This window comes from Letharia lupina (assembly GCF_014066315.1).
Source record: "Letharia lupina isolate WasteWater1 chromosome Unknown contig_3, whole genome shotgun sequence".
Taxonomy (NCBI): domain Eukaryota; kingdom Fungi; phylum Ascomycota; class Lecanoromycetes; order Lecanorales; family Parmeliaceae; genus Letharia; species Letharia lupina.
The window spans coordinates 483,358-553,677 of NW_023502972.1; the positions used below are offsets into that span (position 1 = coordinate 483,358).

Here is a 70,320-nt window from a genome sequence, read left to right on the forward strand (position 1 = left end):
TATGTTTGAAATGCTATCGAAAGTATGATAAGAGTACGAGGCAATTCCGAGCGATGTCCAACGACATTAAAGACAAACACCGGCAGGGCATGCTTTTGATAGGCACCTTTTCGGAGATTTCCTCAAAGCCACATAACCGGCACTTGCCCGTCTTGTTGGACATCTCGTGATGAAACGAAGGAGTAGCGTACCACATTTCATCTGATGATCAAGCCAGGCACGGCTAACTACTCGTATCATATCCGCACCAGTCGGACAAGGGATCCAGGCCTTTTCCAAAGCCAACGTAGTACCATCAGACCTTCATATGCGACGTTGTACTCATGATGTCAAAGATCCTGTTCTTCCTTGCAGTTGCGCTCTCAACTGCAAACGCCTGTTCAAGATCATAGCCTAGGGTGGACGCGGCAGCAGAGAGTAAATGATATAACTCTAAATTGGGAGAGAACGAAAGCGCAGGCCAGCTCAAAGTCAAAAATATTCAGGGGTCCCTTCAATCAAATATCGCAGGCTCGAGCACCAGAGGTGTCACTTGGACGAATAGGAGCAGTACTCGGTATTGGGGGATCATCGAATGGAACTCTACTACGTGACAATGTCATAACGCTTAGTCGTATACAGCTGTTGTTTGGGAAAACAGGATTGGACGCACAACGATGTCCTCGAACACGGATGACAGTCTGGGACTCTCGCAGCTCCAATCCGCACTGCCTCCTCCTCCCCAGTATACCGAAGCGACCTTACAAAGAGACGTAAAAATCATCGACAATTCGAATTACAACCGTGGTCCATGGCTACTCCGACGGACCTCAATTCACGTGGAAAGTACACCCAACGATGCCTGGCAAGACGACAACTCTTCTCACCGAGAAGTCGCACCCTCCATTAGAAGCAACGAAGAGAAGAAGGCGCTACGGAATCTGTTGACCCGATTTGGCAACAAACCAGCCGAAGACCAAAGTGAAGATGGCAGAACTCGTTGGGATGTAGGCCAACGTCATGAATCGTCCGAATTTGGCACGAGTGTCTTCATTCAAGCAGCACAGCCGCTGAAGGTTCAGACACGGGAGCGCCATGCGATGAAGGGGCTTGAGCAAGCCGCGAGTGTGAAAAGGTGGCCAGGGAACGGGAACCCTGCTGAACCATGGGGCAAGCTCGCAAAGGTAGACCTATACATCGCTCTTGCTATTGACGACGAGGGTAGCTGACGTATCTAGGATCCTGAACTTTGGGACCCTGCTGGAGATACATTGGTATATTACGGCTACCAACGTCCCCAAGCTTCGTTCCGAGTCAAGTCATCGACTTTGGAGGAAACGAGATCGGAAACACTCGCCTCAATGCTGCAGGAAAGCTACAAGCGTACCCCCAAGCCTGCACCATCCGTAATATCCGCTTCTTCTTCAGAACTGGGTGTCAAGAGATTCGGACTTGGTCGTCGGGCTCCGTCTTCGGCTTCGGTGATCAGCAACCCCGGAAACGAGGCTCAGATCCGACATGAGATCCACTTTCCGGCGCCCGATGGTGCTTCCAGGACTGAGATCTTACGGCACCATATCACCACTCGCAACTTCTTCGCCCTTCTGTTGAACAAGCCTCTTGTTGGCCTAACGTTCTATCAAGCGCTCATAGACCTGCACGAACGCCTCCTAGTGTTTATGCCAAGGGAATCTAATTGCACCGACGTGATCATCGGATTCTTGACGAGGAATCGTCTCAACAATATCTGCAATGACCCCGCAGCTGCAGCTGGGTTACTTGCTTACAGCGAAGATGAGGAGGTGCAGTGGCCAGAGGGTTGGCGGGAAGGTTTCGTTCACTGCAGCGGCATGTACACGAAGTTGCGGGAGCTACCAGAGTTTCGCGATGTCAGCCATGTCTCTCGGACGCTTCTTGAGCGGTCACATCTTGAACTCCAGGCTAGGATCCAGGTTGCGGAGGACAGATTGTCAGCTTTCGATTTTGACGACATGTGGCCCTCTCACACAATTCAGCCTCCTGCCGCTCGACGTACATTCAACCACTTCCGCCGATTTCTGCTCCAATTCTATGAGAGAGCCTACAAGACTTGGCCTCCGCGCGGGATCCAAAATAGCAATGGCAATTGGCTGACAAGGGCCGTCATAAGCCACCTGCAAAAGGACTTCGGCTCGCTTTATGACTACTATGTTGATCGAGACGTCGTCTGGGCCGAGACCAAGGAGCCCAGCGAGCGGTATCGAGTCATGGTGCGCAAGAAGAACACAGCGGTCACCAAAATAAACAATGATGGCCTCGATCTCGCCAAGCTCTTCGTCCACTTCGACCACAAGCACAAGAATCCTCACATTCCGCATCCGTACCCGCTGCTGCCAGATTCGATGCCCGTCGGCGACACAGGAAAAGCGCAGCAAAAGCAATCCCTCTTCGCCAGCAAGTCCAAAGCCTTGGAGAAGCAGATCATCCACGCGTACTCGGTAGCCAGCAATGCTCTCATTCTAGGCCCCGACGTCGCCACCAACAGCTTAGTCGAAGCGTTCCAGCGTTTCGAGAAGACGGACCATCTGGGAGAGACAGACCCTCGTGATGCGAGGAAAGGCCGATGGATCCTTCTCTTTGGCATCCTGCAGATGCTCTCGCACGTGTCTGCTGACACGCCAGATCTATGGTTCAAGGACGATGTCTCTTACTTCTTGATGCCACGACTCAAGGGAACACCGCCCTGGGTCACGGGACCTGGGACTGTGTTCGAGGAAGCCGCGCCAGCCGCAAGTCACTGCTGGAGGGTTTCAAAATCTGCGTGGGGGAAAGATATACTGGCTACTTGATTGCGTTTCTGGAAAGCCAACCTATCCCATCCACTGGCGCCGGGGGTGTAAAATGTCTCGGCAGAACACCACAAACTCGCTTTCTTCGCAAAACAAGAAATTTCGAACGGCAAAAAGCAACTTTCTATTGCAAAGTTTCGGGTCTGCTTATGAAGAATAGTCGCGACACCGAAAGTTTTGGTCTGGTCGCAGTCGTTGGACTACACTGAATCGCAACGAGAATATTTCTGATGTTACACCCTGCCAGTGGATGATGGAGTAGCATTTCGCAACCTTTTTGGAATACGTGAAATGAGCAACACGGCGATTATAAGAAGCTCGACCCGCTGCTCAACGCGTATCCGGTCGTTGGTCTAAAGCATGAAGACGATTTGCTTAAGCGAGCGCTCCAAACCGAAGAAGGCCAAAATGCAGGCATCGCATTAGCTCGGAAGTGGTGCTGGCAAGGCTGTAGAGTACTATCGCTCCAAAGCGAGTTCTCACAACGGGTGGCCTCTGCAGGGTTTCATGTCCCAAAGAGATTGGTCCCAAAGACGAAATTTCAAATTACGGTCGTCCGGCTTATGTCCCCTTTCTCTGCGCAACGCGAATGAAGCCAGCGCTCAAGGCTGGCAATCTCTCTGGTAGCCCATCTCTTCTAAGTCGACCTATATGCTTTCGGACCATCAACTCTACAATTCCGGGACACGCTCTTGGTCCTATAATGGAGACCAGCACGACGGAACCGGACTTGAATTCGAGCGCGACATCGTCAGCAGCCCCGCGTGATCAGTCCAGCATAAGAGATCCGGACGGAAACTGGGTGCACCATCACCAACAGTCCCGCCTGATCAGTCAATCTCTGTCTACCGACTTGAAACCCCGCACGCACTTGACAACATTTGCCCAAGTCCTTCGAACAGATTACCCCCTCAATCCAACCGCACACAGGTAGCCCTCGCACGCGCTTCAGGGATCGAAATGCGCATCGTTCGACGAGAGCCTCGAGAAGGCTATTCTGGATCTTTCCCATCACGGCAAGCAGTGGAGAAACGGCCTCCACTCACCCACCGCCGTCTTGCGACACCACGAGCCGCAAAAGGGTCATCGAAAAAAAGCAATGGAATGGCGCGGGCACCGATGCGACCCTTCAGGCCGGTTCGTCGGCCCAGGGTGGCGGATCCCTCTGCAACGATACTCACCGTAAGTTCGCAGCCTGCCGTGACGGAATCGGTACCGCGCTGATCATCGCCCGTAGTTGGGATGCCGAAGCGGTTGTAGAGCAACGAGATCAAAAATGTGATCGTGCGGCAAAAAAAAAAAAAAAAAAAAATCCTTTTTTTTAAAAAAAAAAAACCCCCCCCCCCCCCCCCAAATTTTTTTAAAACCCCCAATTTAAAAAACAACCAAAAAAAACCCCCAAAAAAAAAAAAAAAAAAAAAAACCCCTTTTTTAAAAAAAAAAAAAAAAAAAAAAAAAATCCCCCCTTTCCCCCCCCCCCCCCCCCCCCCCCCCCCCCCCCCCCCCCCCCCCCCCCCCCCCCCCCCCCCCCCCCCCCCCCCCCCCCTTTTTTTTTTTCCCCCCCCCCCCCCCCCCCCCCCCCAAACCCCCCCCCCCCCCCCCCCCCCCCCCCCCCCCCCCCAAAAAAAAAAAAAAAATACCGAGGGGGGGGGGGGGGGGGGGGTTTTTTTTTTTTTTAAAAAAAAAAAAAAACCCCCCCCAACAAAAAAAAAAAAAAAAAAAAAAACCTGGGTGTTCGGGCCACATTGCATCGCGGGCGCGTATCCCCCTGATCTGCCATACAAAGTCTTGTGCTGAGCGAACCTGCTGTAAGTCGCTGTGAAACCTTAAGTTCGCACGAGCTAGGTTGCTATAGATGATCAAATGCATCTTGTCCATGGCTTCCCGGTACATGAGTCCGGTATATCGCCCTGTCGGCACGCTTTTGGTACTGTCGCCGTCTCTGCTAAGATACCTGAAATCACTGAGGATGTCAAGTGTGCCTTTAGATTTCTGAATGGCTAAAGCGATATCGTCGGCATCGTATACCGCAATTGCTTCTTCAAAGGCTGAGGATACGGCCAGGAATTGATCGTGAATGCTTGGTCGGGCCCTGGATAAACTGGTGTGGATCTCCTGCCGATACCGCTCGCTGATCGGGGCGTCGATGTACGAATATCCAACATTGTATACGGCTCGAAATGGCTCTAGAAGCCTCCGTGATCGAGGACTGTCGATGGAGATGGGCCGTTCTAACAGTCTCGATTTGGCATCCTTGATTCCATTGACCATTGCGCTGCCACTGCCCTTTATTTCTCCGTAGACAGATGCACTGCTCTCGTCAGTGGCTCTTCGATTCTCATCTGGACCTGCACAATTAGCCGCGGCAATCTTGGTGGCCGCGGTCAGATATCCCACTGGATTTCCATCTGTGGAGGCATTCGAGTCAAGATATCCCTTTCCAGCCGTGCCCACCTCGTCACCAATGGTAAACCAGAGATCCATAACCTGCAGCGGCTGTAACTCACGTCGATAAAATCTATCGATCGATCGCAAAGCTCTGCAGAACACTGGAAGATCGTCGCAAGCAAAAATGAAGTGATGGTAACCATGGTGATCAAACAACAGGGGTGATGGAATCAGATTGATTTCCATCACGTGACGTGTACAGGCTTGCGCTTTCGTGCCTGTCGACAGAACTCGCAGCCCACGGCCACTTGAGCCGGTACTTCGGTAGCCTCCGAAATTAGTCGGGTGGTATAGTTCATTCGCTGCCACAGAATTGATACGAATGAAGAGGTTTTCCATGTAGAATATGTTGCTGGCTTCAATGTATACCTGTCGGTTGGTAAAAAGGATCGAAGTATGGAACTGATAAGTGTATTTGCATCTCAATGTATCCTACGTAACGAATTAATCCAGGCTCAGTCGGGTTATTGGGAGACTGGGCAGAACTTGCCGATGCAGGTTCTCCATGAAACTCCTTGGTGTGCTTGGTTGAAAGTAGGAAGCGATAGATGTTATCTCGGATCTCACGAGGTGCTCTCATGAACGGCCCTGCATTTCCTATAGAAGGCGTGGCGGCAGGTGGATCGAGGCTTGGTGTTGAACTTGTTGCCATGGTTGGTTGGAGAATTGCAGTTTGCTCGCGCAAGTGGAGGTCTGGACGAGACATGTCTGTTTGAACGTTTCTTCTTATTTACTATCCTACAACAAGTGGAATGGTTTTCAGTGGACCCTGATGGCTGAAACCCGGCGGATTCGCCTTACCTCTATAACACTTTGTACTCGAACATTGACTGAAACGACTGTTTGCAGCAGGTCGCCGAGGTTTGCAAATGACTCGGCTCGATGAGTGAGCTTAGTCAGAACGTGAAGTCACCAATCGTACCTTATGCCTCAAGGTGTTAACCGTAATTTGCGTGGTCGAGGAGATCCAACGATTAGCAGGTTGAAAGCTTGGAAGGTTGAAAAACGGGCTGTGATGTTCCAGAAAAAGGAAGGTCTGGTCTTGTAGAGTACAGTAAGGGTTTGATGGTTGTAGAGATGCCCCAGGTTGTGACAACTAAGACGGTGCGTTCTAAATGTATAAATACTGTTGGTTTTGACGGCTTATGGCCATTAGCCATAATGTGGCTGAGGGCTACAGCCATATAGCTATGGGCAAATATAGCCATAGGTAATATAGTTATTAATAATAACTATATAGCTATAGTTATAGTGTATTAGAGTAATTAGTTTACTTAATATATATATAAAACTAATATATCTAAAAGGCTAAGATATAACCTTCGAAGTAATTTAATTTATTATAAATTATAAGCTAAAATCGAATAACTTAAAGAGACGAATCTCTAGTAATTTAGTAAGCGATTTTTTATATTTATATTAAATCTATATTTATTTATATAAAGTTCTTTTCTTATATTCTATCTATCTATATATATAATCTATTTATATAATATTTATATTTATATATAACTTTAATCTTAATTATATTAGATATAATCTATTATATTACTAATAGATTATAAATTTAATTAGCTATTAATCGAGATTTTAGTTTTTTATTATATCTATCTACTATTATTATAATCTCTCTAAATATTAGAGAATATAGCTATCTTAAGAATTTTATTAAAGAATACTCGAGAATAAGGCTATAGTAGATTAGGAAATAAGATTGTTTATTCGCTAAATAGATAGTATTATTAATTAAGAGTCTTTTTTATTTAAAGAAAAAGAAGAAAGAAGAGAGAGAAGAGAATCTTTTACTCGATTTAAATAATTTATTAATAATCGATTTATTAAAGAAATTAAATAAGAGATTTATTAGTAAATCGTATATTAAAATAAAAGTTCTAAAGAATTTAAACTATTATCTATAAATCTAGAATTACTAATAGTTTTTTAAGAGATAAGATATCTTTAAAATAGTATTAAAGAAATTATTAATACTTATATAATTCGATAGAGAGTTAGTTAAATAATAAATTATTTTAAATAAATAAATCGCTATATTAATTAGAAATAACGTTAATTAAAATTAAAAGAGTTATATCGTTTATCTTATTACTTTTAAATCTATATAAGATAAACTTTATTAAATTTATAAAATAAGTAATAAAGAATATTTTTTTATTATATTATAGAAATTCTTTAAATATATTAAATTAGTAGATTAAACGATTAATTAAATAATAGTAGATTTATAAAATTTATAGAATAAAGTTATAGATCTAAATCTAGTCTATATATTATATAATCTTACTATAGCGATAATAATTATAAATACTTATTAAAAGAGTAAGTTCGATATAATTAAATATAATTTAGAAATTAATAATAATCTTATTATCGAAATAATTATAGAATATTTATAAATCGTAGAGTAAGATAGATAAATTAAGAATAAAGATTTATTTATATATAATAGACGAAAGAATTAATTAGATTAAAAGTCTTTTAGAGATATAAATAAGATAGAATACTATAATTATAAAAAAATTAAATATTATAAGAGAGAGTATTTAAATAAGAAGAATAAAAAGAATAAGAATTATAGAGCGAAGGATTTAAATAAGTAAAATTATAAATTAAAGAATTAATTAAGAATTGATTAAAGAATTTAAAGATATCTAAAGATAGTAAATAAAAATACTTAGATTATATTATTATAGTAGCGAATAAATTAAATAGCGATAATCATATTAGCGATATAATCGATATATATAATTAAAAGAAAAACTTATAAATAATTAGAGAAAAGTTAGAGCTTATAAATAATATATTATTAATAAAGAATTTTTTTATAATAGTAGACTTTTTAGAAGATAGTAACTAGCTAATAAACTTCGAAGCGACTCGCTATATAATATTAAATAAGAAATTATTTATCGATTTATAGTCTTATTAGAAGAAAGTAAAATTTAATAATTAGAGCGAGTTAATAGCGAGAGATAAGAGAATTATTCGAATTTATATAGATAACTATATATAGACTATAGAGAATATTCTATATATTCTAAAAATAAATAATAATCTACTATCTATTATAGTATTAAATTAAAAGAGTTTTAAAATATAATTTAAAAGTTTATATATTAGAATTATTAATATATTTATAGATAAGATAATAGTAAGAGATTATATAAGAAATAGTCTATATTAATTAATTAAATCGATATTTAATAGAGTATTCGCTTCTAGAAAGTCTAGATCTTCTTTTAAAAGTATATTTATATTTATGAAATAAGAATAAGTCGATTATTTTTAACTAATATATTAATAATTAAGCTATATTAAAGCGTATCGCTTAAAAAATCTATATCTCTATATAAGAGATATAGAGAAAATAAAATTATCGAAAGAATTTTAATATAATATATATAACTTTACGAAAATAGTTTAATAGATTAATAAGAATTTTAAACTAAAGAAAATAATATTAGAAGCTTAAATATATATTAACTTTTAGAAATTATATCTTATAGTTAGTATTATAAAGAATAGTAAATAATTTATATTTCTTATCGATAAGGTTATTAATTAATTAAATCTCGAGTTTATTATATTAAAGAAATAGATCTATATCTTTATTCTTAGAAATATAATTATAATTAATAAAATAATTAAAATAAGAGAAGTAATATTAGTTAGAATTAATAATATAGAGAAATATAAGTTAATTAAGAATATACTTAAGAAATGAGATATTATTATAAAATTTATAATTATTTATATTCTATATTAAAATAATATCGTAGAACGATTTAATAGAATATTAATTAAATTTATAAGATTTATATTTAGTTAATTAAGTCTACTTATAAGCTTTTAATTAGAAACTATAATTTATATAAATTATTTAAAAAATAAATTATTATATAATAGTAGAGAAATTAAGTTACTTTACGAATTATAATTTAATAAAAAATCGAATCTAAGTTATAAAAAAGTCTTCGATTATCTATATTTAAGTTATTTATTAAAAGAGAAATAAGAAAGTAAGCTATATATTATAGTCTATTAAAGTATATATATTAATTACTATTTATTTACTTAGTATTAAATTTATAATTCTATAAGAGCGTAGTTTACTAGCGATTAGCTAGCGAATATAGACTATAAAAGATATAGAGTCGTTATAAAGTTTAATAGTATATTTAATAATAGAACTAATCTTTAAAGAATATTAAAATTTCGAGATATATAAAGTAGATCTACATTCGCCAAGTGTCATGAGATGCCTCAGGGATACTCATAGGGCCACTAGCGTAGGCTTGGCACCGCACATATCTGCCTGCAGACCACATAGATAATCAACATCTTTTACAACACACACATATATGAGTCAAACCATAATGATTCCTTAACAATTGGTAGCAACACCTTAAGATCTAATTCCACTTGATCCTACGATGTAGTAGACGTCTCTACGAGCCACGTCTACACCACACGTTTACGCAAAGCCCACATCAACACCTAATAGTGTGACGCTCCAAGCCGGCCCTCACATACACTCGCAGTCATCGAGTACCATTTGACAACGTCCACATCGATCCTTTCGCTAGGCCTATCGATATCGATATCATGAATTCATACGCTGAGAGACTCGCCTCATTCACGTCATGGCCACATGTGTGTCCAAGTGCCTCTACCGTAGCCCGTGCTGGCTTTCGCCGAGAATACGACCCTACTTTTCCGTCCCCTGATCTCACTGTATGCTCACTATGCGGCCTTGATCCTTGTGACTGGGACAGTGACGGTACTCCTACTCCATTCGATTTCCACGCTACTCGATCACCGGAGTGTCCATTTGTACGTGCAACACAGCAGAAGAAGAAGCACCGGAATCAGAAGACTCGCCAGCAATATACGAGAAGGTCTCTACAAGCCGTCACTCAGCAAGAGGAGGAACCATTGCAGCAGGCAAATGCGGAGAACACTGCGGAGAAATCAAGCGACAATAAGGCCACCATCAGCAAGAACACGGCTCAGCTCTCCACAATCCCACGTCATATGCTCTCCACGGTTCCACGTCAAATCACCACTCAGCAGGCGGAGAACGACACTACAATTTGGCCTGGTATCTCTGCGTGCCTCAACAATATCACATTGATATGGTATATCACTGGAATGACGTCACAAGAGGAGGATCTACTGCGACGATCACAGCCAATTGGATCTCTTCAGGACGGAGTTCGGACGATGCATATCTGGACGAATTGAAACCGTCTGATGTCTTGCTCCGGTACTATTCGAAAGGCTTTCACTGCGGCAGGAGAACTCATGGGATACACACTACTAATTGGCCCGGCATCTCCACTCCTTTCCGACATTCGAAAAATCATGCATGCATACTTCTTGCCATGAGGACATGGCATTTCTCTGTTTTTTGTGGGCAATTGTCATGAGATGCCTCAGGGATACTCATAGGGCCACTAGCGTAGGCTTGGCACCGCACATATCTGCCTGCAGACCACATAGATAATCAACATCTTTTACATCACACACATATATGAGTCAAACCATAATGATTCCTTAACACTAAGCCTCTAGATATATAAGATATATTATTAAAATTAGACTTTAGAAGAAATCTTAATATAATATATATAATATCGAAGTTTTAGTATAAATAGCGCTAAGATTTATAATAGTATTAAATTTAATAATTATTTCTTCTTCTAGACTCTAATCTTTAGATATCTAAATAAAATAAAATATTTATTAAAAAACCTTTAAACTCTAATAGAGAAATAAGAGAAAAAAGTTAATTTATTATAATATTATTTTAATAATGCGATAGAACTAATTATTACGCGCTATAGACGCGTTATTAATATATTATATAATAATATTAATATTATCTCGAGAATAATATCGCTTTTATAATATTAATTAATAATAATTTATAATAAATTAACGCGTTTAGTATTAACGTTTCTATAGCGCTAATTAATAACCTCTATAGCGAATAGATATTTAATTTAAAATTTTATAATAAAATTTTAAAACTCTAATAGATAAAAGAAGATAGAAGAGTTTTCTTATATATAATATTATTTTTATAGCGTATTACGCTAATAGCGAAGTAATATAATAATAATCTCTATTATAAATATTTAAAAGAAGTAATTAATAGAGTAACGCGTTTATAATAATATCTTTAATTATTAATTAATAATAATAATAGAATAATAATAATAGCTAGATAACGCGACTTTATAGATAATAGCGAAATATTATTATATCGCTAATATTTATATTATTAAATATTATTTACTAGTATTAATACTATAATAAAGAATATAAAAACTCTCTTTAAATTATTTATTTTTATTCTTTATAACTTTTAATATCTCTCTTATAAGTATTTACTTTAGCGCTATAATATTAATATTAATATTAATATAAATATAGTATATCTTATTATATTAATAATCTATCTCTCTTTATTATAAATATCTTATTATTATTAATAATATTAATATATAGACTAATAATTTTATAATACTCTTTTTTAATAATAATAATAACTTTAATAATAAGTATATAATTATTTTATAAACGCGATTACTAATCTCTAACTATTTTTATTATTATCGCTTTATATATATAACTATTAATAAATTCTAATATTTAATTTATTATATAAAACTTATTTTTATTAAAATATCGATTTATATATTTAAGATAAGTCTTTCTTTTATAATAATTATAAGATCGAAAAGCGCGATATTAATTACTATATTAAAATTTCTCTATATCTTTAAACGTAGATAAGAAAATCGATATAACGCTATCGTCGCGTTAAATAATTTTAATAAATATTTTATTAACGAATTAAACTCGATAAGAAGATTATTTAATAATATAAATTATAGAAATATATAATAGCGATAACTTTAGTTATCTTTATTATAATTATAAATTTTTAAAATTAGTTTATAATAATAAATAAATATATAGCGAAGTTAAAGAAAATAAATAAGTTATTAAAAAAGAAGCTTAAGAGCCTTCGTCGATATATAATAAATATTAAAAAATATTAACTCGAAGATTATACTTTAATTAATTTCTCGTTAAAATAATAAATTAATAAATTAAATTTAGAATTTAATATTAAGATAGCGAAGAATATTTAAATAACGACTTTTTTTAGTAATAGCGCTAATATAAGATTTCTAGATAGTTCTTTAATAGCTACTTTAAGTAAAAATATATTTATATTAATAATATATATTTTAATATAATATAGCTTCTTTATAGTAGAGTTTAATAGATAATTAAATAATATAATTATTTAATTAATTTATATCTTAATAATAATAAGTATAAAGAAATATATATATAATATAAATATTATCTAGAAATATATTTAATCTAATCGATATTTATATCTTATTTTATCGCGTTTATTTATTTATTATTAATTTATATAATTAAAGAGATTTATTATTATTTATTATTTAATACTTTCGCTTATTATTTATTTATTTATAAATTTAAATTAGCTCGCTAATACTAATAAGTTTATTATTTAATAATTATTAATTATACTCTTTATCTTAATTAATTTATTTAACTTTATATTAAACATCTTTCTTATACTTAATCTTATTAATAATTTCTTTAATCTTTTAAAGCTTATTATTATTAATAAGCTTAAAAATCTATATAAAGATATTCGCTATATTATTATAATCGCGATTATAATAAAACTTAAATAATAATATATATAAAATATTATAAATTTTATAAATTTTATATATTAAGAATAAAAGTGAATAATATATCTACGCTTCTATCTTATTTATAATTTAAAATAATTTTATAAATTTATAAAATAACTTCTTATTTAAACGTTTTTACTTTAAATTCTTAATTACTAATATTATTAAATCGCTTATCTTATAATTTTAAAATTAATATATTTTATTATAATACTTAAATTAAATCGTAATAGCGCTATAAAAGCGCTCTATTATCTTATCTCTTAATATTTATAATTTTTTTACTCTATTATTTATAGCGAATATCTCTCTCTTAATAAAGTTATTCTTAATCTTCTAATAAATTTTAGAATAATATTTATATATTAAAAAAATTAATATCGTTTTAATAGAGAAATATTAACTATTTATATAAGCGAACTCTATTATTAATAATTATTTTATCTAAACATTTTACTTATTATTAGTAAATATATATAAAAAATATTCTAATATCTAATTTTAACGCTTAATTTATTTATTAATTTATAAATAAAAAATAATATTTAGATATTACTTAATTTTAAAATAAAAGTAAATAATAATTAAAAGCTATTAATAAATATAGAGCCTCTATTATTAATAATATTATTTAATATATTATAATAATATATTATTTTAAAATAAAATACTTTCGCTAGTTAAACGATATCGATTATAATAAATATAGAAATATATTTTATTATTTTTATAAATCGATTTATTATAATTAGAATAATATCGTAAATAATACTCTTATATATACTCGCTAATAAGTTAATAATAAAATCTAGAAGAAGAAAAATTTATAATTTAATAGCGATAGAAAGCGAACTTAATTCGCTATAGAGGCGATATCGCGAAGTCTTAATTTATTAATAAATATTATATATCTTAATATAATTAATAATTTATTTTAAGCTTTTATCTTAATAGTATTTATAAATAAATAATTTATATATCTTTATAGCGTTAAAGTATTTAAATAATAAATTATTATAATATTTATTAATAAGCTCTTTTTTTAATATCTTATCTCTAGAAATATAAAGATAATTATTATATCTTAATAGTTTCTTAAAGTCTAAGATCTATATTTAGCTACGTATATAACGCTTAATTATTAACTTATTAATATTAATTTAAAAAGAGTTTATCTAATTATTATAAACTTATAAATTTTAAATTAATATTTTTATTAATCTTTAAAATACGTTATAAGTAATCTCTTATATAATCTTAGATTCTCTTCTAGAAATAACTATTTAAATATTAATAATATAAAATATAAGTATTATTATTATTATAATCTTCTTATCTCTTTATAACTACTTACTATTAATTTAAAATATAAATTTATTTTATAATATCGATAGTAATTTAATATTTAATAGCGAAGTTTTTTTATAATTAAAGCGTCGCGATAGCGAATTAATAGAGTTTAATTTATTTATTCGATAGAAAATTTTAAAGTTATAAATAGCTAACTTTAGCGCTTAACGAATTTATCTAAAGTTTAATTTCTTCTACTTTATAAAATCTTTAAAATTATTATAATTCGTTAAAATTTTAATATAAAATATACTATCTTTTAGATAATAACGCTATTACTTTATAGATATTATAATAATAAATAACTCTTAATTATAGATCTAATAGTTTTACTTTATAGAAATTATTTTTCTAAATTAGAATATTATTAATTATTAATAATTATTTTTATTTAATTATAAAAGTACGAGTAAAGGCCTATAAATTAAATTCATAATTATTTTTTTAATTAGGGCTATCGAGTAAATAGGTAAGCGATCTTTGATAAGCGAACTTTAGTAAGCGATATTTGAATTCCTTACGCTTTAATAATTATAAGATTAAATCTAAGAGTTTTTTTTTTATCTAAAAGCCTATATTTTATTCTATAATTTAAAAAAAAAATCTTAAAGTTTTAATAGAAAAGTAAAAAGTTATTTTAAAATTAAATAATATGTATCTGTTTTTTGATCAGGGCTGTCCGGCTGTCGAGCGAACTTTGGTGAGCGATATTTGGTGAGCGATATTTGAATTCCTTGCGCTTTAATAATTATAAGACTAAATTTAAGAATTCTTTTTTTATCTAAAAGCCTATATTTCGTTCTACAATTTAAAGAAAAAATATTAGAATTTTAATAGAAAATAAAAAAGTTATTCTAAAATTAAATAATGTATATTTATTTTTTTATTAGAGCTGTCTAACTGTCTTTTAATAATTGCGGATACTAATTTATTTACTCGCGATAATTTAGTCGATCTAGTCAAAAGGCGTAATAACCTCGAATTTATAATTAGCTATATATATAAATTCAAGGTTTTCAAGCTTAGCTCTATCTTATTCTATTATATATATTAATAGCTCTTATATCGAAGTTAAAAGCGTTAATTTTAAGATATAATTTTAATTTTAAATTATAATAGCATAGAAATAGCGTAATTATAAAAGTATTTCGAAGTTATTAAAATACTAGCTTAACGCTATCTATCTACTTTAGCGATTTAAGTTTTTTATTATTCTTTTTCTTTAAGTAAGTTAATAAGTAATATTATTATACTAAAATAATTATAGATAAATCGCTAATAGAAATTAATAAAATCTAAAAAAATTTATATATTTTAATAATTTTTTAATTTTAATTACTTCTTAATAATAGTAATATATTTTTAATCTATCGCGATATCTTCGATAAATATAATAAATTTTAAAAACTTAATTCGTTTAATATAGAATTAATAATCTTTAAGATTAGCGTATAGTTAAAATTAATATAAATATTTAAATACTTATTTAATATATCGCTAATATTTTACTAAATCTATATTATAAATTAGAATATTATTTAAATATATTATATATATTATATTTATTAAATTTATAAGAGCTTTATTAATATATATTTAAAAAGTTATTAAGATATTAGCGAGTCTAAAAGATATAATTAGATATTTAAAATAATTATAGTAATTATAAAATGCTATTTTCTACTTATCGTCTTCTTTAATCTAAATTTAATAATAAATATTCTTAAGATCTAGCTTTATAAAGATTTTAAACTTATATAAATAATTTAAAATCTCTATAATTAGAGATAGCGAGTATCGATTTTTAATAATTATTATATTTAGATTTTAATAATTAATATAAAAATAAAGCCTTCTATTCTTTTTAAGAATAAAAAGAATTAATATTTCGATTGAGAAAATTGAATAGCGAATTTAATTTTTCTAAAAAGAGTTTTTTAAATAGCGTTATAGCTCTATTAATTTCGTTTAAGATAAATTATATAAGAGACTATATAGCGACTTTTTATCGCTCTTAATATTAATAATATAATTTTTTTATTTAAATATAAATAAGATCTCTATTTTTTTATTAGAAAAAATATTATTAAATTTTAATAACTTTTAAAAAAGCTTTAAATTATATCTATTTTTTAATTTACTTTACGCTATTACGATATATATAATCGCGAATATATTTAACTTCTATTTAATAATTTAAATAAATTTAATTAATTTTTTAATCTATAATTTATTAGCGTTAATTTTAAATCGCTATTACTTTATTATTAAATTTAATAATATTTATAATTAATTTAATCTAAATATATTTAATATAATATTAAAATCTTTTTAATTAATAATATAGAAGAGTATATTATACTTTTTATTCTAATTTTAACTATTTATTAACTAATAATTTAATTAATACGCGTTATAGTAATATATATTTTAATTATTTAATACTTTTAATTATAATAAAATAATATTATAAAATTTTAAATTTTATTAAATTACGAACTTTTATAAAATTAAATTAATATATATTTTAATATCGAGTAAAGTAATAAGTTATCTCTATTTACTTTAAAGCTTTATTTATTTCTTTATAAGAATAAAAGAAATTATCTCTATTAATTATTATTCTTATCTTACTTCTAAAACGATTATAAGATCTAATCTTTTTTTATTAATATTATATCGATATTAATAATAAATAATTTATTAAGATCTAGATATTTAGATATTTAATAACTCTATTTATTATAATAAAAATAATTATTCTTCTTCTAATTAAAATTAAAGAATTTAACTTTATATTTTATATTATTCTTTTAAATATATATTACTTTAAAATTATTATTTAAAATTAATTTAGACTTTAAAATTCACTTTTTTAAGAACTTATTCTTAATAAACCCTCTTAAAAATTTTAAATAGAAATCGTCGTTAAAGCGTACGCGTTTTAAAATCTTTTTCTATATAATAATTTAAATAAGAATTTCTTTTTATTATCTTAATATATTATTAATATTTAAAAATTTATTTTTAAGTTTTAATCTATTACGGATTCCTTGCCAAGACACTAATAACTTGATACTACATACATATCTGCCAGCAGACTACATTGTATTCTACATCTTTATTATATATATTAATAGAATACGTACTTACCGAGCTCCGTTAAAGATCGTTCCTTAACAATAATAGCAACACCCTAGTTCTGATCAGAATAGCCTTCTTATTGCTTCGCTCACCTCGCCTTCGTCCAGCACCTATACGAACCCTACCAATACTCCCTTTATGCACACCACAGTGCTGACACCCACTATCAAAGAAATCCACAGAGAATATTACTCCTATTAAATACAGTATCTCCAATCTCTCTTAGACGCCTACCTCGCCTTAGTCCAGCACCTACACGGACCCTACAGCCCTACAAACTACGCCGGGCCTCGATCTCTTCACTAAGTTATCGATGCAGTAGCCCTCACGAAGCTACGACTTCCTACCGACCATTAGCTGCCATTGCACCTGCCATACATTAGGCACAGCCCTATCACATCATGCCCCACGGCCCCTGATAACTACTATTACGGAATACGCCCACCTGTGATCCTATCTAATGGCCACATTATATCAGCCATATTACACGGCATATACCTACCAGCCAGCACACCGAGTGCACTTTCAATTCTTCCAGCGGAGAAAGAGTTAGAGAAACAGGGCTACCACACATGGCATATCTCCATTATCTCCAATAAGTGCAGCGAGGACGCTACTTTTTCTTCTTCTTAGTGGGCACTGTTACGGATTCCTTGCTAAGGCACTAGTAGTTTAGCACTACGTATATATCTGCCAGCAGGCTATATTGTATTCTATATCTTTATTACATATATTAATAGAATACGTACTTATCGGGCTTCGTTAAAGATCGTTTCTTAACATAATCTAAACTTAATTAAGAAGAAATTAATCTAATACTTTTTAGAAAATAAAAATAAATACTTTCTAATTACAGTAATATTTAATCTTCTTTTATTTTTTATAGATAAGAAGATAGCGATTTATTAGATTCGTAATTAAATTAAATAAAAACTACTTAAAGAATTTAAAGATTATATTCTTTAGATTATAAATTTAATAATATTTATATTATTAAGTATTAGAATTATTTTTTAAGAATTATATATAATAAATAATCTTAATTTAATTAGTAATAAAATATTTAGAACTTATAAAAAAATTAATTTTAACTTCGCGAAATTAGCGTAAATACTTCTATTTACTAATACTCTTATAAAAATATATTCTTTTAAAGTAAAGTATTTTCGCTTTAATTAATATATTTACTAGAAATATAATAATAATTAATATAAATAAATCTTCGCTAGTTATAAATAATAAGTTAATATTATAAAGTTTATAATTATAAATCTTTAATATAATTAACTCTTATTTTTATTCTAAATAATAATTTTTAACTCTAATAATTATAAGACGTTATTTTATAATAAGATTTTCTATTAATAAGAAATTTTTGAATTAATTATTAGCGCTATAGTAATTATCGATATTATTTTTATTATTTATTATATAATTTAAAAATAAATCTAATATTATAATAATAATAGATCTTTTTCTTTAAAAGATAAAGAGATTAAGATTATAAAGATATAGTTTATTAATAATTAGTTACTAAATATAAGCTATAAAAAATATAGAGTTATTATAAAATTTAATAATATATTTAATAATAAAATTAATCTTTAAAAAATATTAAAACTTCGAGATATATAAAGTAAATCTATATTCGCTAAGTCTCTAGATATATAGAATATATTATTAAAACTAGATTTTAAAAGAGACTCTAATATAATATATACGATGTCGAAGCCTTAGCGTAAGTAACGTTAAGGTCTATAATAGTATTAGATCTAATAAATTCTTAGAATAATTAATTCGAATAATTTATAAATATTTATTTTTATAAAAATTATAAGAGAGTCTAATTAATAACTCTAACTTTATTCTTAATAATCTATAACTTTATATAAGTAAATATCGTCTTTACTCGCTAGAATAATAATAATCTTAATAACGCTTTTATTTAGAATAATATTAAAATTATATCTAGCGATAATAATAATAAAGAGAATTATAAGAAATCTATATCGAATATTATATTATTATTATAAATTAAAGAAATTAAAGATATATAAAAATTTTAAATAGAGAAAGAAGTTTTTATTAACTTCTTAGAGAATATAAATAATAATAGAGATTTAGAATTAAATAATCTAAATATATATTAAATTAAATTAAAATCTTCGCTAGATCTTCGCGAAGCTAGAGAAACTCTTAATATTTTAAATAATAAGAAAATAATAAATTAAGAGATAATACTTAAGATTAATATTTAATAACTTATTATATTTATATCTATCTTTAATTCTTTTAATTATATTAAATAATATCTTATATCTTAGATTATTATTTTTATATAATAATTTTATATTAAGAAGCTAGATTATAATCTCTATAAGTTCTATAATAATTTCGATATAAAGAATAAGACTAAACTTATAAATATTATAATTAAACTTTTTATCTATTAAAAAGTTATTTATAGATTAAATATCTATAAATAAAAGTAAGCTATTATTAAGAAAATTATTATTTTAATTATTAAAGAGATTTAAAAGCTCGCTATTCTATCGATTAATAGACGTCTAATTATATATAAATAAGTTTTTAAGATTAAATATAATAATAATAAAACTATTAATAATTTAAGATTAGATTTATTATTAGAGAGTTTATATAAATAGAAAATATTAACTTTTATAAGATCTTTATCTCTATTTTATAATTTAACTCTCTATATCTATTTCTATTATATATAATAATAATAAATCTTTTAATAGAATAAATAAACGTTAATAATACTTATTTTAATAACGATCTTTATAAAAAAATCTATATAATTTTATTATTAGATTATCTATTAGTAACTAATACTAAGAATAAAATATTACTTCTTTAAAAAGAATTATATAATCTTAAGTAATTAGCTTATATTTAGAATAAGAAATTTAAGTATATTATTAAAAAAATAAGATTTATAGCTATTATAGCTAATAGCTATATTTTTATTCGAGTATTACTAAAGAAAATAGCTATTATAATACTCTATATAAATAATATTCTTATTAAAATTAAGCTATAAAGCATTATAGATTATATTAAATATTAAATTTATAAAGAATTTAAGATTATTAAAATAAATCTAATTAATTATATTCTTAATATTTAAATCTATTATAATTAAAAATCTTATATCTTAACTATTAAATAAGTATAATATATTAAAAAGATATTTAAGAAATATTTAATAAATTAGATAACTCTTATTTTTATTTTTATTAATAAATATAAATTAATCTAATTAAGTCGATTAAAGAAAGAATATATAAATTAATTATAATATTAGAAGCGAATAGAAAGTCTTATATTTCTTATAATTAATATATAAATTAATTTAACCTTCGTTATAAAAAAGCTTAATTAATTTAGCTATAATCTTATTATCCGCTATATAAATATAATAAATCGAGTATTTAAGTATATATAAAGTATTATATTCTTAGAACTATACTATTAAGAAATAGAAATATTAAAAGAATTCGCGAATTTAGTATATAATAATAATTAAGAGAATTATAAGTCTATTTATAAATTCGCTTTATTATATAAATAAGTAATATATATATAATATAGTCGAAAATAATAAGAGATTATTATATTTATAATAGAAGCTAAGTATATAGTCTTAATAGAAGAAGATAAAACTATTATATAGACTATATAATAGTTATAAGAGATTCGTTTTTAAGTATTAAATAAAGGTTTTATAATATTACTTAGTAATAATAAGAAGATTATTAATCTTATAAAGAATCTCGAGTATTATTAAAAAATTAAATATATCGATATTTATATTTAATATTATTATATTTATTAATTAATTAAAAATAAGATAATTATAATAAATTATATATTTATAGTCTAAATAATAATAAATATTCTTATTAAATTATTTAATAAGAAGCTATTTAAATAATATAGAGAGCTATTAAAAATATATAGCTATTTAATTAATTAGAAGATCGCTATTAAGAAAATTCGATACTATATAAAATTTAAATCTACTTTTTTAAAATAATCTTACTATATATAAAGATTACTATATATTCTAGAAGAATAAATTAAAAAGCTATATTAAAAGTTTATATTATTTTTCTACTTTTTCTACTTTCTCTATAAAGATTTTTTCGAAGAGTAATATTAATTATTTATTTTATTATCTCTATCTTTCTAATAGTTAAATAAAAAGAGAGTATTAATTTTAATAACTTATAATTATTAATTATAATTTATAGTTATTAATTATAATATAACTAAGAATTATAATTATATAATTATAAATAAATATAATTATAAGTAATATAGTTATTAATAATAACTATATAGTTATAAATAATAGTTATATAATTATAATTATAATATACTAGAGTAATTAATTTATTTAACGTATATATAAAACTAATATATCTAGAAGATTAAAATATAACTTTTAAAATAATTCGATTTATTATAGATTATAAATCGAAATTAAATAACTTAAAGAGACGAATCTCTAGTAATTTAATAAGCGACTTTTTATATTTATATTAGACTTATATCTACTTATATGAAGTTCTTTTCTTATATTCTATCTATCTATGTATACGATCTATTTACATAGCATTCATATTCATATATAGCCCTAGCCCTAATTGTATTGGGCATAGCCTACCATATTACCAACAAATACACGACTCTGACGCTAGTCCCAATATGGCCTTGCGCATGAACTCTGCACGTAAAAGAAGTCATGCACAGAGGACACCCCGATTCCCCTAAGGCAACTGTGCCGCTTGCGTTATGGGACTTGAGTATTCTCCACTTCCTTCTCAGTACGACTTTCAGACTTCAAAGTTTGCGCCAGCCCAAATCTCCCCCTATGCATGACCTATGAGCACTTCTCTTACGTGAGAACAGCTGTTGAGATTTGCTGCAGCACCTGTGTTGTAGCTACACCTCATGGTGGCAATCGGGTGGCAAACTAGCATGGGCTTCACATGGTATATAAGTAGCCTACAGACCATTCCATAGTTAATCAATCAATCTTTCATGGGCAAATTACCGAATCATACCCCGAAAGTACGAATCCTTACCGAATCATACCCCTAATTACTGAATCATACCCCCACACCAAATCACACCCAAATATGGGGTATGATTTGGTAAGTTATCGAAGTGGCCTCAAACTACGAAGGAGATAATCCGCGATCTGACTTATTCGAGAAATAAGGGAGTTTCTCCGACCGCATTTGATGAGAATTCTATCAGCCTAAAACCATCAGACGAAAAAGCCGAGTGGGCGAAATTTCGAGCCCGAGGGTATCCGCACTTCACGCTGCAGACACCTATTCGGGTCCCGTAGGCCCCGTAAGGCCCCGTAGGGCCCCCGAAGGAATAATTTTTATTACGCTACGCAACGGGGCGGGGTAGACTTCGGGGGTTAAATCCCGCCCCGAACCCCGCCCTGAACCCCGCCCCGTTACGCAGCGCAAATATTATCGTCATCAATAATCAAGTCGACGACTACTACCAAACCCCCAAAAAACCAAAACCAACAATTAAATTTTTTAAAACCCCTTTCCCAATTTCAAAAAAAATAATTTTAAAAAATCAAAAAAAAAAAAACCCAAAAAAAAAAAAAAAAAAAAAAAAAAACCAAAAAATTGGGGTTTTTTTTGGGGGAGAAAAAAAAAAAAAAAAAAAAAAAAAAATAAAAAAAAAAAAAAAAAAATATAAAAAAAAAAAAAAAAAAAAAAAAAAAAAAAAAAAAAAAAAAAAAAAAAAAACCAACCCCCACCAAAAAAAAAAAAAAAAAAAAAAACCCCCCCCCCAAAAAAAACCCCCCCCCCCCCACACTCTCGTTTCCACGTCGATTGGAAAGGTCTACCCGGAAACACTGTCTTTCATGACCAGGACTGCTTCAGGAGGAGCATCAAATGGTGGAAAAACCCACCTCAGGGATAGTATCTTTGTCTATTCTCCTACTCAATAACAACGACCGGACACCAAAGAAAACTCCCACGGTCGGCATCGATCCCCCAAACCCAAAGCTCAAGTCTCGTCAAGGAACATTCCATGTATGATGATACTAAAGCGCGGTCTTCAAGAGCTGTTGCGCTGCAGATGACTTCAACGGTGGCGACCATCACAACCGTGAGCACTGGTCATCATGGCAAAGATGATTATCTCTATGTCAAACGCAACGAGGAGCAAAAGTGGGCCGTTGAACATCGTCTTCCCACGGGGCTCCCGTGCAAGAGCTACCATCTCCACTGATTTTAATCCCGAAATACGAAACCCTCGCTCCACTGATACAAAGGACTTTTTTTGTGAAATATTTCAAGGACAGGTACCGGAATGGGTAATGATGTTGACACTTGATCTATACATTCTGTCCAAGCATGGAAGCCGAAAGACTTCGCTACTGTACACAACAGTAGTCGACGCGCTTTTGACTCCTGTACACCTCAGTTCTATAAACGCCCAATCCTGCAATGCAGACGTTCCTCATCATCAGACACAGTGTCCTGGATCTTCAAACTACCTAGGTTCAAGCGGCCTACTTTTCGTCTTCACCTCCCTTGGCTTTTAAAACGCCCAAATCAATCAGCCTCTCCCAAATGCCGTCCTTCCTGCCCACCATCTCTCTGTCTACTTCCAGTCCATCTAGTCTCTCCAGAGTCTTGCAGCCATTGATGACCAGCATTTCATAAACCCTTCTCCTCAACTTCGTGTCCTCATCCAATCTTTCACGTGAGAGGTTGTCGGCTGCCTTATCCACAGCTGGCAGGAGGTACGCTACCGTGTTTTGGAAATCAGACCCAACCTCATCGTTGCTTGCTATCGAGTTGCGACCATGAGGCACGACACGCTTCTCCTCCCGTGCAGGTTCCTGTGGCGTGTAGAAGCCCACGGTCAAGGGGTTATTTCGCAGATCAACCTCGAGTAAGCCTTTTCCTACCCGATCAAGTACAGCTGCTGTTCGCCGCAATCTAGAGATACGATTGCCTGCGACGAGCAGCTTCTCTAATTTGACTATCCCGAGCAAGGGACGCAAATCACGGATGGCATTGTAATTGCCGTTGAGAATGCGAACATTGGGGCACTGTAGACCGAAATCTGGAGGAAAGCTCTGCAAGCCTGTTGAAGCAAGCTCCAGGTGGTGTAGGTTGAGGAACGGCGTCGATGGGGCGAATTCTGGGAGGGGATTGCCGGAGAGAAATAAGTTGCGGACTTCATAACAGTCGTTGTATTGGATTTCTAATAGGCTAGAAGCAGGCGTGAGTGTTTGTTCGCGCCATGACAGGGTCTCTAGTTGCTTTAAGCAATTAAGATCCTCAATCTGCGCAATGGAATTCTTGTCAATGTTGAGGATTTTGAGCTTTGGCATAGCTGCCACTTCAAGAAATGAGAGGCAATTGTTGGATATATTGAGAGTCTCCAAGTTGGAGAGAGGCTTGGACCGGGAAATGTCCAATATCTCAAGGTCGTTGTAGCCTAACACTCTTAGATATGACCTTTTACAACAAGCAAATGACTCTAGAGAACTTACTGAGATCGCAAGTCTTCAGGCTTGCTAGCTGATCTAGATTCGATGCTTGAATAAGCTCGTTGTCACGCAGATCAAGATCAGCAAGCCGCTGACTGTGCTCCGTTAGCGAGGGCAATGCCGGAGTTGCTAGGAACGTACAGATTGAAGTTGTCAAGGTCAACAGCTCGCAGCTTGTTACCTCTCAGGCTTAGGCTTATCAGACCGTCCAGGTCCTCGAGACCGTTCAAACTTCGGATTTCGTTGTAGTCTGCTTTCAAAGCTCGCAAGTGGACAAGGCTATGGAAGCCCTGTACACTCTGAAGATTATTCCCTGAAACGTCCATGTACTGAAGATTGTATAGGGAGTTCCACGCTGCAAGGTCCGATAAGCAATTCTCCTGGATGTTCAGTCGCCGAACAGTACTGGGAATGCCATTCAACTCCCCGATCTGATTGTTCGAAACATCGAGCTCCTCAATTCCTCCACAGAACTCATCAAGCATGTGCAGAGTTTTCAACTCTCGGTCATGTAAGTCGACACTGCGTATGTAATCCCAGTATGGCTCATAAGGTTCCAAGTCTGTAAGATTCTTGACCAGATCTTGGGCAGCGAGCGACAATATGTTGTCGGCCTGGTATGTCCGAGACTGCTTTGGTCTCCTCGTCACTTGACCAAGGTCACTGTCAAGAGGCTTGTCGATCTGATGTACGGTGAAGTCAGGTAGTGGACTCAGGTGAAAGCTTACGCTAGACCGGTTGCCTGTCGTTGGCGGCACCATCAAGCTCCTTGACATCGGCAGAGGGGTTGATACTGCTACTTCCAGAGTCATAGGATGGCCTTGATTTGAGTATTGAACCAACGACAACTCATCTTGTTCATCAAGGCGAGACATTGGGCGGGCATGATAGGACTGGTTGCTAAATGACATTCGACGCGAAGTACCGCGTCGGCCTGACTTTTGCACTACACCAAAAGATGTGCGCCTGCTGTTGGACCTCGATGGCTGATAAGCTGAGCGGATGGGTGATTCTTCTGGATCAAATTCACTCTGTCCTTCCCAGAGGTCGAGGTCATCGTCATCATTCTCGTGCGCTGGTTCTCTCTGATCTACTAATGGCGAAGAAAAGGCGACCGTGACCACACGTGCCTGGCGATGTTTGCCACTTTGGTGTTTAGGAACCCGGGATTCACGGCCCTCGAGAATACTGATCTCGTGTTCGACTTCTGCTTCGTGCTGATCACTAGGGTCTGTAGAGAACACTGGTGGAGTCTCTTTAGGCGGTAAAGCCTCCTCAACCCAGGACGTAGCTCGTGTACCGGACTGAGGACCGCTCCAAGCAGATTGAGAGCATTTCGAAGGCGCTGAGCGGTCTTCGACGGTCTCTAACATTTTGCCATCTGCAGTTCTCGGTCTCGCCTCTCCAACTGCTTCAGAGATATCTAATACCTTAGCGATAGCTTCGCATATTATTGCTTGGTCGTGACTGGAATCTTTATTCACTGCTGAGCCTGAGGATTTAACAGACGATATTGATTCCTTGACTCGTTTCAACTCCTCCATCTCATCCACACTTAAGTCGGGTATATCACCAAAGAGGTCCTCCTCAGTCCCATCGCTCACAGTACGATCGTGAATCTCATCATTGTCGACGTTGGCTGAACCTTTGCGCTTAACCCACAATTGCTTCTGACGATCAAACACCATGCCCGCCATCTGGTCTGACAGGAGATGAGCGACGGTCTGAGGGGCAATCACCAACCTGTTCGTAGAGCTGTGGGATGATCCGGTGGGATTAGAGCGACTGGTCGATGGACCTGAACTTGAGTGAAATTCTTTGGACTGGATCTGTCTTTCCGATCCCAAAATCGACAGTTCATGTGTTGAAGGCGAATGCTTGCGCTTGTGAGATTGGACATTATTCTCGCGTATGCGAACGTTTGGTGGGTCACTTTCTGTGCCGCCATGAGGGTCACCCCCCTCATGTGCAGGTGCAGAACACTCTGATGTCTTCCCGGACTGACCGATCTGCAGCGTTTTTAGCGATGAAGAAAGTGCAAGGCCCAAGGTTTCTTGTTCCTCAAATTTGCGAAGATGGCTGATCACCCTCGCATCCGTCTGCGCAGGAATCCTCAACCGTGGAGGACTATGTCCCTCTCGGCTAGGTGGCCTTGAGAACTCATCTTTGGTGGAGTCTTCCACAACAGATTCCTCAGCAATTGTTGGCTGGCCTACTTCCGACGCATCTGCAGTAGTGTGACTGCTTCGTGGGCGTCCTTGGTTACGGATTAGCTGCATGATCTGTTGAGCTTCGTTGAAGAAATCTGCTGTCGTGACAGAAGCTTTGCGGGATCCATAAGTGATATCTTGCACTGTGTTGAGAGCGATAGTAGCTAAAGCTCCAGCCACGATTTGTGTAGGAGGATCTATGGCAGAGGCGGCATCCTGGTTGTGCACTGGGACTGGAGACGGCTGAGGTGGGAGGCCAGATATTCTTGAGGTGGTCTGCTGCACTGGAGAGCTCACCGGACTCGAGGCTGGCAGTTTGGGCTGTCGTATATGGCGCATGGCAAGTACATTTGGGTCAGCGACTTGGTTGTCGCTGTTGTAGAGCGCGTCTTTCCTCTTTCGGCCTGTCATGGAGACGGGCTGTTCCTTGATTTCCACTTGCTGCCGGAGCTGTGCAATATCCTGATCTATTTCCTCGGAGCTACGTAGAGTTCTTCGACGTTTTGGTGCAGGATCCTTTGCTGGAGAATAAGGCAATCGCTTTCTTGTGTTAGTTTGCAGGGAGTTACGCTGCCCAAGCTCGACTCGATGATGGCGCTCCTTAGTGCTCTTTGCCCGCGCTCCTCTGGAACGGCTTTCATGATGTTGCTCCAGCGTGTCACCCTCGTCTTTTCCTCGGGCCTTAAATTTTCTCCTGTCTCTCGCAATCTTCCCACAGGAGCGATCAAGAGATGGACGCTCAAATCGAAAATCGCTAGGGTCTGACTGTGGTGATTCAGGAGCATCTGCGTCTTGCGAACGCGATCCTGTTGTTTCATAAGCCGGAAATTGATGATCATCTAGGTCGCTGCTTCCAAAGCTACTGATCCTTTGACTCTTTTTATCGTTGTCGCTTTGTTGATGATGGCTTCTTTGTAAGCGTCTCTTCGGCCCCGGGGAAGGAGAAGACCGTGCATTGACACTCTTTGCACTCGAATCTTCTTGCAGATCCCGCTGCAGTGTCTCTTCAAACTTACTCATACGCCGTGCCAGTCTATCATTTGTGAATGTATCGTACTTATCGAATAGCTTCAAGGGGCTGCCAGAAGATCTAGGCCTCTCATAACTGCCAGCGCTATCATTCTTTTGGTGGCTAGGAGTCTTTGGTGGTGAAGAGGGCGTGCTCGATTTGGTTTGAGAAAACATCTCAGGCAGTTTAGGAGACGGTACCACATCGTGGGTGATGGACGTCTGAGATTTCATAATTGGTCCATCCAAGTCTTGCAATAGTGATGGGCTCAGTGGACGTCTTTGAAACGATCCATCATTGGAGTAACCTCCTCTGTGTATGCTGACGAAGCCTCCGTTGGCAGCGTATGCATCTGTGCCCATGGACAGATCATCCGGCAGAGATTGACTCGTAAGCTCGTCCAATTGTCCTAGGCAGGGTGACCTATCAGAGAGCCGAGAATCCGCGTAATCGATCTCGTGGTCACTCGAGCGAGAGCTGGGTATGTTTTGCTGCTGCGTACGTAGCTTGTCCATCTGCGACCTTAGCCGCCGCATAGACATATCGATCGCGGCGTATTCGACACGTCCATCCACGGTATTGTGTCGAGAGACATAGAAAGGGCTGATGTTCTCATCACGGGCCTTCTCCGAAACACTGGAGATTTTGCTATCATTCGTACCATTTGATGCAGACTGAAGACTTGATCCGTCATACGCTCCCAGTTGAGGAGGAGTAGGAGCAGTAGGTAACATGGGTGATCTGCCCATAATTGCATCTGGCGATGGTATTGGACCGGAAGTTCTAATGTTGGCACTGGAAACCCTTTCCGTCCTTTTTCCAATCGTTGAAGGAAGCTCAATCTCCTGTGGAGCCATGTATCTTGAATCTTCTTTTCCTGAAAGCTCTGACCGGGGCGACAGAATCAATTTGGGCTTCTTGGGGTCGCCATCAGGAGTGTTTGGACCTTGGCGTGTAAGTGCAGGATATGGAGGAGGGCTTGACGGAAAGTCTTGTATCTTCGAGGGCTTCTTCTTCATCGCAGGTTTCGACTTTTGCTTTGAACCAATCGTGGGTGGTTTGAACACACTCTCCAAACCAATGGGACTGAACAGGTCTCCCTTTCCCAGATTTTCCTTGAGTACCCTCCTCTTCCAATCCGGTGTAGCCTGCCCATCGATATTCTTTGCCGGTGAGGCTTTTATTTGAACGGTATCTTGCGGCACCGTTGGCGTCGATTCTGCAGAGACCTGCCGCCCGAGTGCCTTTCTTGACGCACTTCCTGGGCCCTGCAACTTGACTTGTCCATTGGGCAACCGGTTGCGCGAGGCGTTGAGGTTGGACGACGTCTTCTCCCTCAGCGCAGTCTCACTGCTGTTGGCTCTTCGCAGCGATGAGTCCAGTCCGTCCTCTTTCCTACCAGTTATTGACAGGTTCGACGCCGAGCGAGGTTTGTAGCGGGGTATGCGGCTTTGCGAGCCATTGCTATTTGGACTTGATGCATCCCTCAAAGTTGAAGTCTGCTTGCTTGAGGTTGAGCGAGGAGAGGCAGGTTGCGACACCCAGTCTTCAGACAACGAGTCTAGCCATTGATCCATGGTGTCGGCGCCGCTCGAGAGTTCGCTTCGTGTCACCAACTGTCGTCGCACTCTTGTAGGCCGAAAGCCTGAAGTTAAGATATCAGATAATCATAATCTAAACATAATGCCAATGCTGCTGTTGTTAGTTGGTCTCCGTGGCGGTCGACGTTCGTTTGCCATTGCCCTGCCCATGACACGCGGGGCAAATTATTGATCGCGCTTGATTGTATCGCAATGATCCAAAAACGGACTAGCGCAAAAACGTTGGCACGACGACCATTTTCGAGTCTACACTCTACACAGATTTTTCTCCATTCATAACATTACAACGTCTTAAGATACACTGGTACAGTCTTGGTGTTTCTTTGTTTTAGAGCCGGCAGACAATGTATTGTTAATGCGGCCATTTCATTTGTGCGCGATGTTTGCGGCTGTCTTGTCGCGAAGATGACTCAATCTCAAAAACCAGATATGCTATGAATACAGCTACCTCCATTCCATCCTGGTTCAATCTGCAGAAGCCCTTCCTCTTCGTAACTTCAACACCGAGGTCTACCGCTTATCTTGCACTATCGAAAGCACTTTCTCCTACCCTTACTCTACTATCCATTGCCTATCGCCATAGCAAAGCTTCCTCTCACCATCATGCCACGCACCCTCATCCCAATAACTCAAGACACTAACACTGACTGGTCTGGCATCATCCTCCCCTCTCAAACAGCCTGCAACCTTTTCCCATCTTGCATCGTTCGGCTCATCATTCAAAATTCCACCACCAAATGCAGCGAAGCTATCTACTTCGAAATCACCAAAATCAAGGATGGCACTTTCTGGGGGAAAGCTCAAGGCACGTACCGACTGTCGGACTGGATTGGATTGAAGGATGGCCAGCAGATGACGTTTAGGAAGGAACATATCAATGAGATACCCATAGATTGGCAGCCGAAAGCGTTTCAAAAAGCGGTGAGAGGTTTGGTGGCGCAGGCAAAAGGGAGAGGAAAAGGATATGGGATTACGGGGTGTAGGGGAGCTGCCGTGGTTTAAGGGGAGAGAACGACTGAGCTTGGTGACGGCTGTGTCTTGAGTGTGCTCCCACCTTGTCCTAAAGGGATTTAGTATCAATGGCTGCACAGGTGACGAAGGTTCGATGCTGAACGAATTCATAACATCACCGAGAACAGGCCCACATAGCTTATACTGATGGCTAAGAACTGGGAGCCAGACGCTTGTCTTCCTGATGAATGCACTTTGCGCTATATGAGTCCAAAAGGTAGCGCAAGCACCTTGTGGCTGTCAACGCGAAGTACCCACCTTGTTCAGTGATCCGGGCAACTTGGAAGCCTTATTCACTACCAATCTCGCGGACGAGTAATCGTCAAGAGCTTTGCTTGCCGGCAATTAATGAAATCCCCATCTTTCCTCTTCTTTGTAGAACGTGTCGACAAAACTTCAGATAATCGATTCCTAGGCAGATTTTGCAGGTGTGACTCGGGCCAACCCCCCCTCAACCCCCAGAGGAAAAAAAAAAAAAAAAAAAAAAAAAAAAAAAAAAAAAAAAAAAAGGTGGTTGGTGAAAAAAAAAATTTCAAAAAGGGAATTAAAAAAAAAAAAAAAAACAAAGGGGGCCCCCCCCCCCTTTTCTAAAAAAACCCAAAAAAAAAAAACAAAAAAAAAAAAAAAAAAAAAAAAAAAAAAAAAAAAAAAAAAAAAAAAAAAAAAAAAAAAAAAAAAATTAATCTTGGGAAAGGAAAGAAAAAAAAAAAAAAAAAAAAAAAAAAAAAAAAAAAAACTTTTACCAATCTTTTTTTCCCCTTAAAAAAAACTTAAAAAAAACCAAAAAAAAAAAAAAAAAAAAACAAAACCCCCAAAAAAAAAAACCAAAAATTTTATAAATTTTCTCTTCAAAAACTCCCCCCCCCCCCTTTTTTTTTTTTGGGAGGGAGAAAAAAAAAAAATAAAAAAAAAAAAAAAAAAAAAAAAAAAAAAAAAAAAAAAAAAAAAAAAAAAAAAATATTTTTTTTTTTTGTATTTTTTTAAAATTAAAAAAAAAAAAAAAAGGTCCACCGTGTACATTGGCATTGGCATCTAGCAATAGCTCAACTACCTAAGTGTTGTTTGCAGGCGAAAAGGCTGCGCCATGAATTGCTGGAACACCGTCTTCGTCCTGAACATTTGGCGCAGTTCCAGTCAAGAGCACTAGAATGACGAAGTTGCTGTGCCCGTGGTTCGCTGGTATTATTGACAGCAATTCAGTGTTTAGATTGGGCTTCGCTTTGAGCGCTATCTCCATAGAAAGCCGAAAGCCTTTCATGTCACGCTGGCTGTATAGAGCGGAAATGAGGCAGAAACCTATGCGTTCCAGGTCAGCTCCACGTTCGATGAGCAGCTTGGCGCATTGCAGCCTGCCCCATCGAAGTGCAAAATTAAGTGGGTTTCCGGTTTGTCATCTCCGTTAGGATCTGCGCCTGCGTCGAGGAGTGTGATCATCAGGTCAATGTTCCCTTGGAGAATTGGTCCGTACAGAATCGCCGCATCAATCCCATGTCTGGCTGCACTGACATCGGCGCCCGCGTCCAGCAAACTTTGAACAAGCCTTGTGTGCACCGCGGACGAAAGTCTGAGTGCCGCTTGGATGAATTGGTGCTCAAATTGTTAGCCGCTGGTAAGGATATCAACAGCGCAGGTCCGGGAGGGACTTGCTTGGTCGCCGCTGCCTTCTCCGGTTACGAAACAATCGTGCGGCTGCTTTTAGACAAATGCGCGGATGTGAACGCGGTGGTGCTGCAGACCAAGGATGGACATGAAGAATATTACTCGCCTACTGCCATCATGTGCGCCGTCGAGACGAGATGCGAGGATATAGTCAATATCCTGCTAGTAGACGGCGCTGATGGGAACATCTGCCGCACACAACGATCCAAACCAGTTCCGCGTAACGCCATTATTATACCATTGGAAGCGGTACTAACAGAGAGTCACAATAGAGGGGTGACCCAGCTTCAAACGCTGTCTCGAGAGTACCAACTCCGATGTCAAATGTGACGTCACGGAACAAGAAATCGCCAAAAGAACTCAACGGTCTCAATCTTCTCAACGCCGAGCCGGGTTCCACGCAGCCTGGTGATATCTCTCAGAAGTGCTGGACGAGTGAGCACCTTAAGACACTCGCTGTACAGAGGCGTTGAACGATTTGTTTGAGCATCTTGAAGATGATCGGACCACAATGGAGCGGCATAGCGAGCAAAAGCCGATTTATCGAAGAGTGGGTCCTGATGCAAGTCTTCTTGCCCACACCAAAGAAGGTGTTTTAGGCACAATTTCGCTAAAAGCTCATGCGCATAACGTTCGTTAAGAGCGAATCTCGAAGCCTGAGCCGGAGCACTACGATCCAACAATAGATACTCTTTTACGGAGGAATGTGACAATCTGAGCTTCTTCGAGTGAAATTTCCCTCCGCAACGCTCGTTTCTCCAGCATGACTCGGTCGTGGAGACCAATCCAGAGCAGATAGTAAGAACGTCACGGGGCTCTTGAAGCTGGCTCTCAATGTCGCAGTAGGGTTTTCCTTTAATGACAATTGCAACAGTCTCGGCATCTTCTTCAATTGTGACTGGACCAAACGCACGTATCAGGTAGGACAGTATCCTGCCAGCGTCTTCGACGTGTTCTTTAGGCACTTTGGTCATTATACGAGCATAAGTCTCATCCAATGTCTTAGGAAGGCTCCGTGAAGCTTTTCGGAGAAGACCAAGTCTCATGCAAACTCGAATGGCATCAAGCTGGCACACTCCCCATCGAAACATTCCATTTGCACCGTTCAACAGAGCAATCTGAATCTCCTTTTGGGTCTCCTCCGACCGTTCCAACAGCTTGAAATCATGTTGCAGCTGATACGGAACGTATGTAAGGATGTCTCCATCAACGACGCTTTCTTCCAACGGAATTATGTCCGTTGCCAGAGAGTACAAGACGTCTTCAATCTCAGTCTCTGGTCGGCTAGTACCGGAGAAGTGAAGGTTTTTTGATTCCAGCTTCGCATGTCTCTCAGATCTTCCAAGAGGCTTGCAGTTTCTTGGCACTCGTCGAGAGCATCGACGACTATGTATACTGAGGCCGCACTTTCGTCGATAATACGTCGAAGCACATCACAAGTGTCTTGTATAGTTGGCCTACTGCTTCCACTATCGCACGCAATGTAAAGCTCCTCAACAATTGTGGACACTTAAGGATCTTGGCTGAAAAGCTGGACTACCAATGAGTTCAGAAAGTTTTGAAATAGTGGCTTTTCTTTTTCCTGGAAGTCGAAGTAGAAATACGCAACCGTTTCGTTGCTATTGCTATCATCGAGCAGAGAACAAACCACAATAGAGCCCAGGATAGTCTTTCCGCAACTTGCTTTACCATCCAGCCAAAGGAAAGAATGGGGTGCACCTTTCCAGCTGAGGAAGATAGGGCTTTCCAAAAGCCAGGTTCCAGTGTCTTGCTGCCGCTTAGTCTGCGCAGTATTCAGGTTCGAAGATGAATTTGGAGCTGAGAACCAGCTAGCCAGGCGTGAATTCAGGTCTTTGGTTGCAGCCGCGTGCAGTGAATTGACAACGTCGAACATGTCTTCGCGACTGTCGAGCCTCAAGACCCTGGGCTTGTATCAGTGTATTATAACTTGATTCTCAATGGATCAAGATGACAAGACTAGTGGACCGACAATGCTAGAGTAAAAGTTACAAATGATCGCTAGCGAAGGCAGTATCCAACAAGGACTTGAGTTTTCTCAGCCGCCTGACGACTTCTTTGATTTCGTATTTTTCGAAAGGCCACTTGAGAGACCTTTTGACCCTCGATTGATCTTTGGTGAGCTTCGTCTCAAATTCCAGCGTTTCATGGTAGCAGAGAGAGAGAGCAGGGTACAATGATAAAATTAGTAGTCAATTGAGTGATGGCAACCGGACTTGCAGTGATGCTTAGTGGTTCCATGGCTTAAGGCTTGTGAATTTGACTCCGGCAGATTTGACAAATCTACCATACGAGGTGGGCATGCAAGATGCCGTCCCATGGCCTCCTCTCGCTCAAGCTCTGGCTCGTCTCGAGGTTCCCCAACCCAACCCATTGCTAGATCAGGGTAAGGAGGCGTTGGCTGGTTTGGCAATCTTTTCAGATATCTAGGGCGCGCACCTGCATGAGAGCCCCGACTTACCCCTCTGCTCTACCCAAAGTCGAAAGGGTGTGAGGTAGAGCGACAAGGCCGTCACTGTGGCGGGCAAGCAACTTTCTACAACTCGAGCAAGAGTATCTCTTTACATCAACTCACGAACGCAATCGGAAACACGAAAATATGTTATGGAGAGCATGGGGAGAGGGGTCGTAGCCGACTCAATGCTATGCCAAGACGGCGATAAGGTGGATCATCGGGCTTTAGGGCTTGCGCGTGCCAAATATCCGTGGCCATTCCAAGCTGCCAACAGTGAACAACTCCGAAACGCGAATTTGCCCGCCTGCGCAATCCTTCAGTCTCCAGAAGGGTTTGTGGTGACAGATATCTGTTTCTCTTTCAACAAGCATTCATATGAATCAGATGCATCGTTTCCTGAAGGCCTCGTCCTGATGCTGTCGCTGTGCGGAGAAGATGCAAGGAGAGAAGGTGCGGCATCCTTCCCATCTTATGACGAAAGTCCTGTCTGCACCCTCGTCATCGTCACCGACAAGTATGACTTCTAGGTCTGGGTCGCAAGCATTCTCAACCTTCTTCTGATTTCATGAAAAGTGCGTTGATGCTATCATCCACCCACATACATACATATGGCTGGCTCCGGTCATGACAAGACCCTGGAGCGGACCTCCTCCCAGATGTCTACAGCTTCACGAGGGTCCGGCACTGTCAGAGTACGCTCACGAAATCAATCTCTAGTCACACCAACATCAGCCAAAACACTTGAGTCATTCCCTTCGCTGTCCCCAGAAATCTCGCCCAGCGCTTTGAAGCAAGACAAGCAGCTTGTTGCCAGCCCGAAGCTCAAGTCCCCAGATAAAATCCCTCGCAGGCCGTCCAAGACGAACCCATCTATCGTTGAGTCTCTCGTCACAAGCACTCCATCTTTTCGAGGCCGCTCCGCGCTTTTCGAAGACTCACCAAAAAACCCTCCCAATGAGTTCCCTGGCGCTCTTCACCACGCCAGCGATGATCACGTACGCAATCTTATCAAAAAGAACGGTGCGGTCGCGTTGGTTAGACAGCTCGCAGAGGACTTGGCGGCGCGGGATGCTGAAATGACAACACTCAGACGGCGGGCAGAAGAGCGGGAAAGGGAACTCAAGAAGATGCTGAGGGAGGTGGAGGTGTCCAATCTGGATATTGAAACCAGGCTTCATCGTCTCGACAAATGGGCTGAAAATGAAATAAAACTACAAGATCCACCTTCGAGAGCAGATGGGAAGAAGTCAGGGCGAATGAGCGGAAAGGATAGGATGCCTGGTGTCGCGAATGGCATCGATGAAATGATGGGAGAGGCCATGCAAGATCATCTGGGCCCCAATACTGAGTTGGACGAGGGATATTTAGACTCGCTGGACGAGGTTGATAGGCAAGCTACGCTGAAAGCCCGAAGCGTGTTTTCAAAAGAGTCGGATGGGCGATCCACAGTATCGAGTATGGACTCAGGTCGGCCAAACAGTACTCTACGAGGGTGGAAGGACTATCTCTGGAGCGCAAATGCTACAAGCCGCAAGACGAGTCGAGCGAGCAGCATCATAAGCGACTCCAACGGGGACGGGGAAGACACTACGCGAGCTCGGGGCCTCAGCGGAAGCAACGCTCGCAGGAAAGGTCTGGATGATGATCTTTTCCAGCCGCTTGCTCGTGCTTCAACAACCCAAAGTTCTGACACCAAACAATCACGTAAGTCGTCAACATCCGTTGCGTCCTGGACCATGAAACTTTTCGCTGGGAATACTCAGGCAGGCCAAGGCACAATAAGAGGAAGATCGGCTACTACTGGTGATGGGCAACCCAAGAATGCAAGAACGGCATCGACCACCTCAGGTCCAGCACCTACGTCAGCCAAAGCAGCGTTGATGAAGGTTAACAGCATGGAACCCTCTGCTCAGTCCTCTCGAAATACAGTGCGACCCCTTACACTTGCGCAAGGCGGTACCATAAAAGTCTCTTCGCAGCCCTCGATCTCTCAGACGCCTGTGAGTCTCAACGTTGTCGATGCTGCCACAAATCTTGGTCCTGTCGAAATGGACACTATCCACCCGCCCGACTCAAAGCCTCCCACGCTAACACAATTCAACAACTACAAAGACACCGCGGACCTTCTTACCGACAGGTTCGGGTTCATCTACGACCAGCGTCGTAGGAAGAGAGAGGCGGAGTCTACCCGTACTCACGCTAGAGGGAAATCGAATGCTAGCGCGAACGTGGAGCTACTCAGCGGCACATTGGAATCTCTGAAGAATAAAGACCCCGATCAAATGTCTCAAAGGTCAAAGGCGAACTCTGTGCAGCGACCAGACACTCCAGCGTCCGTAGATGATAAGACGGATGAGAAGCCAACCAAGCGTTGGCAGGATTATCTCAAAGTTGCGACGTTCCCAACCGAGCTGCTTTCTCATACTCCATCCGCAAAGCCCGCCACAAAGGTCATAAGCGCCGACAGCCCTGGTACTCTGAAACGGTCGCCAACTGTTGGCGATGCGCGAGGCTCGTTACCGTCCACGAGCTTCAACCCGGAACCAGAGATGTCACCTGTCACGGCAGGAAACGCCGAAATGTCCAAGATACTCCTCGAATCTTCGAATGCCCTAGCCACGTCTACCTCCTCCGAAGGTGAACCTGTCAAGCTCCTACTGGCGCAACTCACAGAGCTCCATGACAGTCTGCAGCGCGAGAGGACTGTGAAATGGAATGGATTCTTACGGAAGGTCAGGGCTGAGCGAAAAAAGGAAGGAGAGTCAGCAACAGTCTCCGATTCTCGTTTCAAACAAGCCATTATGCCAGAAATGCTCCTTACAGATGGTGAATTGATCGGAGTCGCAGGCCTAGGAAACAAGGGCAAAGTCGGACGTGCCAAATGGAAGGAATTCAGACAGCTCGTTCTGGCCGGTATCCCAGTCGCGTACCGCTCAAAGATTTGGGCCGAATGCAGCGGTGCCACAGCTCTCCGTGTCCCTGGCCACTATGACGATCTCGTCGCAAGCGAGACTGACGACCCTGTCATTGTCTCCCAGATCCAAATGGACATCCACCGCACCCTAACCGATAACGTATTCTTCCGCAAAGGTCCCGGTGTCACCAAGCTCAACGAAGTCCTCCTTGCCTACTCCCGGCGCAACCCGCAGGTCGGCTACTGCCAAGGTATGAATCTGATTACCGCCTCCCTGCTGCTTGTCATGCCGACCGCCGAAGACGCTTTTTGGTTGCTCACAACGATCATTGAGAATGTTCTTCCCCAACACTACTACGATCATTCACTCCTAGCCTCCCGCGCAGACCAGCAAGTCCTGCGCCAATACGTTGCTGAAGTCCTACCCAAGCTCTCTGCACATTTGGATGAATTAGGAATCGAACTGGAAGCGCTAACCTTCCAATGGTTCCTCTCAGTCTTCACTGACTGTCTCTCCGCCGAAGCGCTTTTCCGTGTCTGGGATGTCATCTTTTGCTTCAATGACGGCAGCACCTTTCTCTTCCAAATTGCTCTAGCCTTGCTCAAGTTGAATGAACCCCAGCTACTAGAATGCGACAGCGCCGCCAGAGTCTACGGCTACATTGGTAACGAGATGACAGATCATGCGATCAGTATTGATGGGCTTATTGGAGCTAGTGAGGCGTTGAAGAAGGTAGTCCAGAGGAGTGAAGTAGAGGAGAGGCGATATAAGGCTGTGGAAGAGGAGAGGGATAGGGAGAAGGGGAGGACGAGGGGAAGCAGTGGTGCTAGTGAGGCGGTCAGCAGTGGGACCAGTGGAGGACAGCTGAGTTTCCAGGAGCCGAGGCCTTTTTTCGAAGGGGAGGAAACGATCAAATGATGAATCATTCGCCCCTTTCTTTTCTATTGGCTACAATGATACCCACGGCATACAGCGATCAATTGAGCAAATTTCCTCTTGGTGTGCAGAAATGATGCCATTATATTGACATGGCAACACATTGAAACGAGCAGTCACCAAGTTGCAGCAACTTTGAAACTTTCTGACCTCCGCGCCGGAGAAGCTTGGCTTTCTTCCATGTATGGGACGAATGATTGAAGATCCTACCGAAAGTTCTTTACTTCGACAGATTTTCATTTCTTCCCTTCTGGAACCGAAAGGCAGCTTAGGCAGGCTGTCCAGATAAGTTGCAGTCGGGGGCGCCAAAACCACGGCTTCTCATGTCAATTTTGGGGATTGACCCAAGGGCATTTGTTCTTCATGGTCAGAAATGGCCTTGGGAAGGGTGTTGAATGGCTTAGAAACTTTTTGGCTGATGTTGTTGAAGTTTGAGGATTTGTACCTGGTTCGTCTGCCACCTTTTCTAAGACTGTCCCATCAAGGGTCACTGTGGGGCGTCAAGAACCGCTGTTTCTCACGTCGATTCATGGCGTTGTTCGACTGCCACTTTTCCGGAGTTAACAGCTTGCCTGGCCGTAGATTCCTAGCGCCTTGGCACTCAGGGCTTCCCCTTCTGCCTCGGTCCAACATCCCCGCATCAACTGAAATGTCGTCCGACAAGGACCAACAGCTCCTCAACGCCCTCAAGAACCCCAGCATGACATCGGTCTCCAAAACTCGTCTCCAAGCCCTTAGCGAACAGCTCGTCGTCAAGCCCGCCGACCCTGGCACGTTCGAGGACATACCCAGAATACGCCGCATAGCGGGAGACTCTGCCGGACCGTATGGCCCCCCTCCCTGCCCTTCCTCCTCGCCAATTGATGATTGAGGGACAAAAGCTGATCTAGACGTGGATGGGCAGGAGAGTGAAGGACAAAGTCGTTATCATAACCGGCACCAACTCCCCCCTCGGCATCGGCCGCGCCTCCGCCCACCAATTCGCCCACAATGGGGCCCGCGCCATCTACATATGCGATTTTAGCGACCAACACCTCTCCGTGCACGTCCGAGAACTACAATCGCTGTATCCGGCGGTCGAAGTGCACGCGCGGCAATTCGACGCCGGGGACGAAGCCGCTGTAGCAGCCGTCGTGGACGAATGCCTCTCTCGATATGGACGGCTGGACATATTCTTCGCGAACGCGGGCGCCGTCGGGACGAACAAGCATTTTGGCGAAGTGGGAGGGGAGGAGTTTATGAAGACGATGCGGACGAATGTGCTGAGCGTGTTCGTGGCGATCAAGTACGCGGCGGCGGCTATGATGCGGACGACGACGTCGGAGGAGGGGGAGGGGGGTAAGAAGAAGTTCCCGTGCGGGAGTATCATCGCCACGAGTTCGGTGGCCGGGTTGAGGAGCAACGCCGGCTCGACGGACTATTCGGCCTCCAAGGCTGCCGTCAGGAGCTTGGTGCAGACGACGGCGTATCAGCTGAGCGGGACGGGGATCCGAGTCAACGCGATTATGCCGGGGTTGATCGAGACGGGGATGACGGCGCCGCTGTTCACGATGGCGAGGGCGAGAGGGACGGAGGGCAAGGTGGGACAGTTGAATCCGTTGAGGAGGGGAGCGGTTGCGGATGAGGTTGCCAGAGTGGCGCTGTTTCTGGGCAGTGACGAGGCGAGTTATGTTAATGGGCAGGGGTGGGCGGTGGATGGCGGGCTGAGTGCCGGTCATCCCGTTGTGCCTGGGAAGTTGGCGTAAGGGTGATGATATGGAGGGGTTCTCTTTGAGCTGGAGAAGGCGGTTTGAGGGGTGGGGTTGAGCGTCGGAGGCCGTGGAGGAATGGCGACATGGCGCTGAGGATAGGGTTGAGGAGCTGGGCATAGGGACAACAGGCTGTCTACGGGGATGAAGTCGGTGTACCCAAGCGAGGAGGTGAGTCCCGAGAGAGACTGTCAGGGACCGGCACAGGCAAAAAGGTATATAATAGATTCAGATTCAAATCGTCTGTATTCTGAATACTCAAAGGTCATAAACCTTGACGGGGTATCTCTGCGGCAAATGAAGCAACAACAGCACGAGAGTGGTTGGGTCGTCCAGCATTACAGCGAGCCCGCGATCCCTTTCAAATCCTTCCCCAAGACTTCTAGCAGACGACCCTGATCCACCTCGCCATCCTCTAGATCATGTGCCTTTCTCTCTTCAAATTTCCCATCAAATCCACCAACGGAGGTTTTCTCGCCTGCTATTTCTTCAATCAACTCCTTCTTCGCCGAAGCAAAGAAATCCTCTTCGCTCACCAATCCCTCGGGTAATGTGCCATCTGGCTGGCTGCGCAATACATATATTGTTGGGAATTCGAGTACAAGTCTGTTGGTCAGTGAGGTTGCTAGTTTGGCGTCCGGGGGAAGTGGTATTACGACTGGATGTCGTGAGGGTAGAGATGGATGGTGGAGGTAGAAGTTGAAATCCACCTTCGGCGCTGGTTCTGTCACCGGCGAAGCGTCGGACGACGCGGGTATAGATGCTGAGTTTTGGATGGCTCCTGAATCGCCAGTGTCTTTGGCAACAGCCATGTTCGGGTTCTCTCCCTCAGCGTTGCGGTTCACACGAGCTTCATCCTCCTCACGTTTTCGCTTGCCCACAGGAGCCGTCGTAGTGGACCCACTTGGTTGTTCTCCTACGGTAGAGTCATGGGCTGGCACGCTCGATGATACGAATGTAGCCGACGCTGCGAGGTCTTTGTATTTATGATCAGGTTTCCGTCTTTTCTTTGGGTGACTCCTGTCTAGATATCTCAGATGGTCGTCGTAAGCAGCAGATATGCTTTGCGTCTCCCACAATTTATCCATTGTCTTGTTGCCGTCAGGGTGTACCCATTCCACGGTCCACTGAAGAGTACGATTCCTATCCGGCACTCGAGTCAGTACAGCCGTTCCGCAACACTGAACCCTCTTACTTTTTACTGCAGATCGTCGCATTCCGCTTGCTCCTCGTCATGCCCTTCGGTGCTTTCGCAACAACAACCCCACACCTCTCAATCGCAGCATTGAACTGTGTTTCTCCCTTCGCCGGTTGCTTACCCCTCCTCCTTTCCTCCTCCAGCATGAACCCCCTCGATATAGCATTCTTTTCAGCATGATCAAGTTCCCGCTCGATACTCGTAAGATAGTTGTAATCGTGGTCGATCCCCTTTGGTGTTGCGAGGTCCGCCCGCTTCATGTACTTTGTCGGGTCCCTGACGCCGTTACATTGGGCCCATTGCTTGTGGCGTTTGATGCAGGGAAGGGAGCAGGTGAGGGTGGAGCAGCGGGGACAGCGGTACTTGTGGGGGTGGACGTGGCTTGAAAAGGTGTATCGTCAGCGGAGGATGTCTTTTGAAATGAGAAATTAAAACAAGGGGAAAAAGGCAAATCAATATGTTATTGGAGTGGTCTGTCAAGTCACAAAAGTCTCTCACAAATGGATTATCGATAAGATTAACGTATAGATCGTGCGCGGGAGGCTTTTTTAGTTTGACGGGGGACTATCGGAGGGGGACTGTCCGAACTCCGAAGATAAGTTGGTAACACTACCCCCCCCTCCTCAATAGCCATGGCCCCCATGGCTGGTAGACCGGAGATGCACACTGATCCTAACACTATAGTAACTGACAAAATCGTACCTCAAGGAAAGGAAAAATAAAAAAAAAAACCCCCCTTTTTTTGGGGGGGGAAAAAAAAAAAAAAAGGGGGATAAAAATAAAAAAAAAACAAAAATTGGGGGAAAAAAAAAAAATATTTTCTCATAAAAAAAACCCTTTTTTTTTTTTAAAAGATACGGTTCCAAACAAATATCAGATGGACGCTTCGGCTATATGATAGTATCTTATATGTCAATTAATTCGGTACCTAACATTACTTTCATCGCCTCGTCATGGCTAAGCAGCGTTCTCCAGATGGGAGGCTGGTCTATCTCCACTGCTCATCAATCTTCAGCGGGGCAAACGCGCAAGTCCGAAGGGTCAAGAAGATCTCTCAGCTTCTTGAGAAGCATAAGGCATCCATCAAAATCCTCACAAAGGAGTTTACCTTGCCAGCCGTTGCTGCAATTGCGAAAGAGTTGCTAGAAGAGCAGATTTTCGAATCCTTACCCCGGGCAAAGCTCCGTTACCCAGAGTTGTTCCAGCCGTCAGAGACGCAAGAGGCCGAGAGAGCGGCCTCGGAGGCAGAAGTCATCCGGATCGAGGCCGAGGCAGCACAAGACATAGTGTTGACATCCGATGACGAGGGAGGAGACGAGTGCCCGGACTTTGAGCAAGGCGAACAGCAGGCTGAGCCTGAGGGAACATTAGAAGACAAAGTCGAGGCTGGGGACAATGTTCAAATCAACGCTGTCAGACTGTGGCAAGTATAAACGCTCGAGACAGGACAGTCACGTAGCTAATCTTCTTGACAGCCAACAATCGACAACCCAAGCACACCACGCGCTGTCTATCCCCAGGCTTCACCCTGTCTATTTGCCATTCAAAACGCAACATAGAATCCTAGTCCCAGTCCAATCTTTGCTTGAGGAATGCTGTCTGGATTTCGGCAACACTTGGGTTCCAGATTTGATGGAGGCGCGGAAATGGGAAGAAGCAGAGTCCATTGAACTCACCGAATGGACCAAGAGATTTTTGAGATACGCCAAATTTCTACCGCCATCCGCTATCAAACCGGTTCCCGGTAAAAGTATCGCTGAAGTGCTCTTTGGAACAAGTACTCTTCGTCACTCAGCTGTTCATCGCCTTCCAACTAGCGCAGCCGGAATTTTGAACATGCTCAGTGCAGCTATCACCTTTGCAGAAGCTCTTAATGACTCCCAACGAGCGGAGAAGGTAGCGGGACTCAAAACGCAGCTACAAGCTAGCATAGAGGAAATTGTGCAGCATCAAAATCTGCTTCAACGCAAGCTCACAGATCAATTTGAAGATATTGCGCGTCGGAGAGCTGAACTTGACGAGCTGGAAAGATCTTCAATCGAGGAGATGCTGGCAGCGGACAAGAAGCAACGCACTGAGGTTGGCTCTGCCTTTGAAAGCTTCCTTGTTGGCTCCCAACAGGTCTCCAATCCTTGCAGCTGCAGTCATACATCCAGCCTTGATGGAGCGAAGGCGGACTCTAAGGCAGAAGAGAACAACGAGAGTAGCTGGATAGGTATGTTTCTATATGCTTTTTTCTTTCATATCAAGTCCCGCCTGTTCCTATATATATTGCTAACACTCCTCTAGAACACGACCAAAGTCCACTCTGCGAAGTGACACCTCGTCAAGGCGAAAAGTCGGAGAAAGATGACCAACCCCCTTGTCATGATAACAGTGGCGGCAATGTCGAAGGAGAACTGGAAATCTCGGAATTGACTCTTTCAAATTTAAGGTCTAAGGGGCAAAAGAAAAAAGGGAAGAAGGCTGCAGCATCTGGCTGGGATATTTCTGCAGCTGAGCAAGCACCTGTTCCTATGGATGAAGCTCCTGCTTCAGAAGAAGCGTCTCCCATCCCAGTACATGTCACTCACAATCTGGGATGGCCTAGATATGCAGCTTGGAATTTCGTCGCAACTAGTGGTGTTGCTGCAGAGCCGCATAATGTAGTAGAGGAGGCTCTCCCCACCGAAGCTTCCTCCACAGATGAGCCTTACATTATTGCGCCTGAGGAAGATCCATTGACGGAGGATACATTGCCTGCAGAAGAAGCATTCTCCGAAAAGGACCCAATTGGAAAGGAAAAAGTTGCTCCCCAGGTGACGCTGGAAGCTTCACAAGCCGAGCCAATCACCGAAGGCTTCGATAGCGCAAAGGAACATACGCTCGACCAACATGACAGAATTCCAAACGACTTAGAGGGTCCCTATGAACCAACGCCAAAGCCTGATATCGCTCCGAGGCATAGTGCTCTAGCTGAGAATGCTGAGTTCCTTATACCGCCTCCAAGGCCTGCTCTTTGTGCCGTGCGCGCTAAATCTAATTATCACTCACCTCTTCCCTCGGCGCCGGCGTCTACAGCGACTTCCGTCCTTGAGACTGCAGCCCCAGAGGCGCCAACGGGAGATGGCCATACCATCACGCTCGAAATTCTCAACGGCAGCAAGGTCCTCAGAGCTATCGTCTTTATTAGAGCTTGCACCCGGACGGCAATATTGAACGAAGCAAGAGCATACTACGTGAAATGGGCACAAGATGATCAAGTTCTTGGGACACAGCTGGCACAAGGATGTGATCTGGCCTTGATATCGTTAAACATGTACGGGTGCGACATGGACTTGTCGACATACAAGATTGAAAACCTGTCCTCTCTACTTGGGGCTGTTGAGAAAACGAGTATTCCGAGATTTACGCTCCGGATCTCTGAGAATTGAAAGGCATTAAGTCGAGCTGTTCTCCTAATCTTTGTAATCCGAGAATAGGCTCTGCATTTATGATAAGGGAAAGTCTTCGATTTTATGACGCATACCGTTACGATGGGCGCAAATCCATGCAAAATAGATATAATATAAGGGCCTAAAACAAGCCGTCGTTACCACGTTGGTTTCCTTACTGTACGGTTCGATAAATAGTCTCATGGAAAAATCTTATCGTCAACTTTGCATATAGCAAGGCGCGATTAAGAGCAGTATTCTGGGATAAGCTGACTGACCATGATTTGAGCCATGAAAATGAAAGATGACTTGTGCTGTCAGAGGTAAAGTTGTACGTCCACATGCAGAATCTGTAAATGGAAGAACAATAACAGAACTGGAAGCATTAGGTTTAGCCTGGCCAGGGGGAAAACAGGTGGTTCGATGGATACGGCGTGCCTGCAGATGCGCACACCGTATCGAAATTTAATCTTATCTATTAACTCTCTAATATTTGATTAGTATATAAAAGCTATAAAACCTTGAATTTATATGTGCAGCCAATCGTAAATTCGTTAGATCTACGGAGACGCTCTTTGATTAGACCGGCTGAGTTATCGCGGGTAAATAAATTAGCGTCCGTAATCATTAAAAAATCTCTTACTCTGCTTTTAACCCCTTAATAACTTTACTATCTTCTATTGAAATTTTTAGATTTTTTTTTTAAATTATAGCCCGCAACCTACGCTTTTTAATGCCTTAAGAATTTTAAAATTCGGTCTTATAATTATTAAAAGACAAGGCACTCAAATATCGCTCACCAAAGATCGTTCACCAAATTTACTCGATAGCCCTAATCAAAAAAATGATTATGAATTTAATTCATAGGCCTTTACTCGTTAATTAATAAATAAATAGGTATTAATTATATTTTCTTCATATCGAATTATCTATTCGGCTGACTCAGCAAATCCTCCCTAGTCCCGCGCCTAGACCGTTACCCACTCGCGGGTATATACGGTCGAAAACGAAATCACGAGATGGATTGGAAGAGACTAGAACGAACTTTGAGACTAGGGTTCGCAGATACCATACAGCACAAGTGCTCAGTAAAACATGCTGTACGACATGCTATTTGACCATTGACCGCACAGCGAGCGTCCACCCCCCCCCCCTTTCCACCCCAAGCACATAAACCTCACAGCCCATCCACCCCCACCCCCACCCCCACCGCCTCCCCTCCGGCACAAAAACATAATCATCAAAGTATCCACCGACGAGATCCACGCCCGTCCCCAACCCCCGCAACCGCCCCGTGGATCACCGCCCGGAACCCCACCGCCTCGAGCGAACTGTGGACCCTCGTACGTGATCATGCGGCGGCGGAACGACGCCTTCTCGGTCAGGCTGTGATGCTCGGCGGCGGGGAGAGCGGCGATGGGGGTCAGGCCTTTGGACTCGCGGAAGGTTATTTGGGCGGCGTGGGGTTGTGGGGGGGAAGGTTAGGAAGACGGAGGTGGAGGGGTGGAGGGTGGAGGGCGTTGAGGGATGTTTCGCCGGGAGCTGGGGCGTTGGGTGTCATGTTTGGGGGGGAGGGGGGGAGGATGTTACGTATGGGAGAGGATGCGGTCTGCTGGGAATGTATTTGCAGTATGCGCTAATGGGCAATGGCATGGTGGCCTGTGCGGATGAATTTCAGGCTGTGGAGCCGATCGATTGGTAGCTCAGAGCTGCTTCTTGAAGATGAGTACGAAGCTGTGCCACACGGTTTTGAGACATCAACGTTTCAAGCGCAGCCGGGTTCTCCACTTCTATGTACAGACAGAAATGTCAGGGGGAAAAGGATCTCGACTGGAGTCGAGGGAAACAGTTCGCTCCGAAACGCCTGATATCCTTCAAGACCTCAATGGCATCCTAGGTGAGAATCACAGAGTGCAATGCTGGTGCAAATGCTTCTGCAGTCGGCCGTCAACCCAATATTGCTGTCCTCCGCCGACTCCCGGGCTTAGTGGCGACAGCGCGTGGTTTTCTGACCGAACCATGACTTGCCGGGATAGAACACTAGTGAGTACTGCAACCGGCCCCAACCGCGATACAGATCGTCAAAGTTGATCGTGTATTGGTACGTCGTGATTTCCCCATCGGCTCCACCGATCCGGAAAACCGGAACCCTCCTGTAGTTGCGCCGCTCGTAAAGATCTCCAATCTTCCAGAGCAAGCCGGGGTAGTCGTGGGAAGTATAAGTGACGGTGGCTTGATCGGAGAGCTTCTCGTGGATTTGGTCCATGTGTCGCATGTCGAGGCTCGAGCACTTGGTGACGTAGCTGATGTTCAGATGGCGGATGTTCTTCCGACCGAAATGACCGATGTTCTGGAGCCATAATAGAATGGCGAGGAAGCAACCGCCGTGTTCAACGGCAAGCTCGAAGTGGTGGTACCCGTAGAAGATCATGAGGCCTTCAGCACGTGTCTGCTCACAGGCACGGAAGAGGCTGGAATTGACCATCAAGCCCTCAAATCTGCTGAAGCATTGGAGACTCTCTGTGTGTCCTTTGCCTGGCTGCTTGGAGCCTGGAAAATCGAGCACATCTTGTGAAGCGACCAATGTATAGATCTCATTGCGGATCTCAGGTGGGAGTTTCTGGAAAGGAAACGGACTATTGGCTAATCAGCGGCCGTCTTGAATCTGCAAGTAAAACCTGCTGAGCGGTGTACTCACTGATGAAGGTCGTGCGCAATTAGGCGCGAAGTCATCTTTGCTTTTGTGCCAGAGTAAGGAAGGCGGCGGAGAAGGAGCAAATGCTTGAGCTCAGCATTTTTTTGCACCATATAGTCATCTCCATGGACCCAAGGCATCTTGGACTGGAACGGCGAATCTAGTCAAGAACGTGATGCCTTCTCTGAAGAGATGCTCACGGGTTGTGAAGTTGTCCTTGAACCCACAACAAGGCAGATTTGGACAAAGGGTCTCGTCCACAGAAGATGGCAGCAACGAGGAAGGCGAGATGGGTGTCTTGAAGTGTTTTCAAGGCCTGAAGGTAGCTTGAGCACGCAGAAGAGTGAATTCGAACTGAACCGTGAACGGTGAAGTATGAGCGTTGACAAGTCACCATTGAAGAGTGAACGCTGAACAGTATGAAATGGAATTCAACCAAGTGTGAATGAGTTATTTGATTTGGGGTGTCAAATTGCGTGGGCTAACACCGAAGAGTGATATGAGATATCAAAATGACCCAAAGACAGCGAAGAGGGGTGAATGACTTGCGCGGGCTTGTACGTGGTATGGCGTCTACAGATAGTAACCGATGATGGGTTCATGGAAGTAATGAGACAGAAGAAGACTCGAAGTTCACATGTATTTGAGGATGTTCTGATGTTGTTCTTTTGGCTTCATCGTCATAATAGACTGATGACAAGAGAGTATGTCGAAAAATCAACGCAAGTAGACAGGGCATGCACCAGATGTAGTAGAACTCACGAGAATACTTCCAAGGATGTTGCTCTCCGTTCAGCTCACTTGCAATGCAGGGCAGCATAGAGCACGATGACCGGATATTTCATTGTGGTAGACGAGTAGCAGAGAATAAGAGCGTTAGGCTCATCTAATTCTCAGGAGCGAGAGGTTTGACCGTCGGTTTCATACTTCATTGAGGCTCGGGGGTAGGCAGCGAATTGGAAACATGTAGCTTTTCTGACAGCATCACGGTCAGTATCCCAAGGTGACTCAAGCACCATGACCGCTCGAGCCAATAGACCCTCAAAATGAGATTGTGCGATGGCCACATACTTCCCACGTTCAATGTATTGAATGAACGCGGGCGAAGCTAATCCTGGCCGCTGGCTGCTTCATTTTCTCCCCCCAAGTCATGGGTATCAAGCCCCTCACAGATTGGCTGTTGATTGAGAAAAGCTCATCTTCTCCTTATCTTCGACCTGTAGTGCAGGACGTGGTAAGTGCCACTACCACTGCCAGTTTGGCTGGTAACCGTGACCCCACTTATCGCCCAGGCTACAAGAGCACACGTGAATGTCGTGGCCACAAGACATACCAGAGTTTTAAGTGGTTTCCACGTGTGTATCCCTTAACACGTTTGAGCCCGCGCAAACGTTGCTGGAACGGGAAAAGACAGAAGGTTGTTGGCACAATTGCCAAGTTGATCAAAGTGAAAGGCCGGATGAGTGAAGAGTCCAGCCTGTTCGGATTACAGTTCAGAGGCAGCCCCTTATCCTCGCACCCTCGATGCTCGGAATTTGTGACGAAGAAAATGAGCAAATGGGCCGAAGGTTTTGGGTTGGTCTTGTTCCCGGCAGAAGCCTTCCCCGCTGCATGGGCCGTTTCAGCTGCGTCCATCAACCTGGGAGGCTGGCACATTTGATCAACTACCATTACTGGTGCCAAGCCACAGAAGATCCAAGTTATAAATTTACTATCAATGCTCCGGCCGCATGTTGGATGATGATCCACCTCGAGCCTTATGCTGATGAAGCCTTCAGTTGCAGTCGCGATCAAAGACCAGTGGAAAGAGGAGGGCTTGGAGAAAAAGTAGCTTACGTTAGACAGGGTACAAGTAGTAATGAATAATGATCATGACTCCTTCATAAAACGTACCAGAGACTCCGTCTTCTTTTTAACTTCCAAGTTCCACGATTAACTTCCGACAATGCATATCTAATTATCTATACTCTACTTTACTTTATTACATTATCTGGGAATCATCCCACCGCCCCTGACTTCGGCAGTGAATTTACAATCCTTGCAAGTGCAGTATCACATCCCCTTAAGCCCCACGTAACGGGTTAGCAAGCCTAAGGGAACGTGCAGAGGCCGGTGATGCCGCTGCAGAGCTAATGTCTTATTGGGTCATCCCCCTAAATTTGACCTCCATAGCATCCCTGCCCTGAGCCTGACTGGGCGTTCTTCTACAAAAGAGCCTTTCACCAATTCAAACCAACGAGGGGAAGCAGCTTCCCGTCACCACGATGCCCCTGTCCGTTTGGGCGACGACGTGGAAGAGTCCATCCTTCCTCTTCTCCCACCTTTTTCCTTTTTTCCATAAGACCTTCACGCAGAATTGTTATTCCACTTGCACGACGGTTTTCCATTGCAAATCTTGACAGCTGCACCAGCGATCAATCGTGCCGCTGACCAGCTCCCTGGGAATCTGTGCCTCTGGTACCTGCATTTCCCGCGCTTGAGGTCAAACAAGCGACAGCTTAATAAACATCTTTGATGCCGCACGGACAAAAGAATCTGCCAATCTGTGTGCAGTGCCTAGCAAGATCATCGTGCAATATCTACAGGTTCAATTGAAGTATTGGCGGCAAACTTCTAACAGTGGGCTTGCATTGAGGCGCTCCAATCCTTGCCAGAGCCTAGTCCACAATTCTTCAACATGGGCCCTTCACTCAGAGACACCTTCTCCCCACGTCCCCGAACTCGGAACGGAGACCGAGAGAGACCTACGACCCGCGATCATGGCGAACACTCTCTTATGATCCCAAGTCGAACCTCCTCCCTCCACTCCCGTATCACACAACCCATACCCTCCACGCTCAACATCAAGCCGAATCAGCGGACCCCCAAGACTCTCACTCATGCATATATGGTATGTGGAGTGGGACGAGAACCATCGCAATGGGTCAAGGCACCGCCCCCAGCTCAGGGAAAGATTGGACACATGAAGGGTGCCGTTGGCCAATTCTGGCTTCCAGAGATTTTGGGTAGCAGTCCCAGATTGGAGCAGGACAATGAGATCGCACGCGCTCTATACGCTGCTATGAGGGTGAGCTACGGCATCCGCGGTGAACTTGCTGCGGGACAGGGGAACTGACATGGATAGGCTTGCTTCCCCCACGACGTTGAAATTTGCACCGGGCGAAGTCAACCACACTGTGTACACCACTCCTTTGTATTACAACAAGACTCATCACATACCCTCTATGGCATTGCACTGAGAGTGTGGTCGAGAGCAGACGAAAAGCGCGCTGACACAATCCGTGACTTGCGAAGAAAGACTGAACCGGACTACTATGAGTCTTCGGACGAGACGTACTGGATCCCATACTGTTTGAGCTTTCTGTCCAGATACCCTCTATACGACCTGCTAGGGGACTACCTACGAGGAATGTGGATTCACTGGAACAAGGCTACCAACCTGTTCCACGCCGAGGAGGTTTCGCGCATACTCAGCTTCCCAGCACCACGACTGAATGACCTTGTGAGGATAGATATGAAAGATTACGCTCTGTGCTACCAGTTCCCCTCCTCACCCACTGGCTTTCAGAACTTCGGCATGTGGCCCCTGTTTACTTGCCTTTCCATTCCCAATATCGTCGGCGTCATTGAGGCTGCAGTATCAGCGACCCGAAGGATTATCTTCGTCAGCCACTACCCAGCAATGCTCACTGTCGCAACTGAGACTATACGCCACTGCATTCGAGTCTACGAGTGGAGTGGCTTGTACGTGCCAGTCGTCCATGCACGGCATGCGAAAGAGCTCGTGCAAGAGCCAGGACCATATATGCTCGGGATTACAGCCGAATGTCGAAGCCTCTTCACAGCGCCCTCGGATGCTCTGGTCATCGACCTGGACCGCAACTATGTCATGACCTCAGCACCTCCCACTGTTTTGACGTCGGGCCAGAGAGCCAAGATGATTTCCCGGTTGACGAACGCTCTAAGCGGCGATGTTGCCCCTGCTGGTGTTCCCACGCACTTGCGATCGGCTTACGGCGGTGGCAAGCTCATTCCAGCTGGTCAGATTATTGTTATGAGGGGAGAAGTGGAGAGTGTGGAAAATCCGCCTTGGTGGAATCAAGGTAGCGTTATGGGAGTTATGGATCATGTCTGCGAGAAGCTCGTGAGTTGAAAAGCGATCTACGAAAGAAAATATTGTATACTAATGGACTGTTGCAGGGTCGTAATTCTGGCATGAAAGCTATCTTCGGTACTTCGGTAAAGAAGCCATTGATGACGAAGGTCTCAATGCGCCACCTCAATGAGATTGTCCGGGAACGCAACCAATACTCTAGAGATGCTATGGAAGCGTGGCAGGATTTTATCAACCTTAAGGGTAGAATGGATGGCGAGCTTACCAAAGTCACAAAGAGAAACAACTTCCTTGTGGATGAGCTTGAAAGCTGGAAGCAACAGGTACCAGTGTCTCTTGACAAAGATTCGCGACTATGTATTAACGGCATTGGCAGTTCCTCAAATTCCAAGCTTTCGCCGAACAACTCACCAAAGAGACACAAGAGCTCAAAGTCAAGATCGAGACTCATAAGCGCGAGAATCGTCGCCTCACATCGCTCATCGAGCAACAGAAAGATGACGCCACTCGCCTCACCCAGCGCCTCAACGGTACGGAGAAGCAACGCGACGATGCTCTCGAAGCACTTGTCCTCCAGCAAGACATCGCTGAAGAGCTCGAGCGAGAACGTAAGCGCAACAAGAAGGAGCTCTCCGCTCTCCAGCACACAAACACGACCATTCTCCGCCAACGCGACGAGTCCCGACGTGTGGTTCTGCACCTCCGCAGTCTTATCGATGGGCAGACTCACCACATGGAGCACATCGTGCGCTCTCTCAACGACACTCCCGAACTCAGCAACTACCTCCAAGAAGGCTACGAAGACATACCAGAGGACGTGGAAGACCACGAGTCCGTCACAAGCAGCGAGGCCGTCCAACGGGATCCAAATCTGCTTAACGAGGCCCGCCGTTCAGTCTCTCGGACAAGCACCAACGACGGCACCAAAATCGCCGACGAGAAAGTCACTCCAGAGATGGAATCACGTTTCTTCTCCCCACTTACCAGCAATACACGTGGGAACCGTCTCAGCATGTCTGACGTTGCTGATCGTCATCTTCGAGACAAGACTGATGCCATTGCCTACATCATCCGCAATATCAGTGACCAATGTGCTGCTGCTGTTGAAGGTCTCCACCTCGCGCATAATGCCGAGAATGAAGATGGCGAACCCATCGAGCCCGAACCTCAGTCCAGCACCAGCAACATGGGGCACAAGCACACCCAATCCGACGGCGACATAAGTATGCACACGGACGTCAGCCTACTTGGCGCCAACGACGACTCCGCGGATCATGACAGCGGCCACGGCGAATCCACCGGTTTTCTAACCCCAAATAATGAAAACGGCCGCAGCCGAAGCCGAACCTCCAGCATTCCTCCAACACCCGATCTCGTTGGCGGCCATGAGGCCAGAAGTAGCACAAGTATGAGCGGATACAGCAACAGTACCGCACAAACTGGGCCGGGAAGGGATAGCATGCAACCATATCTACAAGAAAAGAACTACGGAGTCAAGATCCTCGATGCTGATGACCCCGTGCATGACAGTGGCGCAGATGTTGGACAGAATGAAACCACCAAGAAGAGAGTGAGCGATTTGAGACCTGTGACCGCTAGGATAGTGCCTTCGTGAACTATGAATGTTTGAGATAACCGGGATATCATGGCGTTCTTTGTCGTATTTTCTACTGCTCGATTCCATGGAGATCTGAATGCTTGCCTAGGAGTTTGTTTTCGATATGAGTACATCCGACTGCCAATCTGTGTTTTCTGGCCTCTGTCTTGTCTATACCTCTTTGCAAGGTTCTCGTATTTAGCTGCTATCAAAAAGTATTCAAACTCACTGCCCGGTGTTTCCACAGAAGATCCTTACGGCACTGATGCGTGCGACCCTCTTATACTTGACTGTGCTGTCATTCCAAACAAGCTCGAATCCGCTACTCTGGACCGGTGGAAGGTTTGCTTGGAATACAATCCGGACACGTGCACTAATGCGCCGATGGGTTTCATTCCTTTTCAAATGCAGCTGCGTTAATACGCTGTATATCCTATGCTCGCAAAGCATCTGTGTACAAGAAAGGAACTATGCAACAACACAGAGATATAGGTACACAAGCCTCTTCACAAGTACGCAAGCCCCATCGAAAAATTCTCGCTGGGTAAAATAACCAGGGCAGCATAGTTAGTTTCTGGGAAACGCGAAATACTAGGAAATGCGAATTTTAAACCCGATAAATCCGGTCCAACACTCAATATCTACTTCTCACCAAAATTGTATAGTAACACCACACAATAAGATGAAAATTCTAGTTCTTCCTTACTATTAAGGCTCTATATCGAAGAACTAATTTTTATTTTAGGCTTTATCGATCTATCCTTCGTGAAATTATATCTCTTTTCTTCTATTCTTCTTCTCTCCTCTCTTCTACTATTTATCTTATTATCTTATCTATTTATCTACCTCTCTACCGCTTTTACCTCTATTACCGCTTCTATCTCTTTATTTATTATTATTATTGCGATAAAGTCTTAGGAGAGTCTATGGGGCTGGGGCCTTGGGGTTTATGGAGTCTTCGGTAGCGAAGGTAGGATCTTAATAGGCCTGCGTAGAGATATAGTAGCCTTTTTTAATTAAACTTCTACCTCTCTTTATATCTTTAAAATAGCTAATCTAATATAATAATATTTTTAAAATTCTTATTTAAATTGTTTATAGCGAGTTATTCTTTTACTACTAAATAATATTAAGATTTATAATTTATATTTTATCTTAAGATACTTATTTATACTTAATCTTATTCTTTTTTATTTATCTATCTTAATAAGATTATTATTAATAATCTTAATAAGATATTAATAATGGGTTAGTTGCTACTTTACCAAGCTTTTCTAATATTATAGAATCATAATTTTCAACCTTTATTTATTAAAGTAGCTAATTTATTTATTTTATATTTATTAATATATAAAGTATAAAAACTAAGTTATTATTAAGTATAATATCTATAGATATATTTAATAATAAACTCGACGATAATTCTAATACTTTAAATTTATATTTATTAAGAATAGTTAGATTAAATTAGAAATAGGCTACTCTTTTACTATATATATTTAATATTTTATTTTATTATAGCGTTCTTTTTATTATTTAAATTATTTGAATAAAGTCCACTTTATCTATTAAGTAGTTATCTCTATACTTTATATTTTTTCTAGATATTTATAATATATAATTATTAAAGATAAGAAAATTCGATATTAAGTAATTAAAGAATATATATAATATCATAGATAGATATAAGAGATAATATCGTTATTGTATAAAACTCTATGACTTTAATATTGATATATAATATATATTCGTTATATATAAAGACGATATCGTTTTAATTTTATTTTTTTAGTTTTATTTTTTTTTTATTTTATATTTTTATATTTTTTTATTTTTTTATTTGTTTTTTTTTTTATTTTATTTTTTTTAATATTATATTGTTTATATAACGTTTCTTTAAATAATATTAATATAAGCTTTATTCGATATATATTTAATAAATTATTATTCTCTTTATTCTAATTTTATATATCTATATATTATCTTAAGTCCTTTTTTTATTGAATTGAGTATTTTTTTATTTATTTATATATATTTTTCTAAATATTATACTTTAATTACTAACTTTTAAGTCGAATTTTTAATAGTTTTATGATTATAAGTTTGATTATTCTTTATTTAATAGCTAACTATATCGACTTCGTAGCTCTAATAATATTTTAAAAGTTAATTATCTATTTTATTGCTCTTTTAATCTTTCTTTATTATTAGTATTTTTCTATTATATTTATAGATAACTTTAAGTTATCTTACTTATTCTATAGAACTTATAACTTAAAGCTTATCCTCTTAGAACTTAATCGTACTTATTTTATATACTTTTAAAATGTTTTTTTAATATATTAATTAAGTGAATTGTAGATTTAATATAATTAATTAATAAGATAGTAAACTTTTCTATAACTTTCGTAGCTTATAGACTATAGTTAATTTACTTATTATTATAGTTAGCGTATTTTTAAATAATTTTTTGAGCCTTTAAGAAGTTTAATAAGAAATACGTTTCTCGTTATATAAGACTTAAATTAATAGTTTTTTCTTAGTTCTAATTATTTATTCGATAGACTATTAATAGGAGGCTTTATCTATATATTATTTTAGTTAGAAATTTATAAGATTTATAAAAAGGTTTGGGCTTATAAAACTTATAGAGGTTATAAGTTTAAAGGTTTATATATTATTTTAGATAATAGATACTGTTATAATATTATAGGCTTTAATGTTAAATCGTTTAACGTTTAGTTTTTTAGTTTTGAAGTTTAGTTTATTTTTATTTGAAATCTTCTTTTTTTATTTACGATTATTTTATATGGTTTCTATATTCCTTTTTTTTTTATAAGATTTAGTTATCTATTATTATTTATTTTTATTATTATCTGCTTTATATTTGTAATATATATTTAAAATTATTTATATTAATTTGAAAGTTACTCGATTTATGGTTTGTTTAGGTTTTTTTATTTTTTTGCTTAAGTTATATTAAATAATTATTTTATGTGTTGTTTTTTTTTATCGATTTTAAGTTAAGTCTTTGTTATATTGGTTTATTTTTATATTATCGATTTTATTTTATGGTTTGGTATTAAAAATAGTTGTTTTGGTTATGGTTTGAATTTGATATTATAGTGTTTGTTAATTGATAATATTACTTTATATAATTTTATTGAATAATAGTTATTATTTTTTTTTTAAATCATTGGTTTATGGTTTAAACTTTGTTTTGGGTGTTTTGTATTTATGTTTTAATGTTCCCTGATGATGATTTTTATATTAGACCTGGGCAAACTCCGGCAAAGCGACCGACTGAGATCGGGCAGAGTCAAACATCCGTCGACGCCGGATCCGTCTCCGTGAAGACCTTGTACAGCCTCCTACTGATGGCGGGGCCGATTTTGCGGTCAGTGAGGGCGCCGTTCCGATTCGCTGATTTCTGTTTCGCGGCATCATCTCGGTCAGCCTTCTATAACACATCGAGGCCCGTCGGTGTCAAAGGAGTGAATGGAAAAGAGACTTGCCTGCAAGTCCTCCAGCACGAGGGGACCGTGTTTCCGAAACGCCTTGACCAGAGCGAGCACGCTTGGATACTCGGACGCGATGCCGTAAGCGATGGGGGGCGTGACGCGGACGACTTCCTGGAGCATCTTGACGAAAGTGTCGTCTTTGTCCTCGCCGGTTTTGACCTGGCCGGATTCCATGCAGAAGGAGGTTTCGAGGTTCATTCTTTGGCTTCTGTTTGGTGGGTGTCAGTGAGGGTTGCTTTGGAGGACGAGGAAGGGGGAATGGGAAGAAGGGAGGGAGGGAGGACATGCCGGTAGGGTATGGTAGAGATATGTTGCGTGAAGTTCGCAACCCACTCTGCCGTCTCGAGGGAAGTCATCGTATGATGCACCAAGCACCCGTTCATGACCTGCAGTCGTAAAAGAGCGTCCTCGATCGTGTCCTCGTCCACAATCTCCACTGGGGCTTTCTTGCGTTTGGGATGATTTCCTGCGGGAGCCTCGGCGGCTTGAGCCTGGCTGAGAACTTTTGCTTGGTATGCTCGATTCTCTGCCGTGCGATTCTTCCGCATCCAGATCTGTAGGCCCTCGATCAGGTAGATTGGTATGCAATTGTCATAGGCGCTCTTCAACTTCGCAACGTGCGTCTCGACATCTTGTTCTTCGTGTTGCACCATAGCCAATGCCACAAACTCTTTTGCAGACATTATACACATGACGTGCTTCTCATTCTCGATCTGCATATGCCCCAATGGCTCCCAGTATTCCAGCTCAGGGTTCCATCTCGCTTTCAATTTTCGCCTCCATCTAATCACATTGGGTATCGGGCTCTGGTACAAAGTCGCATCTACACCGAGGTTCTTGAGAAACTGTCGAATCTGGATGTCTACACTCTGGCCGTCTATCGATGCCGGTAGATTCACGATCATCTCCGGTGTCGAGTCTTTCTTGTCCAGCTTTGACTTGTTGACTTCGGCAAGGTCTGCCGCTATACCCTTTTCTTTCGCTTTCTCCTCCTTCTCGAGTCGCTTCTTCTCCTTGTCCTCTTCTTTCTCTTTCTCCTTCTGCTCCTTCTTTGTCTCTTTCTCTCTCTCTTTCTCACGCGCCCTAGCAGCTTTCTCTTCATCTGTGAGCTTAGGTTTTCTCAACGTTTTAGCGGGCTTCGTCTGGGTTCCTTTTCCATCCTCTGGTCCCGTTGAGTTCCGGTCATCTGCCGAGCATTTTGCTCGGGCCTTGCCCTTACCAACTATATCACCCAAAGGCTTGCGGATATTGGAAGGCTTCCGGCGTGGAGGAGACTGGGATAGGGTCGCAAGCAACGCTGTAGTCCGTTCAGAGAGTGCTGAAGCAGCATTGGTGGCGCGCAGAGAAGCGGAGAGTATGTCGTCCGGGAGACTGTCATCCGAGTCGTCGCCGCCATGCGCTGACAAGGCGTCGATTGCCGTCCTTTTTGCACGAGAAGCCGTTGTCTCGGCGTGGGCTGAGGATGTGAAAATAATAGGATCAGATCCCTCGATCCCCTTCCAACCGTACTCGTCCTGTACTTTGCTCTTGAAACCGCTCTGAGTTGTTATTATTGGCATTCTTGATTTGGGTAGCTTCGAAAGTGGTTGGACGTTATCTTCGTCGGCAAGCGGTGGACTTAATTTCCTTCTCTTAGACGCACTCTCTGCCCAGCCATCATTGAGGTGCGCGGTGGTGTCGAAGTCGTCAGATAGATAGAAGAAGTCGTCCTTGGCCGCGACGGTCTTTGCGATCGGTTTTGTAAGGCTTGGAGCGCGCAACGGCGCCTCGTCTTCAGAGCTGAGGAGATCGATGACTTCTCCGAAAGCCATTATGAGGCGTGCTTTGAGTGTGATTGCAAACTTCTGGGTGCATTCCCCGGGGGAGGAGAGTGAAAGACAAGCCGCAATTACGCTCTATTTGTCTGTTCACCTTGGTTGCTTCCTCGTCGTTCTCTCCTCATTCACTCGAAGCTAGACGCCCTACAGTAAGCCCTACAGCACTCATGCTTCGATCGCGCGTGAGCAACAAGCAGAAGAAGCAAGAGCAAGAAATGAAACAAAAATGAAACAGATCAGCTTCGCCGACAACGGGAGTAAAGCTGCAAAGAGAGCAACTACTTTAAGAATGTACCCTCGTAATTACTTATAGTCGTCCGGACGAAGAAGCGCGTCAAACGCGCATTCTCTTGGCAGGAGAAGAAGACATAAAATCTGCCCTAAGCTCAGTCGGAGCTCTCCCAGGGGCCAGGGCTGCCCGCTTTAGCCGGGAAGATAACCGTACCCTACCCTACCAGAGTGATCAGTACAGGCTTGTGCTAGTCGTTATCACTATCAGCAGCCTTATGTGCAGGCTACAGCCGCTTGGTGCACTTGGCGACACCGTCTGGGCCGTTGCGTCGCCCGCAATGATTCTCAGGTAAAGGTCAAGCCCTACCTTGGTAGAATACCAAAGTACTAAATCACGCAGAGAAAGTTCGGTTGCGAACCTACTTTATATCTAGGCATATAAGGGCTCAAGCCCACGAATCGACCATGATACGCCTACTAGACGCAACCACTCACTCCATCGCTTCCTACCTCGATCCACCCTCCTACGCCATTATCTCCCATGTCTGGCTCCCCCCCGAAATCATCCACACCGACATTATCGACCCATCCATCCCGCTCTCCACATTCACCAACCCCTCTCACCCCAAACGCATCAGTGCCGCAAAAATCCTCAACTCATGTAATACCCTCGTCCGTCTCTACAACGGCAGAGTCAAGCACCTCTGGCTTGACACAATATGTATTGATAAAAGGGACCTAACAGAACTGTCGACAGCGATAAATTCAATGTACAAGTGGTATAAGTATGCGGAGGTCTGTTTCGTGTATTTAGCGGATTATCCCTCCCCTTCCGTCAGCGACTTCACGCACTCCAAATGGTTTACGAGAGGCTGGACACTGCAGGAATTCATCGCCCCCAAGTCCGTCCTCTTCTTCGACGCATCCTGGAACCGGATTGGCGATAGAGATACTTTGCAATCCGACCTCACGGCACGGACGAGCATCCCGGCGGAAGTCCTGCTCGGGAGCAGGAACGTGGGATGGGCGAGTGTGAGCTGCCGGATGTCGTGGGCCGCGGGAAGGACAGTGACTGTTGAGGAGGATATTGCGTATTGTCTGCTCGGTCTTTTTGGCGTCAACATGCCGCTGCTATATGGAGAGGGGGCAGAGAGGGCGTTTCGAAGGTTGCAGGAGGAGATTATGCGGTATAGTGATGATCATTCATTGTTCGCGTGGAAGAGCCAAAATGCGGGTTCATTTATTCGTGGACCGCGTGGGGTCGATGTATTATCATCGGGCTCAGGGTTGTTGGCAGCCTCACCCGATTACTTCGCCAGCACCAGAGAATTCAAGCACGCGCCAAGTCGGGAGAACAACCGCCCCTTTGCGGTAACGAACAAGGGAATCTACATTGATCTCTATCTCCAGCGGTATGGGCATGAGGGACTGTATGTGGCGAGTATAGAGTGTAAGCATGGGCCGGGTCACTATTTGGGTATTTTTCTTGAATGTATTGATGAGGAGACGCAGCAGTTTTGGAGAGCGAGGCCTGAGGAGTTGGTTAGAGTGGTGGCCTCGGGGAGAGGGCAGTTGAGGGGGATTTATGTTAAGCCCCCGGACGATCTCTCTTTCAGCAGGATAGCATGAATACTGAGCTGTGCTTTGTTGGGATGGAAGGCATCCGACTGCTGAGCTCTGCAGGCAACATTTGCCTGGATACGAACGCCAATCAACATACCTAGCTCAAACGTGCCACCGGAACTACGACACAGTTCATGGGGCGCGCTGACCTTTCATGATCTTTTGTAGTCCACATGTTGCTTCAAGAACTAAAAGGTCCGTCTTATCTTCCAACCACTTTTTTCAGGGCCTCTCCATGTCGATTCATGCTTCCGCCGTATATTGCGACGGCACATACGCCGCATTTCCCGGCCTCTGGTCATGCTGTAGGACCGCCAATTTCCACCTACACCCACTACACCGATGCTCGGTATCATACCCCATCTTCATACAGTCCGGTATCAGACCGCATATACCAAGCAGCAGGGCGCTGCGCATCGCATACGAAAACCTTAGCTGCCTAGTCGTCATCAACGACAACCCATCATCAGCGAACATCCACATGAGACACGAAGATCAATCTCCAGGAGTAAGTGTGATTAGATACGTACCGAGTTGTTTCGCTGGCAACGCGGTTGACGATTGTCTCCCTCCGCTCCCGACAGTTGGGGCAGTCGACGAAGTCGGGCTCAAACCCCAACCCATCCGTCGGCCTCACAAGACCCGCATTGCCGACTACGCGCATGGGCGGCGGGGAGGTGTATGCCATGTCCGTGTTAGCGGGTGGCTTGGTGGAAGGAGCGTTGCCGCCGCCGACTTCGCGGAGTTCGGTTGGCGCTGGCATTGTCGTGGTTCTTGATGCATTGGTACTGTACAGTTGGCCTTGGCCCTGGACCTGCCCGACCTGGTACGCGAGGGCTTTGTCTGGCATGATGTAGTGGTGGTTGTGCGTTGCGAGAAGGGATGAGAATGGACGTAGGCGGATTTAATCAGCTCAACGCGGTTGGAGCTATCATGGGGGTGGACGAGGAATATGCCGTTGCCGCGGATGCAACATATTCTTCAAGCTCGAGCACGGGTCAGATGGATTGTGCTCAGCCACTTGTTTGGGGCGAGGAGGAAATGGGCATGCATGATGATGTACTGTACGAGTAGAGGTGGGGCGTTGCTGTTTTACCACCGCGAGGGGTGTGGAGACTCCTGTGGCGGGGAGGGTGTACGCGTAAGGCTGTGGAGGTGGCATCTAATGACGTTTTTGTTCGCCGCATGCCTGACAGCTGGCCTTTGTAACTGTTGACTTGCGATCTAGTGGTCTTAATGTGTCGTTCGTCCGGTTTCTCTCGATCTCTTCTCAATATCTCCTAACCTGTTCCGCCAGATGTAGCACTATTGAGAAGGTTCTAGATCAGAGAATTTCCAACCAAATGCCATGGAACTAGAGACCGAAGACTTCTAGTTGGTTTAGGTATGGTAGATGTTGTTCGTGCTTACGGAGTACCTACTTACCACGAGGTACCTAGGTACCTTATAGGTAGCCCCTCTGCTAAGGGATTTTGGGACTAGTGTCTGCTGACGAGCAGCTAGCCGGGCATGGAAGCCTGTTCAAAGGGAATCGCAGTCAAGCATCTAGATTCTGTCTTGTACTAATACACCTTCCCTACAAGCGGAAAATATCATTCAATTGGCCACTGGCCATCAAACAAGAGATGAGCGAGATGAGAGAAGAGCTCGAAGAGGCTGAGATAGAGAATTATGAGCAGAGACCTTTTATTCCTCATGATGCTCTCAAAGATCTGTTACCAGAAAGCAAGATAGCAACCCTCATCAGCGCTCTGGCCGGAAGGGGAGTGCTTGAGGTCTATCAACAGCGTGAAATCATCAACGCAATCCTCGACAATGGGTTGCGATTATTCGCGACGCTGTTGTCTTTGTCTCGACCAGAATTGATCCTGAAATTCATCGAGACTGATCATTTCGCCCAAAGTCAGCTGGATTCGAGATTGCCTCTTTCCCATCACTCCCTGGGATTGATCCTTCGGGATGAGAAGCTGAGTGCTAGATTTTACAAGCACCAATGGAAATTTTTGGCACCTTTCTTTCGCGCAGATCAATCGCACCGCGAACTCGAAGACAACGTGATTCTGCCTTTCATTGACTGTAAAAGATTAGGGGAGGGTGGCTTTGGTGAGGTTCACCAAATGACCATGGTAGCCTCATATCAAGGTCTAGTGCCAGAGGTGAAAGGCCAGGTACAAGTGTCTTGATCCTCCCTTGCGCTCATCTGTTAACTGAATCTCGCCATTGAAGGTCATCATTATTCGAAAACAGATAAAGCCTAAGCGCGGCGCCGAGAAAGACTTTCAAAAAGAACAACACATTCTTTCTTTGTTGCGTTGCTTGCAGCATCCCAACATCATACAGCTTCTGACCGCGTATACAATTCATCAGACGCACAACTTCCTATTTCCCCTGGCTGATGGAGACTTAAAAGACTTTCTCCGCCAGCAGCGTCGACCTCCCGGCTTCGAGACGGACAACAATGTCCTTCAAGCTTTGTATGAGCTTGCGTCGGCCATTGAGGCAGTTCACGATTACTTTTCGAATACCTTCAATGTACGCAAGATAGGCTGTCACTATGATCTCAAGCCTGACAACATCTTATACCGCTCCGGCAAGTTCATACTTTCGGACTTTGGTCTCTCACAGCTGAGTGACGAGAATGAAGGGTCCAAATCTTTATACAGGAACGGGGGAGGCGAATACTGGGCTCCTGAATGTGTTTCAATTCACGACGACTTCAAGAAACTCCATGTTGGTCGGTCAAGTGACATGTGGTCGTTTGGTTGCATATTGTCTGAACTATTGACTTATCTACAAGACGGGCCGACCGGCGTTCTAAACTTTTCCGAAGGAAGAGAGATTACGCTCGCAGGATACTGGACTTGTAAGTCGTTTCATGGTGGCGATAAGCCACATGAGGGAGTGTCTCAATGGCTTTCGAGACTGGGTGGTCGGCACAAGATCACAGACGCTCAGAAAAGCCTAAACTTGCTAATACAAGACCTGTTACAACAAGAGCCAACGGCGCGGCCAAAAGCTCAGGATATCACCCTGGGCTTGTTCTATATTGCCCAAAACGAAGTCTATCAAAGTGTCGACGTGCAGTTCCGGCCCCTCCTTGTAAAGTCTGAGCTCGAGATAGATATAGAATACGAACGGTTTCGAATCTGGGGTGAAGTTAATGGCTATCACGATCTTGAACAAACTGGTCGATTGTATGGTCGGAAGGAACCACGGAATTTTGGGGATCTGCAGCTAGTTCGAAGATACCTCTCCAGATTATCTCAAGAGGTGGAAAATGTTGCAAGAGTTCTTCAAGGTGGCGGCCGAAGACCGTACAGGGTTCTTTATCATCTTCAAAAAGTCGTCGACGAATTGTGGGATATGCAACCCTCCGTGATCCGACAAAGCATGGCTAATTCTCTGGAAAACCGCATTCTGAATACTGAAGATAGAGCTCGGCTGAAATCCATAGAGACTGCTTTTCCCGGACCAGACGCACATACATCGAAGGAACTCTCAATAGGAGACCATGCCCCGCGGGCAGTGGCGTACAGACGCATCGGTCTGTTGGCGGCTATGAAGCAAATCGCTTCGGCCCTTGAAGATCGAGTACAGTCATCAGCGAACATGCTTATCGACGAGAGACAAATCAGCAAGCCTCTGAAACCCTTTCACTGGCACAACACTGGCATACTGCATACTGCCGACGGTTCAGAAAAACCAATTCTTGTCGAATGGTTAGAATACGGCGGTGAATGGGCCGAGCGCATGGAAGAGTTGATACAACGAATTCAGGACATTGCGTCGTTTCGTGCACCATCGTCCACGAGACTCGCCTTCTCTGTACTGATCTGTGCTGGCTACTATCATGACTTGGCGAAGCATGCCTTTGGTATAGTTTATTACTTTCCGCCTCCGCAGCCGACCTCTCCATTATCTTCTCAAGACGTGGAGAAGCCCATAAGCTTACGAGACATCCTTTCGACGGTGAAATCGAGGAAACAGCGGCCGTCTCTGGATCAAGTCTTTGACGCAGCACTGAGCCTAATCAATATGGTGCTGACCATGCACAAAGCGAACTGGCTTCACAAGAACATTTCTTCCTACAACATCATTTTCTTTCCAGATCGAGCTAAACCGATCGCAGAGGCCATGACTTCACCTTACTTCATCGGCTTCAGCTATAGCCGTTTGAACTTGGAAAGTGCTTTCACCCAAGGCCCTAACCAGCAACTCGAGTATCAGCATCCCGATTACCTTCGCGGACCAAATCGGTTTTGTCAGGAGTACGAATATTACAGCGTTGGACTCGTCCTGTTAGAATTAGGCTTTTGGGCTCCTCTAGAAACAATCTCCAAAGGCATCGTAGGCAGTCCCTCCGAGATGCTACAAGCATTGGTGAAGACACATGTACCAATGCTAAAGACCTACATGGGAAGAGCATATGGGGATGCAGTGGCAGCGTGTCTGAGCAGTGATTTTGGAGACAGCTCCAACCCAACTGAAGTGCGAGAGACCTTCGAACAAAAGGTTTTGCTCAAGGTGGAGAATCGAGGTCACTGATGCTCAAAATGTAGACTTTGTTCGCTCTTAGTTCTTCACCGTCTATAGCCATTTGATTGCTTTTTGCGCCCTGTTTAAACTTGATGCAGCCCACTGGACTGCTAACAAAGCGCGCTGCCTTGCCTCGAAACATAGGCGCAGATCATCCTGACACGGTCGTTTTTATATATTTTCTCAATGAAACCAAACCGTCTTGTCTGAGTAAAACATTCGAACTGGGAGCCAGTGAAGTGAGAGGCAGTATCTTGCGGAGCTTAAGAGGTTCGAACGCGAGATTGGTATCCTTGACGAAAACATGGGAGAAGCCGGAAGGGACCGAGTGACATCCCAACGCCAAATTCGTGACAGGGACCCAAACGCATGTCTCTGCTATCGGTGATCTCGTGCTCTGTGTCAATTGGTCATTGACCGTCAGTAGAGCATTCAAACGTTGGCTCCCAGGTCCAGCTAGGAGCGACGCGGAGAGAGAAGCGCAGAATCTTGTACCCTTGGTGATAGGGATCCACAAGGCTTGGGTACCATCGTGATTGTGGACAGCCACACAGCTCCTTCAGCCCAAGCGGCTGATGCTATAGCGTCTACGAAGGGGTCAAATCATTAATGTGTAGCCAAAGGATGCAGGAGGTAAGAAAACGAACATATTGGAAAGATCGCAACGTACGTGAATGAACAAATATTACACTGTCAGCCTCCGTGGGAATAGCAATCATAGAGACCTAGATGCAACCGATGAATTCCCATGCGTCTTAAAATGTGTGTACGAGAAATGGTGGTAATGTTTTTTTGTCTTCACAGTCCCCTGCCGACGTCATCTTGCAGGACGCCTGCTTACTCGTACGACTCAGCCATGTCAGCCTTTCAGCCTCAAGCAGTCTTTACTTTCAGTGTCTACGCCTTCATTTCTACGCAAACACCCATCTCGAACCGCGCAAATTTTCCATCACTTGCGATATAGTCTACCGTGGTCATCATCCTACCATGATCAGCCAAACCCTGGAAGGGCGCTACGTGGATAAGGAAAAGCTAGTCAAGCTGCTGAAAGCTTTATTCGGGGTCGGAAACTTTTCAATCAAGGTGCGTGGCTCCTGGTCCTTGCGAGGGAACTTCCAGTGCCCCATTCTAACCGACCTATTTCACGGCAGGACGTGGATGACAGCTTCAAGCTTTCAGTGCCTCGGAAGCTTACCCAAGTACGTTATAAAGCCGAACTCAGACAAATGTCAAGGAGAGTATGGGAGCTACTGACGGTTGACTTGTTCCAAAAGAACGAACAGGCGCAAAGCAAACCTGATTAGCGTGGACCGGTCTGCGAGGCCGGTGCTGCATGTCTGCATCAGCATCAATCACTGTAGCGGGGCGCTGAGATCGGCAGTCACTCCAAGGCAGTGCATGGGGACCTTAACCAGCATTTCTTCAATATAGGTCCGGGAGGGTTATGTAATTATCCTGAAGCAATAGAAACTTGATTGATATTGCTCAAATGAGGCTCAAGGTCGAAGATCGAGAGATCTTTTCTCCCGACGAACGGCAGTCGAATGTCGAGGTTTGGCTCGGCCGTGCGCCACATACGTATGCAGACCTTGTCCCGCCCGTGCTTTCTGTCTTCTCAATCACCTACACAGTTGCGATACTGACCGAGGGGAACTTGATACACCACTGCTAAAACTTCTCCTTCTCTTCCTCTATGCAAGCTGCCCCCTAAATGACTATGCTTGGCCCCGATCGCCGCCCCGTTTGGATTGCGGCTTTTTCATAAATTCCAGTCCTGTTGGGTCTCTACTATTAAACCACAATGCTTTCCAGCTCTGATCCTCTCGCTTATTAGTTACCTTGGTCATGACGAAGAAAACATCACCGCCTTTAAAGAGATTCTAGCGGTGAGTCCACTTTGGCGCCGACCTCTGAACAAGTCAGGAAAGATCGATCAGTGACTGACCTTCGCTCAGAATATCAGAGACGCAGACGTCGATGTTTTCATGTGCGATCCCTTCGCATCTAAGTCGCACAGATCGATGTGCCTGACCAACCTTGAACTACAGATTCCTACGGCAAGAATATTCTTGGGGTCGTCTCCTGATCACGGAAGACACCTTCGGCAAAATCCTCGATAGTTGCAATGCTTTTCCAGAATTCAACGATCATGTTTCCTCTTTTGCTTTCAAGACCTCGGACTGCGATGAGCATTTTGCTACCTGCGACAGAAGAGTCCACGTTTCGGCGCAGGCCGGTCAAGAAGATCACAATTGTTATGGTATCTACCTTGCCTGATACTTTACATAGTATCAACAAGCTTACCTTGGTGATCTCAGAATTATGCTATCTACTTCGATACCCAGCAAGGCATGGGAGAAAGAGCGGCTATCCGTTCTCGCTCCGCCAGACGGCCGTCTATCAACGCTTTGACGATGTCAGAAAAACGTCCAAATGGATCTTCGTGCAGGCACCTGACGATTTTTCCGATGAACTTCGGACCTCACTCTCTTCGGGAAACCAGGAAAGATCTCCTAAGGATATTCACCGATGTGCTTTTGCCTTAGCCGAACAAGAATGGCGTGACTATATCTGCTATCTCGATGCCGAATTGAGGGTCTTGGTTCGTTTGCGGCCCTGGGAACCAATGATTGTCCTTTGCAAACTAATCTGACTTTAGGAGGAAAAGGCACTGTTTGTCGATGTCGACGTGTACAGCGAATGCGATTACTTGGTTGCCTTCGCCGATAGTCAAAAGCTCCAGCGGCTTCGTCGAAGGCTTGTCAAATGCAAAGAGGTACTAGACTGCTGCCTCGAAATAGCCCTCAGATGTCAGACGCACTGGCAGGATCTGTGCTCTCGGGGCATGCTGGAGTCCGGGGAAGATAACGCCGAGCTTGGATCGTACATCTCTCGAATCAAAACCCACAAGCGAGGCATCGAGGCCATACAAGAGCATACGGAAGGAATTGCTACTCTGGTGCGGCCATCACCGTTCCATTCCATAGCTATGAGTCTAATACTTTGCTTGTGTAGCTATCTCAGATCCTAAATTATAGGAATGAGAATATGATAGTCAAAAGCAACGAAGCCCTGAACAAAAACAGCGACGCCATGCGCGAGATAGCCATTGCCGCCAAAGCGGACAACGAGCTCATTTCCGTTCTGATCGGCAAGTCGCAAAACGATTCGCACACGGTCAAGGTACTTACCTATATTGCACTTATCTACCTACCAGCCAGCTTGGTCGCTGTAAGTTTGACTCCTAGAATGCGATCTTGACTACCATGTTCCACAGAGCTGAACGATTGGTCCTTTTAGGAGATATTCAATTCTAATCTCATACAAACAACGAACGGCGAACCAGAAGCTGTCGGCACTCACCTGGTCCTGTCACGATCGTTCTGGCTCTATCCGTCCATCACGCTCGGCCTGATGGTGTTGACTTTCGTGCCCATCTTTGGGTTGCTGTTCAATGATAGGAGGCTACGTCGGTTGCCTTTGAAATTACTTGGCAACAACAAGGAAAGGGACTAGTTGTAGATATGGGAACAGCATAGCTTATCGAACACGCTGACTTGTTGATCGCGTACTCATACCTTGCCCTTGACAGAGGGGCGAAGCAATTTTGCGGCTGCTCCTATCGACTCAACCTACATTGAACGGAGACAAGACAATTGGATTTTCTGGCGTCTTTCAAGAGCATTTTACTTTCAGAATATGCGTCACGTTTCACGAATCTTCTCTAGGAGAGAATGCTGACTCCAAAGCCTCGAAGTGGACTCGTCGTTTCGAGTCCCTGCAACCCAGCGACGACATCGAAAGCCTGGAAAAAGCACCGACGCTCTCTGAGCCGCCAGAAGCCAAATTCCGGCCACGGTTTCACGTCTAATTAGTTGACCATGATCAGTGGTCCCACAGTCCCCACGGGATGACCAGCTTGATGGTAGCCTCACGTTTTGAAATTGTGCGCTTGGCCTATCCACTTCTTGATCGTGATCCAACTCTGGTGCTTTCAAGTGATGAATACCGTATGCACGATCTCCGCTATGGTGGGCTGCACGCAACGGGCATGCGTATATCATCCTATTACCATTAGAGAAAATGGATCTGTCCATTGATAGTTGTCGTCGTGCCATACAAACAGCATTCCCAGTCGCGGTTCTCAGCGGACATGGACCAGTGGCTTCTGTCCTCCTACGTACAGGGCTAGAAATGATGTCCACCCTCTACAATGGATGGACAGCGCTAGAATGGGCGATTGCGAAAGAAACACTATGATGTGGTGAAAACTTTGCTGACGAGAGAAAAGAAATCGGAGACAAGTATGAAAAGGATAGAAGCGGGTCTCTCTCTAGCGGCCGCAAGGGGGTATGATATTATACTGCAGCTTCTCCTGGAATACAACCCAAACCTGAAGCGAGGAACGAGAACGACGAAACACCTCTCTTCCGAGCTGTTGACTGTGATCATTATGAAATTGTTACTTTACTTCAAAGGGAAGGAGCCAATGTGAACGCAATCACGAAAAATGGCTGGACCGAGCTTTTTCCTGGCAAGGGAGAGCCAGTATTGCACCAGGCATTTCAGGGCTCGATCATGACTGCCACGCTGTTGCACTACGGAGCTGATCTTAAGGCGAAAGATGCATACGGGCAGACAGCCCTCTACCCCACTATACAGAAGGACAGAAGAACACCGTGGAGACCCTCTCGATAAGAGGAGCCAACCTAAGCTCAAAGACACTGACGAGATACACACCGTGGTCTCTCGAGGCGCATAATGAAGACCGCAAAAGACACCCACAGGCTGATCAAGTCCCGGTACCCCACCCACGAAATCCTCGCCTCCGACTCGCACGCGCGGCCGCTCTCAAACGCTGAGCTCAGGGGAACATCGTCGAAAGCCATTCTTGGCGCATCGTCCCGCAGCAATCTCTCACAGAT

General features: G+C 42.0%; 16 protein-coding genes across 16 annotated transcripts; 9 read left to right on the forward strand and 7 right to left on the reverse strand.

Moving 5' to 3' along the window:
* Window positions 1–656: 656 nt before the first annotated feature.
* On the forward strand, window positions 657–2,807 carry HO133_007055 (uncharacterized protein; the record flags this gene model as incomplete). The annotated part of the gene is made up of 2 exons (XM_037297950.1): window positions 657–1,163; window positions 1,218–2,807. The coding sequence occupies 2 exons, from the start codon at window positions 657–659 to the stop codon at window positions 2,805–2,807; spliced, it is 2,097 nt and encodes a 698-aa protein (XP_037156585.1).
* Window positions 2,808–3,718: 911 nt separating this feature from the next.
* HO133_007056 (uncharacterized protein) lies at window positions 3,719–5,907 on the reverse strand (the record flags this gene model as incomplete). Its single annotated transcript, XM_037297951.1, has 3 exons — window positions 3,719–3,789; window positions 4,535–5,657; window positions 5,692–5,907. 3 exons carry the CDS (start codon window positions 5,905–5,907, stop codon window positions 3,719–3,721), a joined length of 1,410 nt encoding a protein of 469 aa, XP_037156586.1.
* Window positions 5,908–9,878: 3,971 nt separating this feature from the next.
* Window positions 9,879–10,517, forward strand: HO133_007057 (uncharacterized protein; the record flags this gene model as incomplete). The annotated part of the gene is made up of 2 exons (XM_037297952.1): window positions 9,879–10,007; window positions 10,122–10,517. 2 exons carry the CDS (start codon window positions 9,879–9,881, stop codon window positions 10,515–10,517), a joined length of 525 nt encoding a protein of 174 aa, XP_037156587.1.
* Window positions 10,518–24,098: 13,581 nt separating this feature from the next.
* Window positions 24,099–29,884, reverse strand: HO133_007058 (uncharacterized protein; the record flags this gene model as incomplete). The annotated part of the gene is made up of 3 exons (XM_037297953.1): window positions 24,099–25,036; window positions 25,092–25,183; window positions 25,230–29,884. The coding sequence occupies 3 exons, from the start codon at window positions 29,882–29,884 to the stop codon at window positions 24,099–24,101; spliced, it is 5,685 nt and encodes a 1,894-aa protein (XP_037156588.1).
* Window positions 29,885–31,970: 2,086 nt separating this feature from the next.
* HO133_007059 (uncharacterized protein) lies at window positions 31,971–34,472 on the reverse strand (the record flags this gene model as incomplete). The annotated part of the gene is made up of 3 exons (XM_037297954.1): window positions 31,971–32,215; window positions 33,252–33,897; window positions 34,119–34,472. 3 exons carry the CDS (start codon window positions 34,470–34,472, stop codon window positions 31,971–31,973), a joined length of 1,245 nt encoding a protein of 414 aa, XP_037156589.1.
* A 1,187-nt stretch (window positions 34,473–35,659) lies between these two features.
* On the forward strand, window positions 35,660–38,884 carry HO133_007060 (uncharacterized protein; the record flags this gene model as incomplete). Its single annotated transcript, XM_037297955.1, has 1 exon — window positions 35,660–38,884. The coding sequence occupies one exon, from the start codon at window positions 35,660–35,662 to the stop codon at window positions 38,882–38,884; it is 3,225 nt and encodes a 1,074-aa protein (XP_037156590.1).
* Window positions 38,885–39,551: 667 nt separating this feature from the next.
* HO133_007061 (uncharacterized protein) lies at window positions 39,552–40,647 on the forward strand (the record flags this gene model as incomplete). Its single annotated transcript, XM_037297956.1, has 2 exons — window positions 39,552–39,727; window positions 39,807–40,647. 2 exons carry the CDS (start codon window positions 39,552–39,554, stop codon window positions 40,645–40,647), a joined length of 1,017 nt encoding a protein of 338 aa, XP_037156591.1.
* A 341-nt stretch (window positions 40,648–40,988) lies between these two features.
* Window positions 40,989–42,108, reverse strand: HO133_007062 (uncharacterized protein; the record flags this gene model as incomplete). Its single annotated transcript, XM_037297957.1, has 2 exons — window positions 40,989–41,793; window positions 41,846–42,108. 2 exons carry the CDS (start codon window positions 42,106–42,108, stop codon window positions 40,989–40,991), a joined length of 1,068 nt encoding a protein of 355 aa, XP_037156592.1.
* A 693-nt stretch (window positions 42,109–42,801) lies between these two features.
* On the forward strand, window positions 42,802–45,261 carry HO133_007063 (uncharacterized protein; the record flags this gene model as incomplete). Its single annotated transcript, XM_037297958.1, has 3 exons — window positions 42,802–43,271; window positions 43,324–44,063; window positions 44,138–45,261. The coding sequence occupies 3 exons, from the start codon at window positions 42,802–42,804 to the stop codon at window positions 45,259–45,261; spliced, it is 2,334 nt and encodes a 777-aa protein (XP_037156593.1).
* A 1,984-nt stretch (window positions 45,262–47,245) lies between these two features.
* On the reverse strand, window positions 47,246–48,096 carry HO133_007064 (uncharacterized protein; the record flags this gene model as incomplete). Its single annotated transcript, XM_037297959.1, has 2 exons — window positions 47,246–47,897; window positions 47,960–48,096. The coding sequence occupies 2 exons, from the start codon at window positions 48,094–48,096 to the stop codon at window positions 47,246–47,248; spliced, it is 789 nt and encodes a 262-aa protein (XP_037156594.1).
* A 2,537-nt stretch (window positions 48,097–50,633) lies between these two features.
* Window positions 50,634–53,685, forward strand: HO133_007065 (uncharacterized protein; the record flags this gene model as incomplete). Its single annotated transcript, XM_037297960.1, has 4 exons — window positions 50,634–51,023; window positions 51,081–52,100; window positions 52,157–52,393; window positions 52,447–53,685. The coding sequence occupies 4 exons, from the start codon at window positions 50,634–50,636 to the stop codon at window positions 53,683–53,685; spliced, it is 2,886 nt and encodes a 961-aa protein (XP_037156595.1).
* A 3,301-nt stretch (window positions 53,686–56,986) lies between these two features.
* HO133_007066 (uncharacterized protein) lies at window positions 56,987–58,999 on the reverse strand (the record flags this gene model as incomplete). Its single annotated transcript, XM_037297961.1, has 3 exons — window positions 56,987–57,097; window positions 57,183–57,396; window positions 57,477–58,999. 3 exons carry the CDS (start codon window positions 58,997–58,999, stop codon window positions 56,987–56,989), a joined length of 1,848 nt encoding a protein of 615 aa, XP_037156596.1.
* Window positions 59,000–59,701: 702 nt separating this feature from the next.
* On the forward strand, window positions 59,702–60,771 carry HO133_007067 (uncharacterized protein; the record flags this gene model as incomplete). The annotated part of the gene is made up of 2 exons (XM_037297962.1): window positions 59,702–60,686; window positions 60,752–60,771. 2 exons carry the CDS (start codon window positions 59,702–59,704, stop codon window positions 60,769–60,771), a joined length of 1,005 nt encoding a protein of 334 aa, XP_037156597.1.
* A 276-nt stretch (window positions 60,772–61,047) lies between these two features.
* Window positions 61,048–61,709, reverse strand: HO133_007068 (uncharacterized protein; the record flags this gene model as incomplete). The annotated part of the gene is made up of 2 exons (XM_037297963.1): window positions 61,048–61,222; window positions 61,390–61,709. 2 exons carry the CDS (start codon window positions 61,707–61,709, stop codon window positions 61,048–61,050), a joined length of 495 nt encoding a protein of 164 aa, XP_037156598.1.
* Window positions 61,710–62,484: 775 nt separating this feature from the next.
* HO133_007069 (uncharacterized protein) lies at window positions 62,485–65,404 on the forward strand (the record flags this gene model as incomplete). Its single annotated transcript, XM_037297964.1, has 2 exons — window positions 62,485–63,027; window positions 63,086–65,404. 2 exons carry the CDS (start codon window positions 62,485–62,487, stop codon window positions 65,402–65,404), a joined length of 2,862 nt encoding a protein of 953 aa, XP_037156599.1.
* Window positions 65,405–66,884: 1,480 nt separating this feature from the next.
* On the forward strand, window positions 66,885–68,911 carry HO133_007070 (uncharacterized protein; the record flags this gene model as incomplete). Its single annotated transcript, XM_037297965.1, has 8 exons — window positions 66,885–66,973; window positions 67,230–67,281; window positions 67,351–67,382; window positions 67,444–67,655; window positions 67,714–67,997; window positions 68,055–68,354; window positions 68,411–68,626; window positions 68,696–68,911. 8 exons carry the CDS (start codon window positions 66,885–66,887, stop codon window positions 68,909–68,911), a joined length of 1,401 nt encoding a protein of 466 aa, XP_037156600.1.
* Between the last annotated feature and the right edge of the window lie 1,409 nt (window positions 68,912–70,320).